At 36.7% G+C, this 72,089-nt stretch overlaps 1 protein-coding gene across 3 annotated transcripts; it reads left to right on the forward strand.

The window, feature by feature from the left end:
• Window positions 1-7,414: 7,414 nt before the first annotated feature.
• ANKRD50 (ankyrin repeat domain containing 50) lies at window positions 7,415-48,600 on the forward strand. Of its 3 annotated transcripts, none has more exons than XM_067735122.1 (5): window positions 7,415-7,552; window positions 9,060-10,013; window positions 36,594-36,823; window positions 42,815-46,362; window positions 47,883-48,600. In XM_067735122.1, the coding sequence occupies exons 2-4, from the start codon at window positions 9,502-9,504 to the stop codon at window positions 46,357-46,359; spliced, it is 4,287 nt and encodes a 1,428-aa protein (XP_067591223.1). In that variant the 5' UTR covers window positions 7,415-7,552; window positions 9,060-9,501; the 3' UTR covers window positions 46,360-46,362; window positions 47,883-48,600. The 3 variants fall into 3 exon arrangements, with proteins under 3 accessions (XP_067591223.1, XP_067591225.1, XP_067591224.1); XM_067735123.1 differs by having other exon boundaries at window positions 7,497-7,602; XM_067735124.1 differs by lacking the exon at window positions 9,060-10,013 and having other exon boundaries at window positions 7,464-7,552.
• Window positions 48,601-72,089: the final 23,489 nt, after the last annotated feature.

The raw sequence follows: 72,089 nt of genomic DNA on the forward strand, positions 1-72,089 counted from the left end.
TGTTTCAACCACGATTTGACCTTACAGACAATCCTCTTTTTCAGATACACTCCTTCTCAAAATATCTCCAAACCATTTCCCTTTCTTTCTTCCACGTGAACTCTTAGAAAAAAGGATTACTTCTCCTTCTCAAAGTGTACCTCTCCCAGGATAAAGTTGGTCATTTCTCTTCCCACCTCCTCTGGGCTCTCAGTTCACCTGATTTGATTGAAAAATATTCAGTTTTATTATCCTTTTTTGATTATAACAACCAATTTGATGAGATTCTCACATAAAGGTATGATCCTTGGGTAAACCAGTTTGTCCCCATGTTAGATATTCTAGTATTAAAAGTAAAATTTTGATTTTTAATGAGTTTGTTCACCCAAAATTTAGATCTATCTTTTATCTGCATAAGTTTCTTAATTATGTGTTCTTAGCAAAATATAGAAAGCCCTAAGAAAAAAGAAACAGAAATGAAACAAAACCTTTTTATTACTTAAGGCTAATGCTAAACCAAAATGTTTTATTCTTTTTAAATTTTGAAGTAGTCAATCTCTAGGTATTCAGAAATTAAATCAACATTATTGAGATTATGTGCTTCTGATTTAGATTACCCCCTGACACACCATCCCAGTTATATATAAAACTATGTTGGCAAATTGAGAGGGCAGCTTCTGATTCTCATTTATTTTAAGGCACTTTGCTAGAACCAGATGTTTTTTGTTTGAAAATATCATATGGCTGTCTGACAGGCTAGAATCAGAGATGTTCTTGTTGAGTAAAGGTTTCTAATATGATAAGAAATACGCAGTGGGGAGAAAAGAAACTTGGAAATAAATATAAATTCTCATTCAGTCTATAAAATTTTAAAAAGTTCACTTCTGTCTCATTTCTCTAGTTCTCAAATGGATAGAAAACTAGGATGGTATAAATAATGTTTCAGTTCTTCAGAACTACTTCAATTGCCCAAAAGACTAGATGAAGAGAGAGACAGAGAAATAACGTAATAATTGCAGAACACTAGGATATTTCTTATTTCCATCAGGTAGTGTTTTAGTTATTTATTACTATATAACAAATGACTCCACAACTTAGAGGCTTAAAATAGCAATCATTTTGATATCTCTTATGGTTCTGTGGTTCGACTGGGCTCAGCTGGACAATGCTGCCAGTGGGCTCACCTGGGGTTCTTCGTGAGGTTGCATTTAATGGTAGCTGGGGCTGGAGTCATCAGGAGGCCCAACTAAGATGCTGGGCTGGCTGGACCTCTCCACATCTCCATCTGACCTCAAGTCCTCTCCATGTGGTCTTCTTGTGTGGTCTCTCCACATGGTCTCTTCAGCAGGGTAGCCAGACTTCTTCAATAGTGATTCCCAAAGTTGAGCATTCCAAGACAGGACACAGAAGCTGCCCGTCCTTTTCAGATCTAGGTCTGGAGTGAATATAACATCACTTCTGCCACATTCCATTGGTTAATGCAAGTCACAGGTCAGACCAGGTACAGTGGTGAGACAACTGCTTAAGCGTGTAAATTTCATCAGGTATGGTTCCTTGGGGGTGTCTCTGTCCTACATACTCTGGACTGGTAGCATTAACAGTTGGAAGAAAGGCATAAAAACATTGCTTCCTTTTTCAGGAGCATGGGGATCTATACATGTGCCTTTCGGAAAATAATTTGGGATGGTATTTTCAGTATGGTTCTAGAATAGCGATCATCTCTGATAGGGTGCTTGCTGTGTTTCATGGTTAAAAGACTTGGCAGATGGCGGACCTCAAACAATTCAGTTCCAGACTTGGGATTTTAGTCACATTTTTCAGTCAGAAGAATTCTTAAAAACAGAGAGGGCTTACTCAAAATTAAATGAACGTGTAAGGGATGAGCTAAAGGAATGATCACATTTTAGGGTAACTGAAGAGTGCTAATAAGAAATATAGTCACCCAGATAAAACTGACTTTTAAGGAAATTATCAATTACCTTTCGGAGGTCATTTGACATCTAGCCTAATAAAACAAACGAGCTTTCTGAGAAGTTAACTGCCCTGCCATGGGCCTCTTGGCGCTGCACTGCTATATTGTACAACTGTCTCTGCCTGCACCATCACCATTAATATAAACGAGTTCCCTGGTAACGTGTGTGGGATAGGAAGCGTGGGATTCCCAGGAGCCTCTGTGACCTTCGAAAAATGCCTTCCAAGATGAGTTACTCCCACAGACACTTCGTTCAGCTTATTTTTATGCTTTCTAGTATATAATACTTATCTTCCAAATTAATACAAACCTATCTCTCAGAGGTTGCTAATACCACGGCATGTTGGCCTAGTGAGTAACAGACCTGGAAAAAGACAAAATAAGGAATGCTTCTAGAAGAGCAGAGGACAATAATATCTCTCATTTATCTGGGAACCTATCAAGTTAATAACTATGTACAGCAAATCGAGATTAATTATATTAATATTTCACTGTAATTTGGTCAAAGAATGCATAGTGGACATAATAAAGTTATGCAAGTCTACTTTGATCAATGACATCTAGCATTAGTTTCAAGTTACTATAATTATATCTAATTATTGCTATTTTTACATATAACCATGTGACATAGGAGTCAGGAAGGTAATATTGCTAAATCAGTTTCGATTGTCCTCCTATGTTTAAAATGAGGTTCAGCGACTACTTCATGAACGACTTTTATTAGGATGAAAGATTTGATAAAAGGATGATGGCGGCTCTGTGGTTGGGTATGGGCTCATAGAAGAAAAAGTAGGAAAACGCAAGTATAAGAATCCATTGGAGGGACACATTTTAGAGGATCCTAATTTGCTTCTTTAAATTCCTCGCTGTATTTGAGAGGTGGACCAGAAGATGAATTCCGGATTCATTCTGTCATGTGTACCGTAGGTGTAATTTTGGAGTCTATGGAGAGTTTTTGTTCTAAAAGATTGTAGATAAGGTGGGGAGCCTTGTAAGCAGCTACTAAGTAACCACAGCTAGTGTGTCTGAATTCCCCTTGGCTGGTAATTCTGCAAAATAGATCTTATTTTGGAGTTTGTTTAATTCTTTGAAAGAAAGGCCTATACCTTACACATTTTGTAAGTAAAAAACTCTTTTTAGGCTTGTCTTCAAGAACAGGAACAAATACAGCTGGCAACAGTAATTTTAACATGTAAGGCTTAAATAAGCATTCTTTTAAAAAGGGTATTTAAGAGGGCAGCCACAGCTGGATGTTCCTATCATTATGCTTACTTTGTCAATCAAAGGCTTTCTATAGTCTAGGACCACATCAAGTCCAATTAACATAACTAACATAACTTGTGCATGTTTGTGTAAACCAAGCACTGTTACTATTAGTAGTATTAAAATAATCTGGAATAGGTTTAGTAGACCTTCCTTCATATTTATTTCCAGCTTCTACCATGGTCATGTTTCATAGTGTGTGAGACACATTAGCAATGAACAGAGTTCTTTAAATTTGCAGGGAAATCTGAAAGACTGCCAGCAATAACTCTTTTCCAGACTCTTTCCAGATGCAAAGTAACTAACCCCTTCCTCTCAAGGATAGTGTGCAGGATACTAGCTGAAAAAACAAAATTCAGCTTGATATGAGAGGCTAGGTATAGCCAACTCCTGGTCTTGGTAGTAGTCAGTGAAACTTTCAAGCTTGCTGATCCTACCAGGTCCTTGGTGTGCTAGTCAGGTGTGACCTGGCCTGCTGCTGCTGCCTTTGACACGCATGAACTCACCAGGCTGCCACTTCTGAGAATCAGTGGCAAACGCGGAAAGTTAAAGGTAAGGTATATCTGAAATACATGAAACAGAGGCTGAGTCACCCTGTAATAGAGCACATATCAAGTAGGCTGAATGATTTTACAATGAACAGCGTTCTTTAAATTTGTGACATAATCTGAAAGACTGCCAGTGATAACTACTTAAAGAATTACTTTGTCACAAACTACTATGTAAAAAATAGATAAGTAACAAGGATATACTGTACAGCACAGGGAAATATAGCCATTGTTCTGTAATAACTTTAAATGAAGTATAATCTATAAAAATATTGAATGTTGTACACTTAAACTAATATAATATTGTAAATCAACTCTACTTCAATTAAAAGAGATGAATTACTCTGTAAATAAACCTGAGTGACCTACACTAGTTAAACTAGAGGACTAAAATGAGTCCTCTAAATTTTCACAGCATTTCATTGAGAATCACTGAAACTCCAAAATCAAAGTGTTCGTCTTCTGCAGATTTTTAAAGTATCGTAATTACTGAAAACAAAGGCTTCAAAGAGAAGATACTGAAATTTATCTCTACCAATCAAAGACGGAATTAAATGTATCACTTGATGAGAGTACAAATATTATAAAAGACCCCATTTTCAAATTTATAATTGGGCTTTGGATTATCTCACCTTGTGGGGAGAATCTTGATGGAGCTGCTGTTTTTAATTGGATAAAATGATATTTTGTATCCAAATGGGTTAAAAATCAGAAGACATATAATTTTGCAGTATCTAAATTTAATTGAAACCATCAACATCAACATACATAAAGAAAATTTATATGAGGCGCTTTGTTTTGTAAAAATTTTTGTTGAAAGATGTTACTCTGTTTTAAAAAACACACACCTCAAAAAAGATTTGAGCTGAAAAAATTGTACATTTGAGCTGAAAAACAGAAATTAGAATGTATTTTATAAGAATATATTTTCTTTATCAGAGTTTGCTTTGAACTTACTACGTACCTCAGTACTTACAGGAAAATTTTTCAATTAGAATTATTATGGTCCACCGAGAAGCATTAGTTGAAGGCGTCAATAATTTCAAATTTACGCAACCGTGAAGAAGATTTCAGGCAATTTTATGAACAAATTAAAAATAAGGAAAATCATATTTAAGAAAATGCATTCTTTAGAAAAATACCAGTACTTGATGGTGGAGAAAATATGCTAAGAAATTGAGTAAAGTATGTGAAAATGCACTGAGAGTAAATACGTAAATACTCTGCCTATGTCATTTTTAGCATTCAGGTAATTGGTAAAAAGATGTTTTGTAAAATTTGGTATGTAAATATATATTTATGTTTTAATATATATTTTATTGTTATTTTTTGAAAAATAATGTTTAAATAGAATATCTCTGTCAAATACAATAGAACCAAGTTTTCAGTCAATAAATAAGTATATCTAAGAATTATACAATTTTAATTGTTTTTATTGTCTCCTTTTTGTTCTCAAAAATGCCCTGGTTTGGTCAATAAATAGGCCCACTAAGCCAGACTTTTTTTTTTTTTTTTAAAAACAGTGGAGATTTCAGACTTTTGGTGAGAGAGACAGTAATTTGGCTGAGAGGAGTTGGAAAGAGCTTACAAAATATCATTGCTTCATATCAAAAACTGGTGAGATAAATGGATATTCTGAAAAGAAAGAATGGCTATAGCAGTCCCAAGTTTCTTTTGCCATCTGTGTCCATCCATCTTTATAACCTAGCACTATGCCCAGCATAATACCATACCTGTAGTAAGCCTCTAAGTAAGTGAGTGTGACAAAAAGGAACAGACATGCTTTACATGCAAGGAAACTTGCTACATACCTACAGGGGTGTGAAGGGCACAGTCCCTGCTTTTCAGAAGTTCTTCTATTAGGGAAAGCAAAAAGCCATAAAAATGAAACGTGAAATAAACTTTAAAGTGAAAAAAATTCTAAATGGGTCTGAAGATTAATTACAGCTTAGTTATTGCTGAAGTTATTTAGAACAGCTTTCCATGATGGTTAGTTACCTTAAAAAAAATAGGCTCACTAAATCAAGTTTCTGTAACTTCTCTCCGTATTGGGCAGAAATTATTTTAATTATTGTATTAGCAAATAGTTTAATGGAAATGATTAAACGATGTACATATCTCTTATTTAAAATTTTCTCTAAGCATATAATTTTACAACCATGAAATTGAAGGAGTCAACTTTTCCAATGACAATAATGTATGGCAAACAAGTTAAGTGGTAATTAAAATTGCTTAAGCAAACTAAAATCAAAATTGTATCTTTTTAAAAATCAATTTTCATCACTCTAATTCTTGAGGATTTATACTCTTCTGCCTTTTTTGCTTGTGTTTTGGAAAAGAACCTCAGAATTTGCAACAAATGTGTTAAAGTTAAAGATTGAGATCAACAAACCTCAAATGCCATGGAGAGCCAGGGAATAAACAGAATGGAAGAGTAAGCACAAGCACAATCCATTTTTCCAGTTAAGAGTGAGAACTAAACTTTGGAATTCCTAAAAACAGATGGGAGACTGGCTCAACATTTAAGAAATAAGCACATTTAAATTAATGGAGAATGGGAGGAAAGCTCATGGTTTTAGCATAAATAATAACATAATAAAGATACATTTCCTACTCCATCAGTTGACAGTACTTTCCCAGCAGAAATTTGGAATCTAATCCAGGTCCACGTGAATGCAAACAACTGGCTTGTCTAGTTCAAAAGTAACTGCCCTGTGGTCAGGTCCTCTAGGGCAGTTCATGTTATTCTGCATTCTGACCTCGACCATGGTCTTTTTCTCATATAGTGGCCTCTGTGGGTAATCAATCGGTCCAGAAGGGCAGGGGCCTGAGACCCAATCATGATTGCTTTCAACCTCCATCTGGCCATGTCCTTCACATGAGGCAGGTGGGAACATCGCCCCACACCCCTACGATTTTTAGTTTTACAACCTTCTACCCGGTCTTTACTTGCTTCTCTTAGCCCCAGACTGAGAAAGTTAAAGCATCATTTTGTACAAACTGGAATTTAATAGATTGAAAGGGGACCCGGATGACAGGAATACAACGGGCCTGGAGTGGCTTTTGGGGACAAGAGGGTTAAGGGAGTGGCAAGGGGCAACTCTCCCAGCTCAACTGCCCCTCCTAGCATCGGACACGGCCCCCAAAGCCAGCGGAGTCCCTCAGCCTGGAAGACAAAGGAAGGCTCAGGGCCGACTGGTGAAGGGGGGGGCAGCGACTCGCGTGAGCTCGGGGACGCGAGAACGCAGCCCCCGCCCCCTTCTCCGCCCCGTCCCCGAGAAAGGCGGAGCCCCGAGGCCGCCCCCAGAAAGGTCTCCCCGCGGCGCAGGCAGCGGGTCCCAGGCGGCTGCACACGCCCAGGCACGGTTGGCGACTGGACGGCGCGGTGGGGGAGGGGCGAGGCAAGGGGGCGGAGCCGGCGGCCGAAGAAAGGCCTGGCGGCCGGGAGGGGCGGGGCTTGTGCCGAAGGGGCGGGGCTGCTGGGCGGGGCGGAGCCGGCCGGTCCGGGGCTGCCTGAGACAGTCACTGCCCTGACGACGACGGCGGCGGCGGCTGGCCATTGGGGGCTGGGAGGAGCACAGCCAAGGCTGCTGGGGCAGCTGGAACTGGCAGTTGCCGGGGGCCAAGAGGAGGATCAGGAACCCGGAGCGTGCTCCGGGCCGGGTGGAGGAAGCGGCTGCAGTTGGAGTCTGGGGAGCGCTGGCGGCGGCGGCGGCTTCTCAGCGAAGCAAGTGTCTGAAGCTGAGAGTCCTCGGCGGCGGCGGCGGCGGTGGCGGCGGCCGGGACCGAGGTAACCGAGGGGCGGCGGCGGCGGCGGTGGAAGCGAGGCCCCACGCTCAGGTCGGATTCTTGGGGGCATGTGCCTGGGGCTACGACCTGACCCACCCAGCCACCCTGTCCAGCCTCCGGCCCCAGACCCGACTTCTCCCGTCGTTCCGTCGCGGGCCGGGCGGGGGCGGGAGCGGCGCCCGGGGTAGGGGCGCGGAGCTGGACGCCGACCGGAGGCGACCCCTCCTCAAGGATTGGCAAGGACGTCGGGCACCCCCTCCCCCTTCAAAAGACACACCCCGATCTCGGGGCGGGGCGGGGTGTCGAGGCGTTCCCAGCCTTCTGGAAGGAAGACCTCGGTGTGCAGGCAGCACCTCCGTCCGTGGCCTCTCCAAGGTGGCCCCCCTGTGGCTCCTTGGGGCTGTTGAAACCAAAGGTGGTTCCTGTCGCTGGGAATCCCGGAGTTCCTTTTGTCTATCAGCTGAAACTAGAGGCCGGAACTGTAGGCGAACACCCACCAGTCCTGAAGCCTTCTGCTCCTTATCCCTTTCCTGCCTGGAGGGCATGCAGCCTTTTCTCCGGCCACAGTAGTAGATTTCATTCCTAACCCCCCTCCGAAACGTTCCCCCCTTCGGCTCAGAGGAAGGAAGGATTCCCATAGTACGTGTGTTTGGATTTATCTTTCATGTAAGCTCACCCGCCTTTTTTTCTTTCCAATCCATTCCCATCTAGCCACAACCCTGATAATCATCCCCTAGGTTTTTTGCAAACTATCAACAAAGAAGTGTGGCTAGTCGCGTAAACAGAGTCCTTGACTGGCTGGGCTGTGCAAGTTAATGGAGCTTCCTGAACTGGCGCTGTTCTACCAAGCTGGTTGGAAAGACCTTTTTGGCTAGAGTTAAGGATGTTACTGCATGTGCCTAAAGTCTTTTTTTTTTTCTCTCCTTTCTACAGTGAGGTTTTAAAAATCCAGGGTAACTTGATTAAAGTGTAGCTGTTTGGGAAGCCTAACTATAGAGGCAGAAAAATACAGAAAGGAAAATGTAGTTATGATTTTGGGGTAGTTGTCCAACTTTTTGAAACTGCCAAAGATGAAGTGAATGGATTTTTGAGATTACTGTAACTGGTAAATTGTATTCTTTGATAAGTAAGCTTTTAGCATGTGATATTTCGCACTGAGATATTTTTGTTTTATTTTAGTTACTGGTGGGAATTATTGATTACCTGGACATCTTAAACCGAGAAGCGTGTGAACAGGTTCATTAAGAATCTATCTTGAAAAATGCATTTTATGAATACTTTGAATTAAGGAGGTGTTAACAGTGGTTTGCCATTTTTGCCACATAAGAGACAGTAATCTGAAACAGTTCCCTCCCTGGCAGTTGCCCATATACTTAAAACTGGCAGGGTCTAGTACTTTGAGTGACTATACTTCAACAAGGAGTAGAGCACTAACAATCTACTGTATAAATGTAATCTCTTTGGTAGCATTTACTATAATGGACACCTTTTCTGCATCTAATTTTCAGATACAGACTTAACGCTTGCGATCTGGAAAAGCATTTTGTACAAATTGAAAGATTGGGCTTTCTCTTCAGTTTTCCAGATGTATTGTCTCATCTGCATACTTGAAACATCCACAATCACATAAACTCCAGATGTAACCATGGAGTTTTGTGACCCATCAAGATATAGGAAAAGTGTTGGCCAAGGTTTGGAACCAGGCAGTTTTCCATCAGTTCAACAATTCATATAAACTAATATATTCTCTGCTGATGATCAGGAATAAAGAGCCAGATTAAGTCATGCACATTCTGTTGGCAGATGGACTATGTGGCTGTTGAATTTTACTGTAACTGGTTACTCTTGTCATTCAAAGTCAACTTAATATGCAAGTTACGTCCTAATGGATGTAAAGACCTGTGTTGATGTACCCAGATTCTAGCAAATGTTGACGCTAAGAAACCTATTATGACTAATCCTTGGGAAGAGAAAGTCTGCAAAATGGCTCAAACGAGTTTACTGCAGGGGAAGCAGTTTTACTGTAGGGAGTGGGTTTTCCACAAGCTTCAGCATTGCCTCCAGGAGAAAACTAACTGCTGCAACAGTGCTGTCAACACACCACCCCTTGTAGTGAATTCTGGGAATAATGCTAGTGTTGTCTCTGGAAAAGGAGCTGCCTGGGGTGTGTTATTGGTAGGAGGGCCTGGCAGTGGCAAGACAGCCTTATGCACTGAGCTCTTGTGGCCAAGTTCACCTACAAGCTTGCAGAGAGGTTTACATCGCCAGGCTTTGGCCTTTCATTTCTGCAAAGCCCAGGACTCTGATACTTTGTGTGTTGGAGGGTTTATTAGAGGTCTGGTTGCCCAGATCTGCCGCAGTGGACTTCTCCAAGGATATGAGGACAAGCTAAGGGATCCAGCAGTTCAAAGCCTCCTACAGCCCGGGGAATGTGAGAGAAACCCAGCTGAAGCATTTAAAAGGTAACAATAAGTATGTCATGGTGTTCTGGTTTCTGTGCAAAAATTAAAGTTTTTTTTAGTTTTTTTGTGTTTGTTTCTTAACTTTGCCAGTGCTTTTACTACCGCTGTATATTTGGGGATAATCTGTGGTTATGAATACACCTGTTTACTTTGTTGAAGGAAATAAAATGTAAGCTTTGTATTGTAAGGTTATGGATTAAAAGTATATCTTTTACTTGTTTAATAACAGAATGTGAAGCACTGAAGAAACTTAATTTGAGAGGTGTGGTATTCTTGCAGACTTTTTAATGTGTAAGTGCTGTCCAGTAAAACTCAGGGCAAATCTGTTATCTTTTGCTGTGAGCCATCAAAATCAGCGTTAGAATTGTTATATCATTCTTAAATTAATGAGGAAATAGGTTAGGCAATACCTGTATCACAAGTATGAGATGCCAGGTTTGATGGACAGTGTTCAATATGGAATCACTGTGTATGGAATCAATAATGCAGTCTTTAATATTAAACTTAACTTTTAAGAGACTTAAGTCTCTGTACATAAACAGCTCTTTTCCTCTTGACTTACTGCTTTTTCTGGAGATACTATCACTAGTTGAAGAGCTGAGTTTTCATTTCTTATAAGTAATTTCATAAACTGCATTTATTGACACCTTAGAAAATGTTTCAAAGAGCTTATAGTCTAAGTTGAACTTAGTCTAACTAAATTATGTAATTATGCAATTTGTCTTATTGGAATTAGCTATGTAAATTTCTAATACCTTTAAATATTTAAAATCAAGTCTGATAACTATATTTTTGATATATACTGATTCTAAGCAAATCTTTCTCTATAGTATCAGATTTTCTTGAAAAAGATCCTTCTACTCAGATGGATTTTCTGTAATTTTTTTTCTGTAATTTTAGTTACTCATTGAAGGGGAATAACAAGTAAATAGAGCTGTGTGTAAATTGATTTTTATTAATTTTGATTTTCTGATTGACAGAAGGAGCTAATCACTTTATATTCCCAGTCTGTACTTGGTTAGGGAAAACCTAGTCTTTCCACTTGGACCATTTTGGTGCTCTTACTAATCTTCCACTGGATCTTTCAAAAACTTGGGTCACTTTCTTTTTCATTAAAGTAATGAATCATTAAATAAATTAGGTAACTTTGATATTGGAGAAGCTGTTTCTGATAATTCACAGAGCTACATTTCCTTCAAGACTGCGAAGCAGTAAGATAACCATAGTCGAATGCAGACATGAGATCACAATTAAAAGTTGAAAAGAAATATTTTTACATAGTGTATGGCATTAGATGATCTAGGCCTCTGCTTTTGGACAAATAGTTAAGATTTCATTGTGGGTTTTATTAGTGACTGATTGACTTGTTAGATAAGTCCTTTAGAGAGTTTTGATAGGAATGTATTTTTGATAGGAATTTTATTTAGGCAGGGTTAGATGTAATTCAACAAGTAGACAATGGAGCAAAAGGTAATTATTTTCAAAAAGTTGCAATATTTTGAGGGAGACAGAGCTGGAGGTAATTATAACATGATGGGAGATGAAATATAAACAAAGAAAAGTATTTTTTTTTTCATTTTTGACAAAAACAACCTCCCAAACCAGTTTGTGTATTGTTACTTTCTTAACATCTAACACTTGATAATATTGATGGCTTCATATATTCATGTGTGAAACAATTTAGTAGAAATAGAAAATTGATAAAGGTAAATCTTAGTTCTTCACAGGTCCACAAAGTTGGGGAAATTTCAGAGTGATTCAGTAATTAATGCTTTTTATCTGCTTTTCTTCAGTTTTACTTCCTAATTTTTTATCCCTATTTTTTTTCCCCTTAATGATACTAGATACAGTATGTAGTGCGGCAAGCTAACTTCTTACATGAAGTCACGTAGCTAAGTGGTAACTTGTTAATTACCAGTTTTTTGAAATCACATTTTCGTCACGATAATTAAAGACTGAAAGGAACTTTATGTTAATCTTAAACTTCATGTAAATATTGCTACTTCTTTTTCTTCTGACATGGTAGAGTATAGTCTGTTGATTCTGAGATTTAGTTGTCAAATTTCTTCTGACATCCATTCATTCTTACAGCAAATGTTTATTGAGAGCCTTTTGTGTTTTAAGCACAGTTCAGCTGGAGATACTTATTGAGAACTGTCTGTGTGTTACGTGGAATTCAGATGTGGATAAATCAGTGAACCGAACAGACAAAATACCCTGTCTTCATGGAGCTTTAAGTTCTTACGCTAATATTTATCTTTTCTATAAAAAGAAATAATATTGATACTTCGGGTATCAATATATAGATACTTGCTGTAGATGCAGCACGTGAACATTTTAACACAAATGGAATTAGATCATCTGTTGAAGAGAATGATGAATGAAGACACATTAATTTCTTATTTTTGTTCTTTTCCATTTTTCTTCGCTGGTTAAAGTGAAAAGCTATTGTTACTACCTTTAGAATATATATATTTTATCTGTTTCTGTTGGTGGAACTAAGTTGATGACAATTACATTTTTACTTGTTTTGAGAACCAAATGCTGATTTCTTTCATTCTGCCTCCCACTTCAGGCTTTTATTGCAAAACTTTGCCTTTTGTGTTGAATTGTCTTTTCTAGAGTTAATGTCAGAGGTAGAGTTTCCTAGTAGTCCTCTAACTGTAAAATAAATTCCAGTTGTTTTTGACAGAAGGATCAAGGCACCTAAGTTATGGAATGAGGGAGGGGCTAGTGGTTTTAGATCCTGTGATTGGTTTAGAAGCACAACTGAAGATGGTTATTTTTTCAACCAGAAACTTCTTTCTGAACTTTACTATCATGGTCCTTGAACCCCCAAGGGTCTTTTTTGGAGAGTTAGACGGATGTGGAATGGAAGTACAAAGCTTTGTTCCTAGTGGATATCATTCTCTTTTATTTCTGGTTCACAATCTGCAAGGCCAGGTGAGAGTCAATTCTGTGTGTGACGTCAATTTTTCTGAGTCGAGTAAAAAGATTTTGTTCTGTGTAATGTTGATAGGAATTAATTAAACATCTTCAGTGGTACCACAAATTAAGTGTAAATGGAATAAAATCATGATGAAGAATTAAGGATGAATGACTCTAAACTTTGAGCATTTAGTAGAAAAGTCATCTGAGAAGTGGTGAAAGACAACAATGGCTTGTTAGAAAAGGATTGGGAGTTGGAAGACTGGACTGTGACCTTTGTTTTTATGTTGAATAAGAATCCTTGGGCTTCCCTGGTGGCGCAGTGGTTGAGAGTCCGCCTGCTGATGCAGGGGACACCGGTTCGTTCCCCGGTCGGTTCGGGAAGATCCCACATGCCGCAGAGCGGCTGGGCGCGTGAGCCATGGCTGCTGAGCCTGCGCGTCCGGAGCCTGTGCTCCGCAAGGGAGAGGCCACAACAGTGAGAGGCCCGCGTACCAAAAAAAAAAAAACAAAAACAAAAAAAGAATCCTTGAATGGTGAAATTTTCTTTCTAATCTTTTTATCTCCCTCTTGAACATTTTATAGTTCTTCACTGGTATCTCTTTAGATTTTTAACTTCTTTTGTAATTATTTATGCATACATGTTCTGTAATCTCCTCTATTAGGCATATGTTTCTTCGTGACATTATTCATGACTGATTAATATTTTATGCTTACCATAGCGCTTTGAACAGCACTTTGCATATCGTAAGTGCTAAATGATTATCATTTGAAGGAGTGAATAATACTACTTACCTATCTAGAATGTGCTTGAACCTGATTGAAGGACAGCTGAAGTGCTTGCATAAGAAAGGAAATTGAAATGTTATATCATTTAGGTCAGTTTTAAATGCAGACCAGACTGGTACAGTGATTATTAATTTATTAACCTGCTGTCTGCTCTTTAGCATGTATGAATGTGGATTGGTCCAGATAGTTTTACGTGGCCAGATGTCTGTCTTCTGTCTTAACTGTAGTATTAAGAGTATACTCCAAGTATTTTTGGCAAACTCAACAAAGGGGCAAAGAACAGAATGGGACTGGAACGTGTGCTTCCTTCTTACCCTCAGTTGTGGGGTATTTTCAAGGCAAAATATTTCCTTTCCATTATCTGTCTTGAATATCTAAGACTATTTAAGATAACCATCATTATCTATTCTTAAACATTGTTGGATTAAAAGGTCTTGTAAAGGTGTCTTTACAGTTCACATTTTGAATAAAATAAATGAAAATATAATTTTCATAATCAAAATTCTACATTTCTTTTAGTGTAATAGTGTCAGTTTCCACTGAGTTGTCTGTTGCTTCTAACTCTTATGTTATTTTGACTTTGATATGGACTTCCATGCATTCAAACCCTTGCACTTTCCCTTCCTAAAATCTTTTCCTTTTACCCTAGCCTTTCTCTCTCTTTTATACTTCATGTCTAAGTGCTGCTTCCTTTGGTTCCTGGTACCTTTATCATTTGCTGAACTAGTCCTCAGCATTTAATCAGTTCTGTAGTGGCATAACATATTGCTCCGTATTTATACTGTTTAACATCAGCCACGTTCTTAATTCTGCTTGGCCATTTTTTTATTTACTTCTTGATAACTCAGACTTTATTTTGGATCAGAAAGAGTAAAGTAGTGCCCTATAGGTTGAATATATTTTTTATCCACTTCAGGAAATTTCACACACCTATCCAGATTTGGGGGTTTTCTTGAAAAAAAATTGGAAATTTTGACGGTATTAGCTTTTCATTTTTTTTGAAGCAATAATCTGGTGGCACTGTGTCAGCTGCTGTCTTTATGTGGGGCCTACACATTCTAATTTGATTCCGTCTCCTCCACTCTCTATTATTCTATCCCAAGACTACTTCGTTTGTTTATATATGCCAGCCTGGCTCCTGTGGGCATTTGCAAACGTGAACATGTTTTCTATTTCTCTGAGTAGAGAAACACTATAATTTTTATCTCCCCCCAAATTTGCTATTATATTATCTTGAATTTGTACATGCAAGTACTACTACTTCTTCCCTATCACCTCATTTTATCTTAGCGTACTAAAATCTGACTTCTACGTCTACATGTTCACAGAAAGATGTTTAAGCATAATAGCTTCTGAATCCACTACTCAGTCGATCTTTAGCCTTAGATGATATATGTTAGGACTTTCTTCATTATTTGTGCTTTCTTGCATTCAGAATCTCCTGTCTGACTGTATTCTTTGGTGGCCCTTCCTGTAGGTTGTCTCTGGCCATTTGTCCAACAAAGCTTCCTTAGATCTTCTCTCTTTGTATATACGCTCCTTCAGTAATTTTATTTACTTACATGGCTACCAATGCTCATGTCTAATGTGATAGCAATCAGATCTACATCAACAGCCTTTGTCTTCATTCTGATCAACATGTATCTTTTCACTGGAGTGTCTGTCACCTTCCTCTGTTCAATCCAGCGTCTCTTTTAGCATTTCTCTTCGTTGACTCATTCATTCATTTCTTTTTTTATATATAAATTTATTTATTATTTTATTTATTTATTTTCGGCTACTTTGGTTCCTTGTTGCTGTGAGCGGCTTTCTGTAGTTGCAGTGAGCGGGGGCTACTCTTCGTTGCGGTGCGTGGGCTTCTCGTTGCTGTGGCTTCTCTTATTACGGAGCACGGGCTCTAGGCATGTGGGCTTCAGGAGTTGTGGCACGCGGGCTCAGTAGTTGTGCCTCGCAGGCTCTAGAGCACAGGCTCAGTAGTTGTAGCACACGGGCTTAGTTGCCCCGCGGCATGTGGGATCCTCCTGGACCAGGGCTCGAACCCGTGTCCCCTGCATTGGCAGGCAGATTCTTAACCACTGCGCCACCAGGGAAGCCGCATTCATTTCTTAAACAAATAATCAGCACCTGCTATGCGCCAGATGTGTGCTAATGTCCAGATAACAGGACTAAAGTGGTGAGCCAAACAGGACACTGAGCTCAGTGGGGGGAAATACATTGAACAAATAATCACAAAAATAAATGTAAAAATGGAGCTTTAGTAAGTGCTAAGAAGGAGGGACACAGGCTGATAAGAAAGCATGTAATATGAGGCTTGATCGTTGTCTTGGGTTCTGGGAAAACTGACTCTCTTATCTACGTTGTTCCATAATTACTCTTATTTCCTAGACCCTTTCTACTTAAAAGTATGATCTTAAGATCAACAATAGTGGCACCACCTGGGAGGTTATTATAAATGCAGAATCTTGAATCCACTGAACTGAATCTGCCTTTTAACAAGATTCCTAAGTGAATTCTGTGCACATTGAAGTTTGAGAAGCACTGCCCAGGCTAGATTCTAGAGTTTTCTTTGATTATTTTCTATTATATTTCTCTATTCTACGGTATTTAATCTTTTTCTTGGAATGGTTCTTGAATTCTTTTCCCCTAATCTAGAATTTTTGTTCATCACGTCCTGGGTGCTTTACGTAACCTTAGCCTCTCTATACGTAATTCATTTTGGTAACAGTTGGCCAATTAACTGTAGTAAAACAGTGCTTTCTTTAGGTCATTCCTCTGAGCCTGTGATAACCTCTACAACAAATTTAAATTTCTCTGCTTGGCTTTAAAAGCTCTTCATAATTTGGTTCTCTTCCATCTAAAGTATGTATCATGTTTCCAAACTTCACCAGAACACATTAAGCTCATTTATTCTTTCAAGAAATATTTTTAAGCATATGAGACAATGTTAAAGTCGACAAGAGATATGGATAAGAATAGTCTTATTTTTCTTAGTGTTTAGTAAGAACTTGATATACATAGTAAGGATATGGACCTTTTGTTTGTTATATATTTTGCAGATTTTTTTTTAGTTTGTTTTTTAGCCCTTAACTTTGTTTTTAGCAACTTTGCTTTTAGCAGTTTTGCTTTTTAGGAAATATCTATAAAGTATAATGGCTTCTATACAATGAAATGGTTTGATTTTATAAAGTAAAATAAGTAAATACTTATTTTTCTCCCCTTAAAAATAATCTTTGAAGTGTATTCTGATTGGTGGCCTGTCTTTACTGTCTAGTTGTTCTAGTGATGTCTTTGACCATACTATACAATTGTTTTAAATTTCAAACCAGGGCTTCCCTGGTGGCGCAGTGGTTGAGAGTCCGCCTGCCGATGCAGGGGAACCGGGTTCGTGCCCTGGTCCGGGAGGATCCCACATGCCGCGGAGCGACTGGGCCCGTGAGCCATGGCCGCTGAGCCTGCGCGTCTGGAGCCTGTGCTCTGCAACGGGAGCGGCCACGACAGTGAGAGGCCCGCGTATCGCAAAAAAATAAATAAATAAAATAAATTTCAAACCAGTTTCTTTCTTTCATGTTATCTTAATCTCAGAAATATGCCTAATGTCATTTTTTTTCTATAACACATGTAATGTAGCTAAATATAGTCTTTGGTAATAAAGTAGAATTTGAAAATGTTCATGTAATTACTTAATAAAAATAGGTATTAATTAAGAGAACTAATTACATCTTACTTGTGGTTATCTTGAGCAATGATTTGGAACATTCCAAAAACTGGTGACCTTTTACAGTTGTGACTCATGATTTGAATATATAGACACTGGTGTGGATTGAATTATCTGCTTTTGTTCTTCTTCTCTCCATGTATCCTTGGTCTTTGCCATGTGACATTGCAGTCCTTCTGCTAGAGGAGAAGCGTACTTCTCTGCCTTTTGATTTCGGCTCAGCCATGAGATTTGCTTTGGCCAGTGGGATGTTAGTAGACGTGACCCAAACAGAGGCTTAACATGTGCGTGAGTGATTGGGCTTGTCCTTTTTGTGTCTCATTACCTTCAGAAGAACATATTCTGGCGAGCTTGTTGGTCCAAAGAAGATGAGGGAGATGTGGAGTAAACCAGACCCAACTGGAAGCTTGACTCCACGCCTGGAGTACAACGAACTCATAGACACAGAAGTATAAATGATTGTTATTTCAAGCCACTGCGTTTTGGGGTGGTTGTGGTACATCACTGTTGTGGAAATAGCTAACAATACAAAAATTAAGGAAATAACATTTCAAATAGGAAATCGTTAATTTTCATCAAAAATCTAGGAGTCCTCATTGATTCTTCAATTTCACTCACCCCCTACACTCAATCCGTCAGGTACTTTTGTTCTGTTTCCAAGATAAAACAAATACCTCAACTTTTCTTCATCTCCATTGCTGCCATTCCCATTATCCCTTTCAGTGGTGTCCTAACTGGTCTTCTTCTTGCTATTGTTGTCCCTCTTATCTTCACAAAGCAGTTAAGGATAATCAGATCTTGTTAACTGTCTGCTTAAAACCTGCAGTTAGCTTCTCACTACCTTCAGAATAAAATCTAAGCTTTACATGGTCTAGTCCTTACCTAGCCTTTGACTTCAGCCTGTACTGTTTTCAGCCTTGTTCATTGGTTCTTCATCCACATTGTTCTTATTATTGTTCTGAAATAGGTCACCTTCTGGCCAGCAGATTTTTGTATGGCTACTTGCTCTGGTATCACTTAGTGCACCAGCTTTAATGTTACCTCCTCTGAGGTCTTCCCTTCCCCACTGAATCTTTACAAGTCTCCCCACCCGGTCATTTTCTTAAATCACAACATCCCACTTTGTTTTCTTTATTTCTTAATTTTTAGTGTCTATCATGATTGGAAATTATTTTGTGCATTTGTTCACTTTGACTTTCTGTCTACCTTCTGGAATGAGCAGAGTACTTGTCTGTCTTGTGTCTTTATATCTCCAGGGCTTAGAATATAGCAGAGACTCAGTATTTCCTGAATTAATGAGTAACTGTATTTTACGTTAAAACGTTATAATTTTGTCACATTGATAATTTGTATTGCTCAACCACATTCAGCTTTGAAATATTCTATTTTCCTGTGGAATAATACTATACATATAGATTATATAGTTATAGATGAAAAGTATCTAAAACCAGTATTTTTGATGATTTCATTAGTGTCAACAATTCATATTGAAATTAATTTTTATCAATGGAAAATCTTTTTAATAGCATCAGATTTATGTTATGTGACGTGAGTCATATGAGGTCATAAATCCATAGTTTCATCTGTAGAATTCTTACCATTCTTTCAGCCATTGTCATTTAAATTTCATATTCACTTAGAAAGGAGAAAAAAACTTTTGTAGTTTAAATCTCAGCTAATATGTTTGTTAAATTGCTACTTTAGGGAGAGAAGCAACTTGCAAACAGAGACCTTCACAGGAATTTAAAGGGAAAAAATAATGGTACTAAAGGGGAAGAAATTGTAGAAAATAAATTTACAGAGGAAATGATAGATTGCTCCTACCGCCAAAGGTTCAGTTATACAGCAAAGTTAATAAAATTGAAAAACAAAGATGCATGTACTTCCTCATTTTGCCATATTTGCTCTAAATCTGGGTTTCCTGTTTCTGTTTTAAAGAAAAAATAATCCACATTTGAAGCCACCTAGGTATCCCGTTAAGTCTGATCTACTCATACCCCGTAGGTGACCCCTCCTGTGAGTTCACTTTTTATGCCTATGTAGTTTGACCAGTTTATATACATAGGGAGATATATATGTATATACACATACTTGTTACATGCTCTAGTTCTGTACATTTTTGATTCCACATCAGCAATTCTCAAACTTTTTTATTCTAGGTCCCCTTTATACTCTTGAAGATTATTGCACACACCAAAGAATTTGTTTATGTGGGTTGTATTTATAAATATTTGCTTATTTAAAATTTAAACTGATATTTAAATATGTATTAATATATTTAATAATAAATCTTTATTTATCTAAATAACATTTTTATTTAACATAAATAACATTTTAATGAAAGAATATACTGTCCAAGACCAAAAAAAAAAAAAAACCACTTAAAGAGTGGCGTTGTTTTACATTGTTTTGCAAATCTTTTTAATATTAGGCTTAATAAAAGACAGCTGGATTATCGTGGTTCTGTTTCTGCATGCAGTCTCTAGAAAACTCCACTTTATCCTTGAGAGAGAACAAGAGTGAAAAAGGCAAATGACATCTTAGTTTTATTATGACACTGAATAGGGGACTCCAAGGGATCCCCAGACTACAATGTGGAAACCATTGTTCTGTATAAATAGTACTGTGTTGCTGGCACTATTCTGCAACATTTTCTGTGTAACACTTTTTTTTTATGTTTAGCCAAGTTTTTATATGTGGATCTACATGATTCACTTTACCATATGGTATATAATGTCATCCTTTATACTATAATTCATTTGTTGTCACGTTGATACTCATTTAAGATGTATTCAACTTTTTCAACTTTACAAAACAGTTACGAACATTCTTGGGTATTCTGATGTGCATATACTAGGAATAAAATAGCGAAGGGTGATTCGAGGTTGAATACTTAGAAGTGAAATTTTGGATCATAAGGTGTGTATATCCATCTTCAACTCTGAGGAGATAGTACCAACTACCCTTTAAAATTACATCAGTGTATCCTCTTGTAGTACTGTGTAATTTGAGTTTCCATTACTCTACTAGGTCACCAATACTTGCCATAATGTCAGAGTTCTTTATGTTCTGGAAAGTGAATGTGAAATGGTACCTTATTTCCTTGATCCTGTGGCTTGTCATTTTGCTTGTGAAATTTTTGTTTTGAAAGGTACAAAAAAGAATAGAGTCAAATATATCAGTCTTTTCTTCTTTAAAATTGTTTTAGTTCTCGTAACTTTAATAATTTTATTTATTCATTTATAAATTTATTTATTTTATTTATTTTGGCTGCGTTGGGTCTTCATTGCTGCCTGCGGGCTTTCTCTAGTTGCAGCGAGAGAGGGCTACTCTTCGTTGTGGTGCATGGGCTTCTCATTGTGGTGGCTTCTCTTGTTGCAGAGCACGGGCTCTAGGCGCGCTGGCTTCAGTAGTTGTGGCACGTGGCTCAGTAGTTGTGGCCCGTGGGCTCTAGAGCGCAGGCTCAGTAGTTGTGGCGCACGGGCTTGGTTGCTCCATGGCGTGTGGGATCTTCCTGGACCAGGGATTGAACCCTTGTCCCCTGCATTGGCAGGTGGATTCTTAACCACTTCGCCACCAGGGAAGTCCCTCAATCTTTTCTTTTTATGATTTCCTTTACACTTTGGCCTTTTTGGGTCTTAATATTTAAAAACTTGTTTTCTACTTGATTATTCTAGCAGCATTTGTTGAATGGCTCATCTTTCACTATTGATTTGTAATACCACTGCGGTGAGACACACACACACACACACACACACACACACACACACACACGCATGTATTTCCGAGTTCTCTATTTTACTTTGGTTTATTCGTTCATTCATTGATTTATCATATATGTATTAGATACCAGGAATGCGCCAGATGCCATTCTTAATACTGAGATGTATTAGTAAAAAAGAAGTGGCAAATATCCTCTGTGTTTATGGAGCTTAAATTTTGAGGGTTGGGGTGGGTGGTTAGTAGAAAAATGAAAAGTTAAGAAGATAGTATATAATACGTAGCATATCACTACGCAATAAGTGCTACGTGGAAAATCAAAGCAGAGTTAGGATGGTAGGAGTGGTGCGCTGAGTAGGTTGGGGGAGGAGTGTTGCTATTTATGTAGGGGAGGTTAGGGCATCCTGAAGGAGGTATCCAGACTGAGGATATATCAAGTGCAAAGTCTTGAGGTGGGAGTTGGCTTAATATTATCCAAGAGAAACAAGGGGGAGCCTGTGTGGCTGGAACAGAGTGAGCAAGTAGTTGAGTATATGAGACAAGTCGAGATGTAGTTAGGAGTCACATAATGTATGGACTTGGAGGCCATTGTAAGGACATTCATTTTTCCTTTGAGGAGATTGGAAGCCATTAAGTCTTTTAAACAGAGTAGTGAATGAAACATCATATGACATGATTTTAAAGGATCACACTAGCTACTGTGTTGAGAACTGGGGTGGTAAATGTGGAAGCAAGGAAACCAGTAAGTGGCCAGTGCAGCAGTCAAGGTGAGAGACAGTGTACTTGGACTAAGGTGAAGTAAAGGTGGTGAGAAGTGTTGTATTCTGATTATTTTTAAGATTGACCTGATAGCACACTGGAAGGTGGAATATGAGAAAAACAGAGGAGTAAAGGATGGTTCTAAGATACTTGGCTTGAGAAGTTGTAAGGATGGAGTTGTCTTTTACTGAAAAGAAGAAGACTGACAGGAGCAAGGTGGAGTTTGAGGTCAGAAGTTTCGTTCTGCATATGTTCAGCATTAGACGTCTGAAGTTAGGTAAGCAGTTAGATTTACGAGGCTAGATTCAAAAGAGAGGTGCTGTCTCTATATATCAGTTTGGTTTCAATGGAATATAGATGGTATTTAAGAGCATTAAGTAGCTTATGTAAGGAATGAATGTAAATAGAGAAGAGAGAAGATCCAAGATCTGAACCTTAGTGTACTTCCAACTTCAAAGGTTGAGAATATATGAAGAAAAAGTAGCTAGTATGAAAGGAGCAGAAAGCCGGGTGACAAAGTGAAGACAGTGTCTTCAGAAGGAGGAAGTGATAAGCTAAGTCAGGTATTTGCTGAGTTGAGGATTGATTTTAGTAACATGGAGTTCTTGGGGTATAGGTGGAGTGGAAAATAAACCTTGATTATAATAAGATCATGAATAAGTGAGAGGAGTAAATAGGCAGTAAATATCGGCAGAATTTTTGAGGCATTTTGCTGTAAGGAAGGGGAGCAGCAAAGTTGAATAATAGCTGGAGAAGGATATGTGTTTGAGGGTGATAAAGAAGAGATGAGATTGATGATTCGAGAAAGAAAGGGTAAAGTGCTGGAAATAAATCATTGAGAAGGTAAGATAAGGAAGGATCTGTTATTAGAGTGGGTGGGATAGGAGCACAGATGGTTCATCCATGGTTAGAGGAGGGAAGGCAGTGTATGTAGATCAAAGTGCAGGTGGGTTGGGAGAGTAGATGTTCCAGTGAGTTTGTGGAAGTTCTCTTCTAATTATATATGCCTAGAAGGGTGTGTGTGTGTGTGTGTGTGCATGCACACATTTTTATATTAAATGTTACTTATACGTATTTAAATAATTTTTTATTATCTAGGAAACCAGGTCGATAGTTGCAAGTGAATGTGGGGAGTAAGGAAATCATGGAGGTTTGAGAAGAACGAAGTGTAAAATATCATCTAGGCAAGTGGGGCATGGTTAGTGTTTCTCCAAGTGCGGTGTAGGCCCCTGCAAGGTCAAAGTTATTTTTAAAATAATACTAACACATCACACAGTATTTGTTTTTTCACTCTTGTTCTCTTTTGAGGGTATAGTGGAGGCCACATGAGAGACTGAGTGCACGAATACTCTGGCTGAGATTTTGATGAGGGTTGCATTGAATCTTTAGGTGAATTTGTGGGAATTGACCTGTTTGCAGTGTTGAATCTCCTAACCCATGAATATATCTCCTAATTCAGTGTTGAATCTCTTAATCCATGAATATCATGCTAACAATAGTATCTAGATTATTTAAGTCTGTATTTATTGTCTTTTTCCTCTAAATTACCAATCATGTATTTCTGCCCTTTTTCTGTCTGATAATTTTTGTTCTTATGTCAGACAGTGTGTTAAATGACTAGAGCTCCAGATAATATCTTTCATCAGAGAAGGTTTTCGTTTTTCTCATTTGGGCAGAGAGAGTGAGGGGCTGATATAATCAGGGATGGAGGTGGGCTGGGGCTCCTTTGTCGTCTTAGTAAGACTGCTAGTTTATTCCTATTATTTTGGTGTGGACCTTCTAAGCTTTTGATTGAGAGTTCCAAAAGGACTTGATAATTGAGTTCTTCCCCAAGAAATATTTATTTAGTCCTTTGACTTCCTGCCCCTTATACCTTCAAATTCTAACAAGTGTCTTGAAGGGGATGGGTTTTGTGTTTAAAGCAAGTACCCTCCCATTAGCAGAATTTTGTCTCCAACATACAGACTATGGGAGATTTCATGCTGGCTTTTAGACACACTCATCCTAGTTCCCTAGCTTTTTAAATACAACCCAGAATTTAGCAAATGTACCTTGGAGAAAATCAGCCTCTTGTTAGGGACACCTCAGATTTGCACTTTCTCTGAAAGAGACATAGCTGACCTCTGAAAGTTGTGCTGATTTTATTCCTCTGGTAGAGTCCCTCAGGGTGGCCCAAGCCTGATTCTCAGTCCATACTTAAAATCACTGTATGCCTCAAATCAGCAAATGACCCCTGAGGAGAAAGCAGCAGGTGGTTTGGTTTTTTGTTTTTGTTTTGCTCATTTTGGATCAACTCCCATCCTCTGGAGTTCTAATTCATTTTGTTCTCTTGCTTCAACAGCTTTCTCCTATCTTTAAAAACGTAAATTTTGTAACGGATAACATTTTTTTTCTAGCTATTGCAGCGGGAGTTTTGGGCTGCTGCCACCTACTGCATTTTATCTGGCAGTGGAAGTCCCTATGAGGAAGATTTCTCTGGTTCTCTCCTGTTTTATTTGATTTGTGGCTTTGCTTGTTAAATAATTCCTTTTTTAAAAATTGGATTTTATTCCCTCTTTTATTTATCTGAATATCACAACTACATTTTCTTTGCGTTCTCTGGCAGTTTTATAAGTTACTTTCATTTGGACATGAACACGTATTCCGATTGTTGAGTTTGCTGCTTTCTCTCTGAGCACTATAAATTTTGTAATTTTTTTTTCACTCTCCTGTTTGGTTCACGAACACTTCTACCTCTGCTCTCCTTGCTCTGATTGCTGATTGCCTCCACCACTCCCCACCCTCAGTGCAGTCTAGGATGAGGGCCAATAATTGAGATACAAAGCTCACACTCCAAGCCGATACAAGTGATCTTGTAGATTTAGTCACTGACGCATGATCATTTTAGGTTCAGTTCCTGTCTCCAAGGAGGCTGATTTTTTGCCCTCCCTGCTGCTTCTTAAAAGCCATAGCCCTAGGCAGTAGTCTGTGCTTTTTGTTTCCTTCTTTCATTAGTAATAAGGAAAGCCCCTGTTCCAGCCCCTAGTTTCATACAGTGAGTCTGAGTCCTGTTAGTAGAGGCAGGACTACTACCTCACCCCTTTTACTTCCACCATCTAACCCCCAGGCTGCCATTGCAGACAAGTTTGACAAGCTCAAGTTTTCGGTTCACTCACAGCATTATGCTTCTTTTCTGTTTCTGATACTTTGAAATGTTTATTTTATTTTTGACTCTGGTTATGTTTTTCTTATTTCATTTTGTTTTTATATTCCATCATTCCCTGCTATATTTTAGCAAAGGGGAAACAGTGCATAAAAGCATGAAGTTACAACAATATCTTGGTAACAGTTTAGAGGGAAATTTTACCCTACATTTTGGCCAAGCTCCTTACCTGATTTTAATTATCAGTTGTACTTATTAGATTTTTTTTATTGAGTATATAAATTTGATCCCTAACTGGTTTGAGGTATCTTATACCCTGTTCCACATTTTCACATGCTTTAATTTACTGGAGGGTAATTTCATTCCTAAGGAAACAAAATAGGGAAACAACCTAAGTGTCCACTGACTTAGATAAATTGATAAAGAAATTTTGATATGCATATATACACATAATTCAGCCATAGTAAAAGAAGGAAATTCTGCCATTTCTGGCAGCATGGATGGATCTTGAGGGCATTATGCTGAGTGAAATAAGTCAGACATAGAGACAAATGCTGTATGATTTCACTTGTGTTTGGAATCTAAAAAACCCAACTCATTGAAATGGAGATCAGCTTTGCAGTTCCCAGAGGCAGGGGTTAGGAGGTGGGGGCATTAGGTGAAGGTGGTCAAAAGGTACAAACTTCCAGTTATAAGAGGTGTAATGTACAGCATGGCAACTATAGTTAGCGGTACTGTATTGTATATTTGAAAGGTGCTAGGAGACTAGATCTTAAAAGTTGGGAAAAAAAAATTATTAACTGTGAGATGATGGATATTAACTAAGCTTATTGTGGTGACATTTTACAATATGTACATATATGTGTTGTATACCTTAAACTTATACAATGTAATATGTCAATATATATCTTAATGAAATGGGAGAAAAAGAGAAAAGTAAAACCTGTGTTTGTTTTCCTAAGACAAGATATATTAAGTAAGAATTATTAGAGATTTAGTTTTTCTACTTCTCATCTTTTTAAAACACATTTATTTTAAAGCATAGCCTTTCGAAAGAATTTAATCATTTCATTAATAAAATGATGGGCCAGTATGTCAGCATTGTACTTCCAGATGGTTTTGGAAAGTGCTAGGTATTTAGGATTATTACCCTTCTAGGTAAACTTCAAATGTATAATATTTTGATGCTGAATTTCACCAGATAGTAGTGAGATTTTAGACGGCAGAATTCAAAGTGGGTAATCTGGTAATATTATGTATAATTTTTTTTTTGGTTGAAAAAACTTTCCTTTCTCAATTGAATTCCCTTTGCAACTTTGTGAAAAATCAGCTTCCTGTATTTATACTGGTCTGTTTCTAGACTTTGATGTGTCTGTCTTTTGCAAATACCGTACTATTTTTTTAAATTTACAGACTTTATTTTTTTAGGTTCACTGCTTTTAAGGGGAACGTGTAGAGAGTTTCCATTTATTCCCATCCCTGCACACACACAGCCTCCTCCACTATCGACATCCTGCATCACAGTGGTGCATTTGTTATAAGTGATGAACCTGCATTGACATATCATTAATACCCAAAGTCCATAGTTGACATTAGCGTTCTCTCTTGGTGTTGTACATCCTATGGGTTTTAAGAAATATATAATAAATGTATCCACCATTATTGTATCATACACAGTAGTTTTACTGCCCTAAAAATCCTCTATGCTCTGCCTATTCATCACTCCTTCCTCGTAGCAACCACTGATCTTGTCACCATTTCCATAGTTTTGCCTTAAGAATGTTTGACAGTCAGAATCATATAGTATGTAGCCTTTTCATATTGGCTTTTTTCACTGGGTAATATACATTTGATTCCTCCATGTCTTTTCATGGCCTGATAGCTCATATCTTTTTAGTGCTGAATGATTTTCCATTGTCTGGATGTACCATAGTTTATTAACATTCACCTACTGAAGGACATCTTGGTTGCTTCCGAAGTTTGGCAGTTATGAATAAAGCTGTTATATACACCATGTGTGCAGGTGTTGGCATGGACATACTTTTTCAGTTCATTTAGGTAAATACCAGGGACACAATTGCTGTTTTGTATGGGAAGAGTATGTTTAGTTTTCTATGAAACTGCCAAACTGTCTTCCAAACTTGCTGTGTACCATTTTGCATTCCCGCCAGCAACGAATGAGAGTTCCCATTGCTCCACATCCTTGCCAGTATTTGGTGTTGTCAGCGCTTGGATTTTGGCCATTCTAACTTGTATGTCGCAGCTTGTCTTAATTTGCAATTCCCTAATGACATATGATGGTGAACTTCTTTTCATACGCTTACCTGCTATCTGTAGCTTCTTTGGTGAGGTGTCTGTTCAGGTCTTTTGCCTATTTTTTATTCAGTTTGTTTTCCAGTGTCCAGGTACCTGCCCCAGGTAAGTAAGTGCTTGCATTCTGTGTCTGCCTGCAGATGTCTGTGTCACCTTAGATTTGGGGCTAGTTGGTTGCCCTGTGACCTAAGCACTCTCGTAGGTTCATGAAAAGTCTTGAACTTGCAGTTTGCCTGGCTTATTTTGTTGTAAGACTGGGAGGGAGGCTCTTAACTAGTTCTCTACTCCCGAGGGAGTGAGCCAGAGAATGAGATGAAACTCAATGTTCAACAGTGAAAACCTTAAGAAACTAAGTATTAAGTATCTAAGAAAACTAAGAAATTAAGTATCTGTCTAATAGTATACTCCTTACAATACTTGTAGGAGCTTTTAAAAGTTAATTAGCCTCTTGAGAAAGAGGCAGTAAGTAAATTCACTGTATTAAAAAAAAAATGGATTTCATTTCATAATTGCCCTAATGGTCTTTTAGCTGCCTTTCTGCCTGAAAATCAGAAGGCCAGCTGCAGAAGCATGATGCTGCCAGCGCTTATTTTCAACATAGAATTGAAAATGGGGGGAGAGCTAGCTCAAGGACTTTAAATTAAATTCATAAAAGTATTAATGTAATATATATTGCCTGAATTTTAATAATGCACCTAAGAAATGTAAGACATTTAATAACATTTAATAACGTACCTACACAGGTAAAATCCTGCGGCACACTGCTGGTTTTAAAGATGGTGGTTATCTTTGTCTGAATGTGATAATCTAATACTATCACATGATCTCATTTTGAAGATAATATATACATATATATTCACAAACAGAGGAAAATCTGTTTTAGACTTCTAAAGCACTCTTGCTTTGTGTGTGTATACTTTGATGGGATTGTCATTTATAAAATGATAAAACGTAATCTGGTAGAGATGTGGATCTGTGTGTCACTTGGTGGTGTAGGTATCCCCATATGGTGCTTTTGATGGAATAAATAAAGGGAAACTGAATATGGGAATTCTGAGTCTAGAAAATTTTTTATCTAGTGTTTCAGAGTAGCAGTTTTCCTATTAATTACCATTCATTCATGAAGCAGATTTTACTGAGTGTTTGTGATGTGCAAATAATGGTTTTGAGTGCTGGGAATCTAGCAGTGCACAGGACAGGCGCCATCCCGGGGGAGGTAGCACGGAAGTGGAGGAGCTTCACCCCAGCCTTACAGTGAAAGCGGTACACGAGATAACGCAATAAATTACTTTGAGGATGGGATCAACACTACGAAGAAAACAGGATGAGTTGTTAGAGGAACAGTAATACACGATGAAGGCCATTTAAGACACGGTGACCAAGGAAAACCTCTTCAGGGATAAACTTTGTGTTGAAATCTGAAGGAAGAGAAGTTCGGCCTCAGGGAGCTTTCTAGGCAGAGGGAGTACCAAGTACATAGGCCCTGACTGGAGGAAAGCTTGCTGTTAGGACTGAAAGGGGGACCAGTGGCTGGAATAAAAGGGAGGACTCAGGAATTAGTCCTAGGATTTTGACTTAAGAAACTAGGGGGGTGATGGGATACCACTAACTGACATGGGGAAAATGGGTGGGGAGGAACTTATTGGGGGTAAATTGAGAGAATGCTTCTTTAAACATGTTAAATTTGAGACGCCTGTAGGACATCCACATGGAGATGGTAGCAGACAGTTTTGAGTTTAGAGGTGATGTCAAGACTAGAAAAAATTACTCAACATTTTTAAAGCCATAGTTTGGCTTCTGGTTTTGACATGACTGACTAAGGCCTGGGAAATAGTCTAATAGCAAGAAAGTGAAACTATGAGAGACCTGTAAACCCCAGCCTCAAGATAAATGTGGAAGTTAATACCAAACTGAGATGCAGACAAAACTGACACAACATTTACTCTTTGAAATAAATGTATACCCTGAACATCATCAAGAGCATAAAGACCCTCATTTGGAACCACAGAGGCAGGTTATAGACTTATGCTAGAAGTTTCCCTGGACCCAGTTAAGCAGAATGGAAGAACAAAGAGTGCTGGGAAGAATGAGTCTCACAGATGAGCTCTGTGCAGGAGTCAGACATCTGGGGGTAATGGCGAGGGGGCTGTGGTGAGAAAGGCCTTGTGTACATCCCCACAGCTTCTCAGCTTAATTGGTTGGGGAGAAGTAGAAGCGCAAAGAAGTTGTTCATGCCCATAACTCTGAGTCATAAGGAGATTCTTAGAAGCCTGTACACTGGACACACTAACCTGCAATTGCTGATCCAGAAAGAAGTTACCTTACAGAAGAGCTGTCACAAGATATGTAAAAATATATCTCAAAACCAGTAGGGAGAAGGGGTCTAAAAAACAGCACCAGACTAGGACTTCCAAAACTATGTTGAATAAGAGTGGCGAGGGTGGACATCCTTGTCTTGTTTCTGATCTTAGAGGAAATGCTTTTAGTTTTTCACCATTGAGGACGATGTTGGCTGTGGGTTTGTCGTATATGGCCTTTATTATGTTGAGGTAATTTCCTCTATTGCCCATTTTCTGGAGAGTTTTTATCATAAATGGGTGTTGAATTGGGTCATAAGCTTTTTCTGCATCTATTGAGATGATCATATGGTTTTTATTGTTCAGTGTGTTAATATGGTGTATCACATTGATTGATTTGCATATATTGAAGAATCCTTGCATCCCTGGGATAAACCCCACTTTATCATGGTGTATGATCCTTTTAATGTGCTGTTGGCTTCTGTTTGCTAATGTTTTGTTCAGGATTTTTGCATCTATGTTCATCAGTGATATTGGTCTATAATTTTCTTTTTTTGTGACATCTTTTTCTGGTTTTGGTAATGGATAAAGAAGGCACATATATACAATGGAATGTTACTCAGCCATAAAAAGAAATGAAATTATTTGTAATGAGGTAGATGGACCTAGAGTCTGTCATACAGAGTGAAGTAAGTCAGAAAGAGAAAAGCAAATACCATATGCTAACACATATATATGGAATTAAAAAACATGGTACTGATGAACCTAGTTGCAGGGCAGAAATAAAGAGGTAGACATAGAGAATGGACTTGAGGATGTGGGGTGGGAGGGCGAAGCTGGGGTGAAGTGAGAATAGCATCAACATATATACACTACAGAATGTAAAATAGTTGGCTAGTGGAAATTGGTTCGGTGCTTTGCGATGACCTAGAGGGGTGGGATAGGGAGGATGGGAGGGAGGGGATATGGCGACATGTGTATGCACATGGATGATTTGCTTTGCTGTGCAACAGAAACTAACACAGTATTGTGAAGCAACTATACTCTAATAAAGAGCTAGTAAAAAATGATTTGCTTTGCTGTGCAACAGAAACTAACACAGTATTGTGAAGCAACTATACTCTAATAAAGATCTAGTAAAAAAAAAATCTTATATTTTTAACAGTCTATTTTAAGTGAATAACAACTTAAGTTTGAAGGCATAATAAAGCTCTACATTTTACTCTTCCTCCCAAAAAAAAACAAAAAACAAACAAAAAAAAACAGCACCAGAAATGCTCACCAGAAAAATATTGCCATGGAACAAAAAGAAAACCGTAGCCAAACATATTGTCTTAAATGAAAACATAATTAATGAGCAATTGCCTGACTTCAACAGTTGCATGAGGCAGAGATATAAGTGCTTGGAAAAGAGATGGTGAGACAACAGAATGAGATGAAACTTAGCCAAAATATATATGGGGATTTACTCTGTCTGTGAAAAGAGAGATATTTCAAATCAAGTCAATAAGAGAAAGATAATTTCGTAAATAGTTTGGGGATAACTGTGGAACCATGTGGGGAAAAAAATTGGAAACCTAGTTCACATCTTATGTCAAAACTAATGTGATTAAAAAATAAAATTTTCAAAGCTTTTGAAGAAAACATGAGGAAGTGTTTTTTTTAACCTTTAGAGTAGGGAAGTCCCCTCAGAAATGAAACATATAAAATCAGAATTCATAAAAGAAAAAAGACTGATGTGTTAACATATAAAACTCAGAATTCATAAAAGAAAAAAGACTGATATATTATATAAAAGTAAAAAAACAGAGATATTGTACATTTAAAAAAAAAAACCCTTTAAAAGTCAAAAGAAAAGTAACAAATGATGGAAAATATTAGCAACAAAATCATTTTCTTAATACTGTCCAAAAAAGAGAAACATTAATCTTTTGGAAAATGGATAAAGGATATGAAGACACAGTTTAAAGAAAAAGAAATAAAACTCCTAGACATTTGTAAATAAGATTGACCTCATGATAAGGAAATGTCAACTAAAAGCATAATGATGCCATTTTCTGCATATCTGTGGAAAATAATGTTAATTGCTATAATGGAGGGGCTAGGGAAACAGGCACTCTTACGCAACTGTTGGGAGGGTATGGTTATATAATTTCTAGAGGGTATTTTGACAATATCTGTGAAGATATACACAGATATGGCCCTTAACCTAGCAACTCTAATCCTAGTAATATGTCCTACAGATATACTTGTATATTTTAAAATGGTATGTATAAGAATATAGTAAATTTAAACTGAATCATATGAATAATCACATTAAATGTAAATGGTAAATACACTAGTATAAATGGCAGTTTGTCTGATTTAGACAAAAATGTAAGATCTAATTATATGTTACCTAAGACAAATATACATAAAGAGACATATAGCTTAATTAAAAAAAAATGAAAAAATATATACCTGACTGTTTTAGCTTACTGCCCTTGGGTTCCTTTGTTTTTGAGGCAGAGATAGCAGTATGCTGATTTTTTTTTTGAATTTTATTATATTTATTTTTTTATACAGCAGGTTCTTATTAGTTATCCATTTTATACATATTAGTGTATATATGTCAATCCCAATTGCCCAATTCATCACACCACCACCCCCACTCCTTGCCACTTTCCCCCCTTGGTATCCATATGTTTGTTCTCTACATCTGTGTCTCTATTTCTGCCCTGCAAACCGGTTCATCTGTACCATTTTTCTAGGTTCCACGTATATGCGTTAATATACGATATTTGTTTTTCTCTTGCTGACTTATTTCACTCTGTATGACAGTCTCTAGATCCATCCACGTCTCTGCAAATGACCCAATTTCATTCCTTTTTATGGCTGGGTAATATTCCATTGTATATATGTACCACATCTTCTTTATCCATTCATCTGTCGATGGGCATTTAGGTTGCTTCCCTGTCCTGGCTATTGTAAATAGTGCTGCAATGAACATTGGGGTGCATGTGTCTCTTTGAATTATGGTTTTCTCTGGGTATATGCCCAGTAGTGGGATTGCTGGATCATATGGTAATTCTATTTTTAGTTTTTTAAGGAACCTCCATACTGTTCTCCATAGTGGCTGTACCAATTTATATTCCCACCAACAGTGCAAGAGGGTTCCCTTTTCTCCATACCCTCTCTAAGCAGTATCCTGATTTTTAACTGCACAGGGGCTCGGTGCCCCTAACCCCCAAGTTGCTCAAGGGTCAGTTGTATATAGAACAATTGAACAACACTATCACCACTTGACCTAATGGACATTTATAGAATAGTCCATCCAACAATAGCACACACAGTCTTTTCAAATGCTTACACATTTACTAAGTTAGACATTCTGGACCATAGAACAATGCTTAATAAATTTAAAGGTGTGCAAGTTATACAAAGTATGTTATCTGATCACAATTGAATTTAAATAATGGTAATGCAGGAACATAAAATACCTGGGAGGTCCCCAAATATTTAAAAACTATACCACTCACTTCTCAGTAACCTGTTTCAAAGAAGAAATCAAAGGGAAATTATTTTGAATTGGATGATAGTGAAAATACTTGAGGGAAATTCATGACATTAAAGGATTATATTAGAAGTATGAAACAATGATTTCAGTTTGTATTATAAGGAACTAGGAAAAGAAGAACACATAACCTGGAGTAAGCAAAAGACGGGGAATAATCATCAAATCCTATCAATTTCACCCACCAAATTTCCCTCAGATCTGTCTACTTCATTCTGACCTTGCTGCTTACTACCTTATTTATAACATTGGTTTTAGATAGACAGTAGACCGTCGTGGGTAAGAGTGTAGACTAGGGGGTGACTGACCATCCTGGTTTGCCCAGGAGTGGGGCGTGGGGGGCATGGACAGGGAGGAGGAATGGCTGGTTCTCAGCACTTAGAACTGGTAAAGTCCTAGGCAAACCAGGCTGAATGTTCTACCCTTGTGTAGGTTCTAGAGCCAGACCCTGAACTTCAGACCCTTCCTTGAGCTTTGGATAAGTGACTTCTCCTTGTGTGCCTTGTTTTCCTCATCTGGAAATGGGTATTACAGTAGTACCCATCTTAAAGACTTAATGTGAGAATCAAGTGAGTTGATGCAGATGTGAAGTACTTAAATGCAGTAAAGCACTGAATTAAAGTTAGCAGTGATGGCCTTGGTAACAGTAGTTCAGGATGGAGATTGTTTTTTCTTTTTTTTCCCTTAAATTCTGAGCAGTGGCCTCCTATCGCACTCTTTCCTTCTAGACTTACTCTGTTTCAGGCTTTCCTTCAACTGTAGCCAGTTATCGTTCTAAACACAGATATAAACATATCAGTTCTGTGCTTAAAGTACTTCACTGGCTCCTTAGTACCCTTAGGTCAGAGTTCACATTTCAGAATACTTTGTAAGTCCCAGCATTTACTCTTTCAGTAATTTTCTTCAGTATGTTGTTCACTGGTCCTTCTCTTCCCCCAGCCTGTGCGTGTCCTACTGCCTTAACTAGATTTTTTTTTTCCTGTGTCTGTTGCCTTACTCTTGAACTTTCTCCTGACTAAGCTCCTCTCCTAACTTTGCTGACCTCTCCCCTTACCCTATCCTGATCAAAAACAGGTTAGGTGGGGGCTCCCCCCTGGTGGCGCAGCGGTTAAGAATCCGCCTGCCAATGTAGGGGACACGGGTTCGAGCCCTGGTCTGGGAAGATCCCACATGCTGTGGAGCAACTAAGCCCGTGCACCACAACTACTGAGCCTGTGCTCTAGAGCCCATGAGCCACAACCACTGAGCCCACATGCCACAACTACTGAAGCCTGCACGCCTAGAGTACGTGCTCCACAAGAGAAGCCACTGCAATGAGAAGCCCGTGCACCGCAACGAAGAGTAGCCCCCGCTTGCCGCAACTAGAGAAAACCCGCACAGCAACGAAGACCCAACACAGCCAAAAATAAATAAATTAATAAAATTTTTTAAAAAAAGTAGTTAAGGTTATGGTCTCTCTCAAGTGGCACTGATTATAGGATATTACTATAGTATATTATGATAGTATATTTTGTATGTACTATATATAGAAATATATATATACTGTATATGTATATATGTACTGTATACGTAGGTAAATATATAACACTGGTTTTACGTCAGCCTTCTTTGTTCTCATAGTAGAGGAACTATATACATAAGGTACAATAAAGGACATTTTCCTAAATTTATAACATTCCTTCTGCCAGGATGGCCCTGCCTTCCCTTTATTGTAAAATTTATTGCAAATTTATTACTATTCCTGGAGAATTTTAATTGATCCTTCAAAACTTAGTGCATCTTGAACACCTAATATTTGAATGTTTCTCTGACATTTTCTTCCTTTCTTATCTACTTCCCTTGAGTTGATCATTTCTTATCCACTGTGTTAGTAATTTTACTGCTTTTTTTGGTAGCACTGAGCAGCCTACATTGAAGTTATTTGTTTTCCAGAATAGGCTACAACAGTGTGAGGTCTTTACTTAGGATCTCCTATGGGTACAGCACTGCTAGGTTCTGGGGTTATACTCATGAGCGAGACTGACATAGTCCCCGTTCTTTTGATGCTTAACCTCTAAAGAGAAATAAGAATTAATGACATTGAGTAAGTTTAACATTACAAACTTGATAATGCTGTGAAAGAGAAATACTTGATGTTGTGAAAGCATATTATAGGGCCTTGGTTTTGAGAAAGTGACTCTCAAGCTTACCATTGAAGACCAAGGAGGAGTTAATTACATGAAGAGAGAAGGGAAGCACAGACCAGGCAGAGGAGACTGCAAACCAAAAGGCCCTTGTGTAATTGTATCTAGTAAAAGTCATGGAAAAAGCTAGTATGGCTGGAGGAACATTGTGAAAAGTTTGATCTGCTGCAGTAGGAGCTCTGGAGGGAGTGGCTGGAGGCATGTAGATTAGTGTGGTTCCTGGGTGAACGAGATGACGGCAGTTTGGAGTAGGGTGATGATACAGACCAGGGTGGGTTTGAAGACTTTTATAAAAAAGCATTGACAGGACTTAGTGATACATTGGATCTTGGTTGCTATCAGGATTGAAAGATTAAGAAGAGAGTTGTAGAAAGGATTATCTGTACGTTTCTGGTGTTCATAATTAGATGGATTCTGTCCTCTTCACCGTTGTATCTTTCAGTACCTCATTCAGCATATGGAATGCTCATGTAAATATTTGTTGAAAATGAATGAGTATTGTTTCAGTTATGAAAAAGTTGTATTCAACTTCAGTATAAATTATCTGAGTAGGAAATGTGTTGGGATTAAACCTAATAATTTATCCTTTACATTGAAATTTGAACATACATCAAATGGAATCTAGACTGTAGTTTATCTTTGAAAAGTCTTTTCAAATAAAACTTGTGTATGACAAAGTAGATGAAGTGCAGTCATTTTGTGAGAGACATGATGATAATGATAAAATCTTCTAAATTCTAGAGAACTCTTGATATCTTTTCTATTACTGAAGTGATCCCCAGTTTCTTTTTCCTTTCCAATACATTTTAGCTTTGTGATAAACAATTCAAGCTTTTATTATTGATAAAAATTTCAGGAAAGGAATAGTGAAATCTTGTTTCAGGTTCCTACTGCCCTTCTTAAGAATGCTGAATCAATAATACACACACACACACACACACACACACACACACACACACACTCTTTATTGTGGAAAATGTTGTTGTTGTTGGAAATGTGAACTATTTAGGACCAGTATTCTCATTAAAGTAAGGAATTGAAACTTGTACAATAGTTTTATTCTAAAACATTAATTTTTTTCTTAAAACAATATTTATAACCTGTAATTCTAGTGTTTGGATAATAAACCTTAATATCATAGCCAGTAACATTCAAAATGCTCATATGGATGTGTTTCACAGGTGTGTCCTGCTCCCTCTCTTGGGAATGAAGCCTCCCCAGCAAAGCCTCTATCTGCTTGTGGATTCAGTGGATGAAGGGTGTAATGTTACGGAAGGTGAACAGACGTCTACCAGCTTATCTGGGACTGTGGCAGAGCTTTTAGCTGGTCACCACGAGTTCTTTCCACCATGGCTGTTACTTCTCTGTTCTGCCCGAAAACAGAGCAAAGCTGTTACTAAAATGTTTACCGGTAAGCTTAATTCCTGCCATCTTCAAATGTTTTTCATTGATGAACTAAATAATGCATGTGTTTCTTTCTTAGAGGAGAGTACTCAGTTGAAAATCTGCTCATTGCTTCTGCTATTCTGTCAGCTGTTCTATCTGTTCTATCAGCTGTTTTCAACTGTACTTTTTAAAAGTTGTATTAAAAACAAGCCATAGAATATTTTAAGATCATTTAATAGTACCTTTTTTTTTCAAGATTCTTTATCTAACATCTTTAGTAAAGGTTACGAGTATTTCATGCCATATTAGCTGCTTTATATCTGTAGGGCTGCAATTTTTATGCTGATGTGTCCTGATCAGCTTATGATATTTCTTCTAACTAGACTGAGAGTAGTGAATATGTGTATTTAAAAATCAGTGGCAGTTTCTCTAAGACGTTTTTCCTGGTTTAAGAGGAGAGACACACCATTGTAAAGCAATTATACCCCAATAAAGATGTTAAAATAAAAAAAAAAAAAAAAAAAGAGGAGAGACAGAGTCAACAGCCATTCAGGATACCTCTTGAAGTAGATCCTTTTTTTAACCTTTTTCTGATGTGTGAGAAAACAGTCTATACAATGTATAGAACTACCTGATCAGGTTTTTTTCTTCCTTTACTTTTCTTGTTTCCTGACTCTACTTTTTTACTACCACAATAAAGTTGTGGTTTCTCCTATTAGATTATGTAAAGCCCTTTTTTTCTTTGTGCTATGGGAAGTAAAAGGAGCATAAAACAAGGACCACTCACAGGATTTATAGTGTAATTGGAAAGATAATTAAGTTATTGGTTAATTAGCCATATCACTTGTAAATAGTTCTATACATTTTACAGAATGGTGAAACCCTACTAATTTGTTAAAATGGTTTCCTTTAACCAGATTTATTCCCTCTTTTAGATTCCCTTGCTACTAATAACAGCACTTTTGATTTGATTTCCGTTATACTATTCTGTTCTGTTATTGAAAATCTAGTTGATAAAAGTTGGGGGATTAACAGGATAACAGCTAATACTTAATGTAGCTCTTAGTATGTCAGGTCCAGATAAAGTTAAATCCCCTTTTGGTCTATGGCATCCCATTTCTTTCCCTTCCTCATTTGAGACGACCAGTATTATTAGTTTATTTTCTGTCCTTTCAACTCATATTTGTATTCTGTATATTTTTATAGTTCACATAAATGAAACACTGCATACACCATCCTAGCTATTCCCATTTACTGGCTATGTGACCTTTTGCAGCTTACCAACATGACCTGTGCCTCAGTGCCCTTATCTATAAAATGAGGATTACACATTCCTATTACTTTCCCCGCAGAGTTTTTGTGAGTCTAAATGACAAATTACATGTGAAGCACTTAGAACAATGCCTAGTACATAATAAGTGCTTCATAAGTGTATTGCTGCTGTTATTATTATTATCACTATATCCTTTTGTTTGATAGCATTGTTTTTGAGCCCTATTCCTATTACTACTTATAAACCCAGTTCATTGGTTTTAACTGCTGTATATTATTCCTTCCCATGAATAAATCTCCAATTTTTCCATTATCCTATTCATGGACATTTAATTATTTCAGTTTTTCATTATTACAAAAAATGCTTCATGAACGTACTCGAACACGTCTTGTGCACGTGTGCTAAAGGTTTACATTACAAACCCAGACAGAATTACTAGAGAATAGAGTGTGTACGTTTTGAGCTTTAGTTAATTTTGCCAAATTGCTATCTGGTGTGCTTGAAATAATTTATGCTTCTGCCGGCAACACATGAGATTTCCCCTTTCTCTATATTTTCGTCAGTTCACGTTTGTTATTTTCAGATCTGCATTTTCTGCCTTAGGGGCTTGCGCTTGACGTTCCCTCTGATGGGAATGACCTTCTCCTGAACTTCTTACTATCTTAACATTTCGATCTCTTCTCAAATACCAGTCTCCTGCAGGCTTCTCCATATTCTTCTATCCGATTTCTATTTTTGCCACCTCAACTACTTAGGCACACATTTTTCTTCCTATGTCTTATTACTGTTTAAAATTGTTTACATTTTACATTTGTTTTCTTACTTGGGTGTCTCCTCCACTAAGATACGGCCTCCATAAGAACAGGAAATTTGCTTGTCTTGTCCACCACTGTATCTCCTCAACATCTAGATCAGAGCTTGGAACAAAGCAAAGAAATGAATTTGTGTTTCTTTGAACTAGGTCTTGGTGGAGAAAGCAGTGAACCAAGAAGGAATAAGGAGGAACTGAATATGGTCTTGTTCTCTTACCATACTCCTTCTTATTAAAAATGCTGAGCTGTAATAAGCATCAGATCACATCTCTGTTGATGATAGGTTTGGAATTTGGTAGTAAACGTTGAAGAATATTACTAAAGTTATGAATACATATTTTCAAGTTGCTTTCCAGAAAGATATATGTCATATATTTCTACCTGAGAGTGTTGGTTTCTCAGAACTTCCACCAGTATTGAATTATATATTTTCATATTTGCAGATTTAGTGTGTGAAAAATAGTATCTCATTTTTATTTATACTTCTTAGTTACTATTGAATTCTTCCCCCTTATGCTTAATTTATCAATTTGTCTCTTTTTTTTCCTTTGAATTAGTACTTTCTCACCTTTACCTAGGTTTCCTCCAGGAAGTTAGTGATATTCTTATTGATTATTAAGAGGGCTTTTATTTCATATTTTTTTATTCTTTGCAGCTATTTTCTTCAGCTTTTTAAAACTGTAGTAATTCTTTTGAAGTCCCTTATATTCACTCTAATGTATTGTCCTTTACTATTGTATATTCTTATTTTTACATTTAGTGATTTTTATCCTTATAGTATATATTCTACCGAATGGTGTGAAATAAGACTCTTATCTGGATACTTTATCAAATCACAGATCTTCTCAGCACTGTTTATTAACTCCCTGTACCACTAGTTGTCAGTGCTTCTTTTATCTTAAGTGTAGGCATGTGTGTGTGTGTGTGTTATTGTGTGTGTGTGTGTTATTGATGTATTTCTAAACCATCTGTCTGCTCTTCTAAACTGTCTGTTGGCGTTTTTATGCAACTGTCACATTGGTTTACTATTTTAAATTTTCTTGTACGGTTACTTCCCAGTCGTCCTTGCCATCAATATTATCCTAAAATATGTGTTTTTACTTTTATTCCACTAGATTGACTGGAACAGCTTTTTAAAAATTATAACTACTAATGATGTAAACAAAATTATTACATTTGGTTAAAATTTAGGAAAAGTTTGACATTTAAAATATGCTTTCCTTCTGTCCATGAACATAGCATTTTTTTCACTTATTAAAAAATTTTTTCAGCATTCCTTATGTCCTACATGTTTCTGCTTTCTACTGTTGTTTTAATGAAATATATGGATTTTGAATTGAGATGTATGCATTTCAAATTAGAATTGTCAGGTGCAACTTATCTCACAGGCTTGACATAAGAAGTGTTATGTATGATAAGTACTGGAAGTGCTGCTTTAAAAATAATTGACTGTCAATAAATGTTGATCTCTTATATTTCTTTCAGAACCAAACCAAGAACCAAACCTGTTACAGTGGAGGGTTAGCCTAGATTCTGTCTTAGTTACCTCAAGTTTCAATCATGGTACCTTAGTTATGTAGGTTTAAATTACAGATATTTATTCATAATAGGCCATATGATCTTTCATGTCAATCATTATCTACAAGATCACTTCGGAAACTTTAAAACACTGTACGGTGTAAGGTGGTAGTTATTATTTTTAAAAATCCTTTTTATTAGCAACATGCCAGGTGTTTTCCAGCTTAAATTGTTTTAATGAATTTATAAAGTCAAAAGCAAATGAACACACAAAAAAGGTTTGGAGGCAAGTTATCTCATATCACTGATAAATGTAGAATGTTATACACTTCTAGGCATGTTTTAAATTCTTCAGCTCAGGAGTGTCTTTTCGTAATTAAAATTTATCATTTGAAATTAATTCTGTTGAGACTAATCAATCAATTGAATGTATGTAAATATATATAATTACAGATTCCATTTTATATAGATTTAGAGGTATGCAAATTTGTTATTTCTTCATGTGTCATTCCTGGTAGGTTGTGTTTTTCAATAAATTTGTCCATTTCATCTAAGTAATTCAAGATTAGTGTCACAAAACTGAATTTTTCAACTTTCTCTCCAAACCTGTTATTTGTCCTTTAGCGGTCTCTTTTTCCATGCTTTTGGCCACACCACAAAAGAATCTCAGCTTTGACTCCTGTTCTCTTTCCTTCTCCACACTTACTAAGCTCTACGCCATCTAGCTCTTATTAGTAATTTCCAGATCCAACTTTTATTTTTATCTGTTGCTGCTACTGCTTTGGTTGTTGAGGTTTTCAGTGATTCTTTTTTGTTTTTTGAATTTTATTTTATTATTATGTTTTTATACAGCAGGTTCTTATTAGTTATCTGTTTTATACATATTAGTGTATATATGTCAGTCCCAATCTCCCAATTCATCCCACCACCGCCACCCCTTTTTTTAAAATTAATTATTTATTTATTTTTTGTCTGCATTGGGTCTGCGTTGCTGCGTGTGGGCTTTCTCTAGTTGTGGTGAGCGGGGGCTACTCTTTGTTGCAGTGCGTGGGCTTCTCATTGCGGTGGCTTCTCTGGTTGTGGAGCATGGGCTCTAGGTGCGTGGGCTTCAGTAGTTGTGGCACATGGGCTCTAGAGCACAGGCTCAGTGGTTGTGGCGCACGGGCTTAGTTGCTCCACGACACGTGAGATCTTCCCGGACCAGGGCTCTAACCCGTGTCCCCTGCATCGGCAGGCAGATTCTTAGCCACTGCGCCACCAGTGAAGTCCTAGTGATTCTTATGTAGACTTTATCACAGCCTCTATAAGAGGCTTTGCCTCTAGAGTTGACTCCACCTGTTCATCTTTAGTGATGTTAGAATAGTCTTTCAGAATGCGGGTCTGCCTTGGTCCTCACTGACTTCTCACCACAAAGTGAGAGTCTCATTTCCTCACATAGTACCTGGCATATAGTAGGTGATATATACATTTGTTTTATTCAATTGAGTAAGAGTATTTTACTCAGTATTAATTGACCATCACTAATCTTTGCTGAATTTCTAGATTTATTCCTCTTAAGAGAGTTCATTCACTTAGCAGTTTTTTCTTTTGGAAGATGAATTACACAGTTGTCTAATATAATATATATCCATGTCTATAAAACAGGATATCATCTTGCTTCGGAAAATGATATGGTTTCCTTTAAAGAACTTAAAGTGAGTTTTGAATAGCTGTAACTAGTATGGTTTTAGGTTGGTTTGAATTTTATTAAGTTGCTTTATTTTCACAGTGCTGAAATTTTGTTAGCATAATTTGACCAAGTTGCATCTTCAGATTCAAGCTGTTTATTGACAATCTAAGATTTAATTATTTTAACTTGTTAACATGTAAAATAATGTCATTTAAAGGCAGTGACAGGTGATATTCTAACTGTATGCAAATATTCAATTCCATAATTAAGACTAGTGTACCTTCAGTTATATGGATAGAAATATGTAAATTTTGCACATGGAAAAGATCAGCTTATACAAACAAACAAACCTTATTTATGTCTCCTGCAACTTTTTTTCCTAATCATTTGGGGGATCAGAAAATCTTCCCGATGTGCTTGGCTATGTATGTAAGATGTCTAATGCTCATTTAGTATCTCTTATCATGGAAGTTGAGAGGAGCACTGAGCCACTAAACGAATAAGAAATAGTTCCATTTGTGGATAGGAAAATGAAATCGTTTATCTGCCATCAGTGTGTTTCTCCAGAAGGAAAAGAAAACTGACTCATATACTTCTAGGTATCTATTGACTGGTTTATTAGTATTAATTGACTTATTATTGATTTATTTGCTTCTCAGTTTGTCACATGTTGAAGACATTCTCTTTGACTACGTGGAAACTTTGATAATCATTTTCAATTGACATCTACTTTTTTGTCCTTAGGTTTTCGAAAAATAAGTTTAGATGACCTTCGGAAGGCATATATCGTTAAGGATGTTCAGCAGTACATTCTTCATCGCTTAGATCAAGAAGAAGCTTTGAGACAACACCTCACAAAAGAAACTGCAGAGATGTTAAATCAACTGCACATTAAGAGCAGCGGATGCTTTCTTTATCTAGAACGAGTTCTCGATGGAGTTGTAGAAAATTTTATTATGTTAAGAGAGATTCGTGACATCCCAGGAACTCTAAATGGTCTGTATCTCTGGCTGTGTCAGAGACTTTTTGTAAGAAAACAGTTTGCAAAGGTTCAGCCTATTTTGAACGTGATTCTTGCAGCCTGCCGACCTCTGACCATAACGGAATTATATCACGCAGTGTGGACCAAAAGTATGTCATTAAGCTTGGAAGACTTTCAGCGCAAGTTAGATGTCCTCTCCAAACTTCTTGTTGATGGACTAGGAGATACTAAAATACTGTTTCACTATAGTTTTGCGGAGTGGCTCCTGGATGTGAAACACTGCACCCAGAAGTATTTATGTAATGCAGCAGAAGGACACCGAATGTTGGCTATGAGTTATACCTGTCAAGCCAAGAATTTAACACCATTGGAAGCACAAGAATTTGCATTGCACTTAATTAATTCAAACTTACAGTTGGAGACAGCTGAGTTAGCTCTGTGGATGATATGGAACGGTACACCTGTCAGAGACTCCCTGTCCACACTAATACCCAAGGAGCAAGAAGTGCTACAGCTGTTGGTGAAAGCTGGTGCTCACGTCAACAGTGAAGATGATCGCACATCATGCATAGTCCGACAAGCCTTGGAAAGAGAGGATTCCATCCGGACATTACTAGATAATGGAGCATCAGTAAACCAGTGTGATTCAAATGGGAGGACATTACTGGCTAATGCTGCTTACAGTGGCAACCTTGATGTGGTGAATTTACTCGTCTCTAGGGGAGCAGATTTAGAGATAGAAGATGCTCACGGGCACACGCCACTTACCCTAGCTGCTAGACAAGGACATACCAAGGTGGTTAATTGTTTGATTGGTTGTGGAGCAAATATTAATCATACTGATCAGGATGGCTGGACGGCATTAAGATCCGCTGCTTGGGGTGGTCATACTGAGGTCGTTTCTGCACTACTGTATGCTGGCGTCAAAGTGGATTGTGCAGATGCTGATAGCCGAACAGCTTTGAGAGCAGCAGCCTGGGGAGGACATGAGGATATTGTACTTAACTTGCTACAACATGGTGCTGAAGTCAACAAAGCTGATAATGAAGGTCGAACTGCTTTGATAGCAGCAGCCTACATGGGACATAGAGAGATTGTGGAACACCTACTGGACCACGGAGCAGAAGTGAATCACGAGGACGTCGATGGCAGGACTGCACTCTCTGTGGCTGCACTTTGTGTTCCTGCAAGTAAAGGACATGCGTCGGTTGTTAGCCTTTTAATCGATCGAGGTGCTGAAGTGGATCATTGTGATAAAGATGGCATGACTCCACTGCTGGTGGCTGCCTATGAAGGACACGTCGATGTGGTTGACTTGCTTCTAGAGGGGGGAGCAGATGTCGACCACACAGATAACAATGGTCGTACACCCTTGTTAGCAGCAGCTTCTATGGGTCATGCTTCGGTTGTAAACACACTTCTGTTTTGGGGTGCAGCTGTGGACAGCATTGACAGTGAAGGGAGGACAGTCCTCAGCATAGCTTCAGCCCAAGGAAATGTTGAAGTTGTACGTACTCTACTGGATAGGGGGTTAGATGAAAATCACAGGGATGATGCGGGATGGACACCTTTGCACATGGCAGCTTTTGAAGGTCACAGATTAATATGTGAAGCACTTATTGAACAAGGTGCTAGAACAAATGAAATAGATAATGATGGGCGGATACCTTTCATATTAGCTTCGCAAGAGGGTCATTATGATTGTGTTCAAGTATTACTGGAAAACAAATCCAACATTGATCACAGAGGTTATGATGGAAGAAATGCACTGCGGGTTGCCGCATTAGAAGGACACAGGGACATTGTTGAATTACTTTTTAGCCACGGAGCTGATGTGAACTACAAAGATGCTGATGGCAGGCCTACTCTTTATATTTTGGCCTTAGAAAACCAACTTACAATGGCTGAATATTTTTTAGAAAATGGTGCAAATGTAGAAGCAAGTGATGCTGAAGGAAGGACAGCACTTCATGTTTCCTGCTGGCAAGGCCATTTGGAAATGGTGCAGGTTCTGATCACCTACCATGCTGACGTCAACGCTGCAGACAATGAAAAGCGCTCTGCTCTGCAGTCTGCAGCCTGGCAGGGCCACGTAAAAGTGGTGCAGCTTCTGATTGAGCATGGCGCCATGGTGGACCATACCTGTAATCAAGGTGCAACTGCGCTCTGCATTGCGGCCCAGGAGGGGCACATTGATGTTGTGCAGGTTTTATTAGAGCACGGTGCTGATCCAAACCATGCTGATCAATTTGGACGCACTGCTATGCGTGTTGCAGCCAAAAATGGACATTCTCAGATAATTAAATTATTAGAAAAATATGGTGCATCCAGTTTGAATGGCTGTTCTCCATCCCCTGTCCACACAATGGAGCAAAAGCCTCTACAGTCAGTGTCTTCAAAAATGCAGTCATTAACAATTAAATCAAATAGCTCTGGCAGTACTGGTGGAGGGGACGTGCAGCCTTCGCTGCGCGGGTTACCGAATGGGCCAGCTCATGCATTCAGTTCTCCTTCAGAATCTCCGGACTCGACAGTTGATCGGCAGAAGTCGTCATTGTCAAATAATTCCCTGAAAAGCTCAAAAAATTCATCTTTGAGAACTACTTCATCTACAGCAACGGCTCAAACAGTGCCAATTGACAGCTTTCACAGCTTGTCATTTACAGAACAAATTCAGCAGCATTCGTTGCCGCGCAGTAGAAGTCGACAGTCAATTGTTTCCCCGTCTTCCACAACACAGTCCTTGGGACAGAGCCATCATTCACCGAGCAGTGAGTTTGAGTGGAGTCAAGTAAAGCCCAGTTTGAAGTCAACTAAAACAAATAAAGGGGGGAAATCAGAAAATGCCAACAAATCTGGGTCAGCTGGGAAAAAAGCTAAACAAAATAATTCTTCACAGCCAAAGGTTCTAGAATATGAAATGACTCAGTTTGATAAAAGAGGACCTACAGCCAAATCTGGGACTAGTGCACCATCTAAACAGATGCCAGCAGAATCGCAGTGCAAAATTATACCTTCAGCTCAGCAAGAAATCGGTCGATCGCAACAGCAGTTTCTTATTCACCAACAAAGTGGGGAACAGAAGAAGAGAAACGGAATAATGACAAATCCAAATTATCATCTTCAGAGCAACCAGGTTTTTCTTGGTAGGGTTTCAGTCCCACGAACAGTACAGGATAGAGGGCATCAGGAAGTGCTGGAAGGATATCCTTCCTCGGAGACGGAATTAAGCCTTAAACAAGCCCTGAAGCTTCAGATTGAGGGTTCTGACCCAAGCTTCAACTATAAAAAGGAAACACCATTATAAAAGGTAACATTTCATCAACATAAAGAATAAATGTCCAAAGTGTAGTTCCCTCTACTTAGAATACTCTTCCCTAACCCACACAGCCACCTCATCACTCTTCCTGTCGTCTTCTCAGCAAGACCCTCCCTCATCACTCTTTGGAATTTGAATTCTCCCACCTCCAGCGCTCCCTTTCCCCCTTTCCTGCTTTACATTAGCCACAGTACTTACTATTTAACATGCTTTATATATTTTATTTATTATGTTTATTATTTGTCTCCTCTCTACTGAAATGTAAGCTTTGTGAGAGTAGGGATTTTTATCTCTTTGGTTCACCACTGTATTCCAGGTACTTGGAATACTGCTTGGACCTATAGTAGTTTCTCAGTAGAAATGTGTTGAGTAAGTGAATGAATGAGTGGGTGAATGAATATGCTATTTATGGATCTCAGATTAAGAATTCCTTCCTATACAGTCATTTCCCCTCTTAAAAGTTCTCTGATGGTAACAGAGGCAGGGGCTATTTCAGTAATATTCCCTTTTGGGTTTGAATAAGGTAGTGTATATAGTGCTTAGTAGGTAGTTAGGGAAGGTTAATTTCCTTCCTTTTTCCACCCTGGAAGAAATAAAAGATTTAATCATGAAAGGTAATTTTTATTATGACAGATCCCTTAAGAATCTTCCAAGTAAAATTTACACATATCAAGAATAGGTGTGGAAAGATGATAAATGGATGTATTGGCAAGAGGGTATTTAGGACCCAGTATATTTAGACGTTAGAATTAAATGTTTAAACCTCAAAGTTATATTTATTAAATAAAAACATTTTTTTTCTCCTTTTCACTACAGTGGATGCTACAGTAATTACATAGGGGAGGTTAATGGGAAAACAGATGCATAATTTTATATTATGGATACTTTTTCTGAAGTACATTTCTCATATTCAGGATAAATTCAGATTTCACTAGGAATTTTTGCTAACTTATACTACAATTATATTTATCCCACTTTGCTTAATCATTTTTCATCCTCTAACAAAATTGTACTCTTTTCTTTAACAAACTTGAAATCTTTCTTTTGCTTTTTTGTCTTTGGAGATAAATTTTTAGGGATGTTTTAGGTAAAACATTATTATAAATACATTTCCTATACCTTCTAATAATAAACACCCTTCACTGTGAATCTACAGACAACTAGTCAAATCTCATTCAACAGTAATTTGTCTAAAAGTAGTGGATACATTCTCCAATGTGATTTATTTTAAAAATATTTAGTTCTGATGGTACAGCCCTCCAACTCATTCTGTCTTTTGTAAAGGTTAAGTATAGATATATATTATACAGTAAAACATATGAATTAAGGTAAACACTTTGTGGAATCTTTAAAAGTGATTTATACGTTAAATAATGAATCTCTAAAAGGTCTACTTTTGTGCTTTACATAGTAAATATATGTATATATTCTTTTGTAGGGTTTTAAAACTAGATGTAGTTAGATAATAAGTATAATATAGAGATTAATTTCTTTTTTAACTTTTGCATTAGTTTCCTATTCTGTGAAACAGAGGACATTGTGATTGGAGTGATTCTTCAGCTACTGGATGAAAACATAAAATGCCTGTTGATTTGCTGGAAAAAAAAAAAATGAAGAATGTGATATCTGCAGTACAGTTACCTTAAATACTGTAATGTGCCTAAATAGTAAGGCTGCCTTCTCAGTGTAACCCTCTGTACTTAAAAAATTTCATTTTGTGTGCTTTGTATTAACTACCCAAGAGTAAGCACTTTTTTTTTTTTAAATGCAGATACATACTGCGGTTCCTTGATAAAAGCTGAAAAAGATCTTGAGTAAAGTATTTTAAGTTAAGATTTGATAAATGTGCATGTGCCATGATCAAATATATATGAAAAGGCAGTGTTCTTTGTATTTATTTTTTTCTTTCTGTGGCAAACAAAACTTAAGCATACTGTTTCAGTTGTATTTGCCTTGTTGTAGTGTATGGCTTGTTTCCTGTATCCTTAAAAATGTCACTCAATAAAATAAATCATACAACTATTTTATGTTCACTACACCTTCAGCACTGGTTAAAAATGTGTTTCTATTTAATGCCACATCGAGGTGAAAAAAGTTTCATGAAAGATTTTTAAAATGTCTAGTATTTTAGGGATCTGCTCTAAGTAGTTTATATTTGGATTTCCCAGTAGAATCCTCCTAATCTTCGGCTAAAGGTGTCAAAAAAAAAAAGAAAAAAGAAAAGAAAAAGGAAAGAAAAGAAAACTCACACACACACAGACTATAGGCAGAATAAAGTTCTGCTTCGTTCACTGGGATGCAGTTTCACCTTCCACTCACTTGTCATTCCACCTCCAAGAAGACAGATGATCATTCCTGAGGCATGAAAATTCTCAGGGACAGAGCCAGGCCTCAGTGGCATGTGTGTAGAGGGAGATGCACCTGTCTATCTGAGGGTAGATTTTTGATCCCTGAACAATTCATTGACTACCCTTTCTCTCTTCCATCCAGTTAAATAAAATATCTACCACTGTAAATTGTGATGGTAGCTTCTCTCTCAGTTGTTTCTATTTTGTAAATCACTGCATGACCAAAATAGCCCCCACTCAAAATCAATTGGGTCAATTTTAGTGATTAGTTGGATGAATATTCTTGATGAATATAATACGTGTTTTCCTTCGCTGATGACACCACTAACCTATCGGCCATAGCACAGGTGTATTTTTTTTTTTAACTGCTATTTGATAAATGGTAGTGATGGATTTGCACTTTTCTGTCCACATACTCTTTCCTGTTTTTCTCTTTGGACAATCGCTTCCAGAATGATGGATGCCAGGGTTAAGGGTGAAGTCTGTAACCCAGGAAAACAAAGTTGACCGCTCACATGAGCATGTGACCCAGAGCTTTAGCCTCCTGGGTGGACTCTAAACCAGTTGAGCTAGCTTAGTGGGTTGTGTGCATGTCTGGAAAGATTAAAATTTATTGTTTAGAAACCAAGGTTGTAGGTTTGATCTTTGAAAAAGCCCTGGGATCTTACAAAAAAAACCCAGAAATTCTGTTCTTTCTATGTGCATAAGGAGGAATAAGGGAAGAGAATTTGGAGATTCAGCACAAAACCATTGCTACTACTGGAAAAAATCTTTAGAAAATGTCTTAGTAACTGAGGTCAGTAATGTCATCTTCATATATGAAGGACATATACATGATACATTGTTCACAGAAATAGAAATGTATAATTGGTTGTGATAAATGTTTCACTTGATCTTCCTATAAGGCTTTTATTTTTGCTTCTGTTTTTTAAAGTCAGCAAAACTTATGTGTTTATGTCATCAGTAAGTCAAATCAAGAATAGGAGATAAGTTGATAAGTTCAGTTAATATTAAGGTGACATGGCAATATTGATAACTCGAATGTGAATGTTTCAAGTATTGAATTTTTGTCCCTATGGGACATTTATTAAATACGCTTAATAGGACTCTTGCAAAGTAGCCTTAAAAGTGTTAATGATTCTGTTAATAAATATGAACACATCCTATTATTATAACCAACTTTACTCATATCTCAAATACAGTACATTTATGTAATTTTAGAAGATGAAGCTCCAATTTCTTATTAGGTGTATTTTTCTTTAGAAAGAGAACCCTGAAAGCTGCCAGTTTTTCTAGTAAACCTTGAATTATTGGAATTATATTTATTTAATTTTATTGTTTTTACAAAAATGCACCTTGTGGCCAAAGGGCAAAGTTATGACTCATTACATAAGGGATTTATGTTTTCTGAAGAGCTAAATGTTTTCATATCCATACTATATACACTTGAAACAGTTGGTAGGAAGAGAACCTGTTGGAAAAATATGATTTTCAAAAGTAAATATTCCTCTGGATGTTTTTATATTAATTAAGCTTTGGAATAGAACAGCAATGGCTTTCAGTTAGAATATGGATGAAAAGGGGGCTGAAGATGCCCTGCTTTGCTTATTTGTTTCTGTGGGGATTTATTTAATACCATGACCGACAATAGCTTCTGCTTCACTAAGAGAGTAAAAATAGTCCCACAAATATAAAACTCCTAAAGAGCTATTTTTTAAATAAAAATGTTTAAATTTTGTAAATCACTTGATGCCACAACACAACCATGCCGCCATGTGCTTGTAACAGTTTTATACCATTCCTTGTGTGCTTCCCTAACAGCCATGAGTTGATAATAAAGAAAGTGATAAAAAATACAGCAATGAAAAATAAAATCTCCATGTTTGTAGGAAAGGTTTTGGAAGGAAAATTGACCAGAACTCAGTATGTCCTGCAAAGTACAGCCAGTTATATCATGTCCTTCACCCTCATCCCCATGCCTACTGGGATCCTCACCAATAATAGTTCACTGATTAAAAAAACAGGAGTAAGTACTTTTTCCAATGTTGTTTGCCTATGCAAATGTTTGTTTTACTTTAATGTCCTCCACTTACACTTCTCAGCAAATGTAGTTTCAGACAAATGCTTTTTCTTTTTTCATTTTTCCCTTGGTTTGGGGTATGTAAATAGCCTAAAATGTACATTGAATTTCACATTGTAAAAGTTTTATTTTATTCCTTGTATTATATTAAGCAAAAATCCCTATGTATATGAAAGTGCATAATAAATATATTTGCTTTACAGAGGATATCTTGTTTTAATTTTATCCTTGAACCAACAGAACATCCATGTGATTGGAGTGATTCTTACGTGCTTGCAGTAAAAACAACTGCTAGTTGTTTTAAGTTAACTTCTTTTAAGTACATACTGAGCAAATGAATTTTGGAAACATTTCATAAAGAAATGAGATATAAAACCTTTCAAAGGAACGTAGAAAAACAAAAAGATCTAGCCTTAGTATCTTCCTAAAATTTCTATAAGGACTTAATATTCTCCTCCCACCCCCAAAAACATACTGTATCTCACCATGTCAGGTTTCCTGCCTCTGAAATTGCAGTAATCCAATAAATTGTGTGCATATGTGTGTGCTCCTTGATCCTCAGAGTATCATGGGCATCTTAAATTTGATATTTTGGAGTTTTATTGCAAACAATGGTCATTTTCTAAATAATTTTCTATGTATTCTTCACTCAGTAAACTTATGTCACTTCTTCGAGAACTTCTGCTTCTTCTACCAGAACACAGTGTTGTGTGTGTGTGTCTGTACTCCAGAGGTTTCTAAAAGGGCCAACAAGGCATGTTCTGTTAGGTAATTTTACAATAATTACAGGGTTCTATAGTCATTACCTCACATTCTTTATAAAATTGTTGGAATAATAAAAGTCTTACTCTAAAAATTTTTAATAATTTTTTTTTAAACACAAGTGGGTGATGTACATAGAGGAATTTTAAAACAGACTCGTTGACTAAATAAACTTACATGGAATTTTCTAGCTGGTGGTCCAAGGAAATACACTGGGAACTTGGCAATGACTAATGTTTTCACTCCTTTGCTCTAACAGTTGGAGGGAACCCAACTAATAGTAGTGAGATACATATCAAAGGCACAGATTCCCGAATATCTGGGAAAATTTTATTCATCATGCAAATATATGCACTAATCTCATCTTTAAGATAGGGTCTCTGCTTGCTTGTTTTGCTAATATAGTAAAATTAGAATTAGCCAATATTAAAATGGAGTCATTTGAAATTTACTGCATATTTAGATTTCTACTTTTAAATACACACTGTCATTACCACACTGGCAAAATTTAGCTACATTCTAATGACCATATTCTTAGAAGAATATATTTTTAATGTTTAGAAAAAGCCCCTGTGTACATCCAGCTTTCTACTTATTCTTGTTCTAAATTGATACAAAGGTATGTCCCAAAAGAACTGATGCTGCAATTTTAATGAGTGTCTGTTACTCCTATTTTGTTTGTAAACTTAGGTTGAAATATACACAGCAAGAAACACACATCCTAAGTTCCTGTCCTATACATTTTTATAAAGTGAACAGACCTGTTAACTGTTGTATAATATTGCATTGTGTGAATTTACCATACTTTCAAAAATCCATTTTACTACTAATGGGTATTTGGATTGTTTTGGTTTGGGGCTCTTGGAAATTCTGCAGGCAGTTACATTTTTGTGCATACTTTTGGTGTCCATGTGTGTACATTTCTTTTTCATGATGAGTGAAATTACTGCATCTTATGGTATGTGTATGATTAGCTTTAATAATGTCAAACAATTTTCCCAAGTGATTGTATCAATTTCTACACACATCAGCCATATACAATAGTCTCTTATTGCTCTACATCCTTGTCAATACTTGATATTGTTTAATTTTCTTCTTTTTTCTTTTCTCTTTTTTTTGTCATTCTGTTTGATTGTATTCTAGTATTACATTTGAGGTTTGAATTTGCATTTCCCAGATGACTAAAGAAATTAGACATTTTACATATGATTTTTGTCTATTCGTATATGCTGACTTGTGAAGAAATTTGCCCTTTTTCCCCCTTGGGTTTCTTGGTTCTTAGAAATTCTTTTATGTTTTGGATATAAATCCTTGTTATAATATATACAATGCAGATATCTTCTCTTGATTCTGTGCTTTGCCCTTTCACTCTCATGATGGCATGTTTTAATAGAGGTTCTTATTTAATATTTTTTAGAAGTTAATGCTTTTTTGTGTCCTATTGTATAAATATTTGCCTGGCCCAAGGTCATGATGATAGCCTCCTATGTTTTCTTCTAATAGGTTTTTGTTTTACCTTGATGAATTATCAAATTAATCCAGCATTATCTATTTCTCATTGTATTTTAGTATCATTTTGTCATAAATCATGTATTCTTATATGGGTAGATCTTTTTTGTCCATCCTTGAGCCAATATCAGACACATTTAATTACTGTGGCTTTAGAAGTTTTAATATCTAGTAGTGTGAATCCTCCCACTCTTTTCTTCAAGATTGCCATGGCTCTTCTTAGCATTGTTTTTGCGTTTCTATATGAACTTTTAAAATCAGCTTCTCAGTTGTCATTTCAAAAAGAAACTTGCCAAGAGATTTCGACTGAGATTGCATTGAATCTGCAGATCAATTTGGAGCTGGGTGAATTGATCTGTTTATACATTTAGTCTTCCAATCAATGAACTTGTGTATCTTTCATTATTTTCAGTAATGTCTCTTAGTTTTCTGTGTAGAGGTATGTGCATCTATTAGATGTGTTCCTAGATAATTTGTTGCTCATTGATGCTGTTGTAAATGGTATTTTTATTTCATTTTCTATTTGTTATATATAGAAGTCATTTCAGTATATTGATCATGTATTCATAAGTCTTGCTGAATTTTTTAATGTGAGGTATAACTCACATACAATAAAATTCATCCTTTTTAAGGCTAGTTTGATGAGTTTTGACAAATGTATACAATATCAACACCACCACAATTGAGATATAGAATATTTCCATCACTTCATAAAGTTCCTTTGTCCCTTTGGAAATCAATTCTCTCTTCTCACCCCCAGCCTCTGGCAACCACTGGTCTGATTTCTTAATAGTTTTGCCTTTTTAGAGATATCTTATTTGCATTTAGATATTTGTGTCAACATATGATTTCATTTGTCTTGGGTAAATATTTAAGAGTGGGATTGCTGAGTTGCGAGGTACGTATACCTTCACATTTATAAGAAATTAATGAAGCCCTTTACATGGTGGCTCTACCATTTTGCATTCTCGCCCACAGTGGATGAGATTTCCAGTGTCTCCACATTTTCACCCACACTTGGAATTGTCAGTCTTTTTAATTGAAATTGTCATTGAGATGACTGTAGCCTCACATGCGGTTGTAAGACATAATAGATACCCTATGTACCCTTTCTCTAATTTCCTCACATGGTAGCATCTGGGGAAACTACAGAACAATATCACAGGCAAGATATTATCATTGATAAGATCCACCAATCTTATTCCAATTTCTGTTTTACACGTTCTCGTGTGTGCATGCACGCACGCACACGTGCACACATTTAGTTCCGTTCAGTTTTATCATTTGTGTATGTTCCTATATCCAACACAACAGTCAAAATACAAAACAGTTCCGTGCCTACAAGGATCCCTTGTGTTGCTTTCGTAACTACACTCACCTGCTTCCTGTCCAGCCCCTCCATTCTTAATTCCTGGCAACCACTAATCCAGTCTCCATTTTCATAATTCTATTATTTCGAAATTGTTAAATAAATAGAATCATAGCGTATGTAATGTTTTTGGCTTGGCTTTTCTCACTCAGCAGAGTTCCCTTGAGGTTTATCTAAGTTGCGTGTGTCAGTAGTTGTTTTTCTTTTTACTGCTGAATATTTCATGGTGTGTACATGCCACAGTTTAGTTGACGATTCACCCATTGATGGGCATGTGGACTGTTTCCAGTTTTGAGCTGTTATGAATAAAGCTGCTATCAATATCTGTGTATAGATTTTTTTGTGTGAATATAAGGTTTCATTTCTCTAGAATAAATGCCCAGACTTCAATTGCTGAGTCACATGGTAATTGCATGTTTAATTTTTTAAGAAACAGCCACACTTTTCCAGAGTAACTATATCATTTTACATTTTCATCAGCAATGTGCGAGTGCTCCAATTTCCTCACATCCTTGCCAGAATTTGTTGTCACTGTTTTTTATTTCAGCCATTCTGATAAATATATAGTAGTAGCTCATGTTTCAATTTGAATTTCTCTAATGACTAATGATGTGGAACATCTCTTCATGTGTCTATTTGCCATCTATATATTCTGTTCAGTGAAATGTTTGTGTTGTTTGCCTATTTTCCAATTGGATTTTGGGGGGTTTTTTAATGTAGAGTTTTTTATTTGTTCTAGATACTAATCCTTTGTCAGATACATGGTTTGCAATATTTTCTCACAGTCAGTAGCTTGTCTTCATTTTTTTCATATACTCTTTTACAGAGCAAAAGTTTTAAATTTTGGTGCACTCCAATTTATCAATTTTTTTCATTATGGACTGTGCTTTTTCTGTCAAATCTAAGAACTCTTTTCTTAGCCCTAGACCCTGAAGACTTTTGTCCTTTTTTTCTAAACGTTTTACAGTTTTTACATTTTACATTTAGGTTTAGGTTGAGTTCATTTTTTTTTGGCTATGAAAGTCCAATTACTTTCAGCAACTTTATTCTTCCTTCACTGATTTGCTTTGGCACCTTTGTCAAAAATCAGTTCAGTATCTTTGTGTGGGTCTATTTCTGGGTTCTCTATTCTGTTCTTTTGATTGAATTGTGTCAATTTGATTGAATTCAATTTGATTGAATTTGATTGTGTGTCTCTTACTCTGCCAATACTGCTCTATCTTGATTGCAGTAGATATACAGTAAGCCTTAATATAAAGTATCATGATTCCTCCCATATTACTTTTTTTCAGATTTTCTAGGGCCTGTGCCTCTCAGTGGAAATTTTAGCTAGTCTAGAGCTAAGTAAATGTATTTATATCTTTGATTTCTTTCATCAGCTTTTGTAATTTTTCATTTACAGATCCTGTAAATGTTTTGTTAAGTATATATCTAAGAAATTCATGTTCTTTGAAGCAATTATAGATTGAGCTTTTAATTTCAGTTTACACATGTTCTTTGTTAGTGTACTAATTTTTATGGGTAATCTTGCAGAATTCACTCATTTTTATTTAAGTGAATTTAGCAAGGTCAGTACACAAACACAAAAATATTATTTATACTAGCAACAAACTGGAAAAAGAAAATTTAAAAATAGTATTTACAAAAGCATCAGAAAAAAATTGAAATACTTAGGGATAAATTTAACAAAATATGTGCAACAAATATACACTGAAAACTACAAAACATTGCTGAGAGAAATAGAGTGATATATTGTCTTCATGAATCAGAGAACTCAATATTCATAAGAAGTGCATTCTCCCCAAATTATCTATAGATTCAATCAAGGTCCCAGCAGGGTATTTGTGTGGATATTAACAAAATGATTTGAAAATTTACATGGAAATGCAAAGGACTTAGGGTAGTCAAAATATCGTTGAAAAAGAAAAAAATTGGATTTACTGTAAAAGTAATCAAGATAGTATGGTATTGGCATAATGATAGAGATAGATCAATGGAACAGAAATGAGTTCATGAACAGATCTACACATATTTGTTCCACTGACTTTCAACAAAATGACAAAGTAATTCAATAGTGAAAGGATAGTATTTTCATCAAATGAATATTTGTGTCTAAAATAAAGAACTTGTACTACACAATAATAAGAAAACCTAATTTCATCCTAGTTGAAAAAATGGGCAAAATATTCAAAAATACTACATTAAAGAAGATATACAGATGGCAAATAAACATGTGAAAAGAGGCTCAACATTAATTTGCAGGAGAAACCAATTTAAAATCACAATGAGATTTAACTATATATCCACAAGAATGGCTAAAATTTTTTAAAGGCTGACAAAGAACTTTCTATTCCAATAAGGTGGAACATAGTCATACCCATGTTTTACATATTCCTTATGGCTGCTCTCATACTATGAAAATATAGTTAAATAGTTGCAACAGAAATTGTATGTATGACCCATTAAGCCAAAATTACTCACTATCTTTCCATTTACAGAAAAAAAAATTGCATTATTTATTTGAGATCTTCTTTCAAATATAATAATTTAATGCTACAAAATTTCCTCTAAGTACTGCTTTAACCACATTCTACAAATGGCATATTGTTTTTCTTTTGTATCCAGTCAAAAGTATCTTCTGATTACCCTGTGATTTCTCTTTTTGACCCAAGTGTATTTAGATATGTATTGTTTGCTTTCTAAATATTTGGGTATACTTTCAGATTTTTCTGGAAAGATACATTTTGATTACTCATTCTTGGCTATTCCATTGGCATTAGAGAACATACTTTTTATGACTTCAATCATTTTACATTTGTTGAGGTTGTTCCATGGCCCAGAATACACCTATCTTAGTAATGTTTCATGTATGTACAATTGAAAAAACACTTATACTGTTGTTGGATGAAATGTTATATATATATCAATTATGTCAAGTTGGTTAAGTATTGTTCAGCTCTTACGTTTTCTTGTTTACTTGTTCTATTGAATGAACAAGGAGTACTAAAATCTTTAATTATAATTGCAGATTTGTCTTTCTCCTTTCAGATCTTTCAGATTTTGTATATGAATTTAAAACCATTGTGCCCTCTTGATGAATTGACCCCTTTATCCTTATTCAATGTACCCCTTTATCCTTGGCAAAATTCCTTATTCTGAAGTCTCTTTTGTCTGATATTAATGCAGCCATTACAACTTTCTTCAAAGTCTTTTTTCCTGGTATATTCTTCCATCCTTTTACTTTCTGCTTTTTTATTATTGGAGTATAATTGCTTTATGATGTTGTGTTAGTTTCTGCTGTACAATGAAGTGAATCAGCTATACGTGTACATATATCCCCTCCCTCTTGGATCTCCCCCACCATTCCACCCATCTAGGTCATCACAGAGCACCAAACTGAGCTCCCTGTGCTATACAGCAGGTTCCCACTAGCTATCTATTTTACACATGGTAGTGTATATATGTCAATCCTAATCTCCTTTACTTTTAACCTATTTATTTATTTATATTTGAAGTGGGTTTCTTATACATGGTATGTAGCTGGTCCTTGCTTCTTTTTATCCAATTAACAACCTGTCTTCTGATTGGAATATTTGATCATTTACATTTAATATAGCTAATATAACTGAGTTTGTCTACTGTCTTGCTACTTGTTTTATGTTTGTCTCCTTTGTTCTTTGTTCCTTTATTCTCTGTTTTCCTGTTTTATTTTGTAGTATCATTTTATGGTTCCATGTTATTCCAACTATTAGCTATTATTTATAGCTCTTAATTTTGTTTTTTAATGATTGCTCTAGGGTCTACTGTATACATCATTAACTTATCACTGTGTTCCTTCAGATAAGATTACACTTTACATATAGTTTAACAACCTTATAATAATATGTTTCCATTTTCTCTTTCCCATACTTTGTGTTATTGTTATCATATATTTTATATCTACACATGACTTAAACCCCACAATGTATTCTTACTATTTTTGCTCTAGACATTCAGCTATTTTTAAAGATTAAAAGAAACCCAAAACTTTATATTTACCCATTTTTTTACCATTTCTAGCACTCTTCATTTCTTTGTTTTATTTTTTTTTCACATCTTTATTGGAGTATAAATGCTTTACAATGTTGTGTTAGTTTCTGCTGTGCAACAAAGTGAATCAGCTATACATATACATATATCCCCATATCCCCCGCTCCCCTGGCCTCCCTCTCACGCTCCCTATCCCATCCCTCTAGGTGGTCACAAAGCATTGAGTTGATCTCCTTGTGCTATGCAGCTGCTTCCCACTAGCCATCCATTTTACATTTGGTAGTGTATATATGTCAATGCTACTCTCTCACTTCATCCCAGCTTCCCCTTCCCCCACATGCCCTCAAGTCTGTTCTCTATGTCTGCGTCTTTATTCCTGCCCTGCTACTAGGTTCATCAGTACCGCTTTTTAAAATTCCATATATATGCGTTAATATATGGTATTTGTTTCTCTCTTTCTGACTTACTTCACTCTGTATGACAGACTCTAGGTCCATCCACCTCACTACAAATAACTCAATTTCGATTCTTTTTATGGTTGAGTAATATTCCATTGTATATATGTGTCGCATCTCCTTTATCCATTCATCTGTTGATGGACATTTAGGTTGCTTCCATGTGCTGGTTATTATAAATAGTGCTGCAATGAACACTTGATAAATGCCTCATTATGGCAAATGGAATATTGTATGTTTTCTCAGTGTATTAGGCTAAAATTCTTAATAAATAATTCTCTAATAACCTGCTTGCTTCAACCTATTTAAAATTTCCTAAAGATTCCATTCAGTCATCTGATTATCTTTACTCAACACTCTGAACCTAATTTTAACCTCTATGAAAATACTCATATTTAAATCTGCTATTTAATAATGTACTATGTTAAAACAATAACATAATTTGGGGGAGGAAATTTTAAAGAGTGTTTGTGGACTTATTCAAAATCCCATTAGTGATAATAGTGTTAGATATGTATCTAACATTAACAGATTCTTAGGTTTTGACTATTATCACCACTCTGAATCTCGAACTATTTCTTTTTAAATGTAAAGATCAGCCATGGCCAGACATTATAAGAATTATCACATGGAAATGGCACAGCAAGAAATTCCTTATAATAAGGTGGACCACTGAATGTGGATGTGGCTTTCTCCAAGGCCAATATTGTGAAAGGTGAGTGTGTGGCTCTAAGCAGCACTGAGAGTGCAAACACACTACTCACTGAAATCACATCAGTTATGCTTTTGTAGGAGGGAAGGGAGATGCTGGGAGTCATGTCTGTTCACATATTTGATTTGAGTACTTCCAGAACTGCTTATTTACTGATTTGGTAATAAATCTAAGCGGAAACAATGGTAAACAGATGACTCATCATTCTTGTCTTTTAACCACACCTAGCCTTTGTGATCTAGCCTAGTTCAATAGTTTAGGAATTGGAGCATAGTGGGTATTTGCGCATTACTTTGAACATTTTCTCTTAAGAATTTGAGGATGAGTTTTATATTAGACACATACAGCACCATTATTACATATGATATTAACTTTATGTATCAACTGGGCTAGGCTATAGTGCCCAGATGTTTGGTCAAACACCTGTTTAGATGTTGCTGTGAAGATATTTTTTAAATGTGATTAACATTTAAATCAGTGGACTTTGAGTAAAGCAGATTACCCTTCATAATGTGGGTGGACCTCATTCAATCAGTTGAAGACTTTAAGAGAAAAAGACTGAGGTCGTCTGAGAAAGAAGAATTTCTGCCTCCAGATGCCTCCGGACTCAAGATGAAACATCAGTCTCTCCTGTTCTCTACCCTGCTGGCCTGATCTGCAGAATTCAAACTTGCCAGTCCCACAATCGTATAAGCCAATTTAATAAAATACTCTGTATCTCTCTGTCTGTCTTTCTCTTATTATTCTGTTTCTCTAAAGTATCCTGACTCATACGGTACATTTTTTTAAAAAATTGAATTCAAGAACATGATAAAGGAGATAAATTAGCCATAATAATTAAGAGAATTTCTCATACTAATATTACATTTTTATCAGAATTTCCAAGATAAGTTGAATTTTGTAATTTTCTTTACTTTGATTAACTATATATGAAGAAAAAACACAAGTTAGTTATATGTGCATGAATGTTCAACTCAATACATGGACTTCAGAAAATAATACATGGTGTGCACAAAACATGCATTCAACATGAGGGTATATCCACATAGGTACAATAACGATAGATCAAACTCATATATCCACTCACACAAATCATTAACACTCAAGGAGGTTCAAATCATTTTGAGAAACTGGCTGGTTTGTTCCAAGTAAGTGGAGAACTCAATTTCCTTTAGGGAGAACTTCTAATATGATACTACTACTTAGCAATGGTGTCAAACTTTTTTTTTTTGTTTTTTGCGGTACACGGGCCTCTCACTGTTGTGGCCTCTCCCGTTGTGGAGCACAGGCTCCAGACGCACAGGCTCAGCGGCCATGGCTCACGGGCCCAGCCGCTCCGCGGCATGTGGGATCTTCCTGGACCTGCGTCCAGGGGCACGAACCCGCGTCCCCTCCATCAGCAGGCGGACTCTCAACCACTGCGCCACCAGGGAAGCCTCAGGAAACACTTCTTTTTCATTACTGTTGTATTTTATTTTTTGTTTTTTATTGTTCTTTTTCTTCGTTATGCTAAACAAATTGTCTTCTTTTCTCCCACTGTAATCTTCTTTTTGAAAGGACTTGAGTCTTACTCATCTTTGTGTCTTTTAGATTGTCTTGTACATAGTAAGCGTTCAATTACTATTCTTTTTATTGCAGTTTCTTTTTATTCAGAAACAGCTGCATGGTATTGAGAAACATTTCAATCCTGCTATTTTAGGCCACTTGTTAAAATACACTCTTGGCTTAACCAAGCTCAAAGAGGGATCAAACTCAGTACAAAATAGTATGCATTTTCTTATTCCTGCTTTCCCATCTGTTTGTATTATAGTCACTCAGTTTGTATTGAATACCACAGAAGAACAAGCCAATTATTCATCACTTACTAGTTTGAACATATGTGATTGACTGCTTGATTGCTTTTAGCTGATAACCTGACCTGACCTCTTTGTATTGGAGACTATTAAGTTGAATTCAGTTAATTATTTTAAGAAGAACTTAATAGCTGTCACTAAAGTCAAGAAAACATACGTGTGCCTTTTAATTATTCAGCAAACATGGAAACCCAGCAGTTTTCATGGATTCAAAAGAATAAGTGTGGACAGTTGATTCAGATTTGAACTTAGCTCTTGCTAACCTCAGAACCCAGATACTTTCCATCAAGCAAAATTGCCTCCTTCTCCTAGGAATCCTTTCTCCGTATTACAGTGGTTCCTTGTGAAATTTGGATATGAGATTATATTTTTAACAGAAAAAAATTTTTAAAAATTCTATTTGGTACTATATCAATTTAGTATTGTTAAACTTTTGAACTGAGATTACATTTTCACCTGATATTTGTTATGTAAAATATTAAAAAAAAAAAAAAAGTGTGGGTTGTCAGCCCCATTCCACGTCGCCAACATTATCACTTCCTCCAGCTAACCACCCCTTTCTCTGAGAATCCACCATAAGTTCTTTTGGTGCAATAATATAGGCATTCGATCTGAGACCTGGTAATAAGTCATTTGATGTAAATTTCAATAGAAGCTAAAATGGAAATAGTTGAATCAGTGGGGAATATAGCCCATTAAAAATGAAATAAAATTGGTGAAATAGAAGAAGAAAATGTGTATCAAGGTGGAAAGTAAAAGAAAATGTGTCAACTTAAGCCAAAGGAAATGTATTTGGGGGAAATTAGAAACTAAAAAAATTCATGAGAAATGTGAAGAACCTGGCCTGGACATAGGCAGAGTTCAAGTTATCCCTAGATTCTAGAAAAAGGATGTTTAGAAATAGCAGGAAATATTTGTTTAGGGAGCCACTGCAGGGATGAATAAATGCCAATTGCTTTCATTGTCTTTGTTACTCTGTTTAAGTTCCAGTGAGGTTAGCCTGGGTCACATCCCCGTCTCTTAAGAGGGAGAAGATGGACATCTAATTATATTTTTGAAGATAGTATCCAATAGGAAATACAGAATTCTCAAGAGGGAATCAGGGTGTTATTAGGAAAGGGAAATAAGTGCTAGGAAACCCCAACTAGAAAATGCCAGTTATACTGCTTATGTAAACTGAGATGTATCAAGAACTGTGAAAGCTCTGAGGTTTTACTCTACTTGCAAGCTCACAAGTCACAAGCCTGCCACAGTTTCACAGATGCCAGCAGAAGACACAAGACTTCTGGATCAGAGACAAAAGACTTTATTACGCATACCACAGCAGGCAGCATGAGCTTCATGTTTGCTTTGGTTCTCCCTGTCCCTAAGCTCTACAGGGATGATAGGGAGGCAGGTCCAGAAAGATTCTACATGCACAGTGGTTGTACATCAAAGCTAAGGAACTCAGAGCCTGGGAAACCCTCATTCTTATAAAGGGGCTGCTAGCAAACTTGCCCAATCCTTACCCCGGAGAGAGCCATTGTCTTTATTATTTTGGGCCACAAAGAATCTGCCCTCTGAACTGGAAGGAGATAGTCTATCTCCAAAGCTGTTTGCTAAACAAACATCTTTGAAAAGCTAGTGCAGAACAAAATATGTCACAAGACAGGCAGAAACATGAGAGATCTAGGGAGAATTGTCTACCAGCGAGGTGAGAGGATGAGCTGACAGAGGCAAAGAAACATTGATAGATGAACGTCTGATTCAAATCAAAGATGGAAGGAAAGCCAATGTCAAAGACATTAAAACTCAAGTTCAAAAGGACTAGAGGATAAAGATTAAGGACAAAGAGCTGAAAGATTTGGGTTTTGTAGATTCAGAGAGACCAAAGTGGTGGTGACGGTGCAGGTGTTGGTGGTGTCCTCAACCCCCGATTGTCACTTGTTTGGGTCAGACAGGCTTAGAACACCAAGAACAGGGTGGGCATTTTGACAATTTGTGCCTCCATCTGTTTGGTAGAACTTGAGGAATTATATAAATGTATTTATGGAGAAGATACAGGAACATGTTGAAATCAGGCAGAGCTCAGTTTGGTATTCAACCGAGATCAGCTCTACGCCATCGCCAAATGACAGAGCTCTAACCCGTGATGCTGCACTGAATGAGCTGTTGTTTGGTTAATTCCCAGAGTAGTACCTGGGCCCTTCATAATTTCCTAAGAAGGAAGAAGACTGTGGCCATTGTGCTTTGAAATATTTTCCCCATGGAGCCTAACTCTGTACGATACAGATGTCTTCTCTGTCCAAGTTACAGGTACTTCTTGGGAGGAAAAAAAGCCATTCTCTGTCAGTGCAGATCCCAGTCCTTCCCACAGGGCAGTGATGAGAGTGCAAGTGTGGGCCTTGAACTAAGAGTGACACCCTAGAACCTTAATGGGAGAAGATGGGCAAGTGTGGGCAACATCTCTCATTATCCTGCCTATTATCTCTCTTGTAATGTTCCTCTTAGGAATATTTGAAGAAACAGTTCTTGGTTTCTGTTTTAAAAATATGTCAATAGCTTAAAGTGTAAAAATTAGTATTAAAGAAAAAACAGTCTGAAGGTAAACTTTTTTTTAACTGAAGCATACAGTAATATAGATTGAAAAGTCAGGATTTAAAGCAGTTAGCCCCATAAAGGTAGATACTTCTACCCAAACAAGTTAAAATTGTTCTACCTAAACAATTTAAAACGTATTTTAATGGAAAAAAATTCTCAGTCAATTTTGAAAATTAAGCAATGAGAATATAAAATAAAACATATTAAGCAAGAAATGTGTAATCGCTTATAAAGTCATATAGGAGCTTTATCCTATGACAAAGTATTTCCTCCTTTTTTGGTAGTGACACTATTCAAATCTTGAGTAATGAATTACTCACAGTACTTTGTAATATATCAAAGAGAATTTTGACCTCATTGTACTAAAGCTGCTATTTAGTATATATTTCAGTCAAATACATTCTTCATCTGAGAATGAAGATTTGAACGTGATCCAGAATTTCTAATGGATAAAAAACAATTTTTAAATAAGAATAACTATTCCTCTAAGTTTTGAAAATACACGTATGGATTGGTTTAAAAACCCTCACAGTTTTTCAAGTAATTGGTTGTTAGTTCGGAACATTATCGCTGAAATTAATGTTGTTATAATCCTGCTTAAATCAATATTTTTAAAGTAAAATTTACCTTGGATCAAAGGATTTCCAAACCCAGTTGGCCATCAGAATCACTTTAGCAACTTCCCAATATTTTCTGAAAATCAGTTGTGCTTGTGAAGCACTGCCTTGGGTCATCTAGTTCAACTTCTGCCTTTAACAGAATGACTCAGAAAACTTAGTCTCAATCATATGATAGATCTTCTTAAGCCAAGCTGAATGATTTCCCACCCCCACCCCAATGTCTAAGATTCTTTGTTCCACTTTTCACATTGATTATTCTGACATTCTTCCTTCCCCACAAGGGAATACAGAGTGAACTTGGATTATTTCAAACGACAGTGGATCGTATTTCCTTTTTCAACCTGTCACACTGTGAACAGAGATGCTGCTGTTTTCCTGTCAGAGATCAGTATAGAAAAGAGTAGTGTATAACACAGTGGTCTGCAATTTTTTAATCCAATTTTTCAAGTGAAGAGAGATAACCATGCTATATGAAAATACAACCATGACACATATGAAATACATTATGAACCTTGAATGTGCATAGACTAAACAGTAGTATTGAGTTTCCTACTATCTGTAATCATATCTAAATACCTAAGAGGTCTAAGTTTCTGTATGAAGAAATCAATCTAATAATTAGAGCAAGAATTTGCTCAAATACAAACAAACTTTTTATTTTGCTTTTGCAAAAATGGTTCAGAGTTCCTGTGTATTCTTTACCTGATTCTCCCAATGGTAACATATTACATAAACATAGTACACTTATTAAAACCAGGAAATTGACATTGAAACAATTATAAAAAGCTATAGAATTTATTTGTATTTCACAAGTGTTTCATGCACTTTCTTCATTTTTTTAATAGTTCTATGAAATTTTATCATGCACATAGATTCATATAACCACCACCACAATCAAGACACAGAACTGTTCCATCATCCCCCCAAAACTGTCACCTACTCTCCCTTTATAACCACACTTTTCCCACAAACCAAGCCCCTAGTTGCTACAATGACAAACGAATTCATAAATAAGTTTGATTTAAAAACCCAATGTCACTGAATTACATTGAAATATAATGAAATATATTCATTAATGAAATTGTCTAGCTTTGTGTTGAAAAGCCAGTGATTACTTCTCATACAAACATGAAAGGCAAAGCAGCAATTTCCCTTTCTCTTCTGAATATTTTGCAAAAGTTACAAGTTGAACACTAGCAAAATCTGCATGCTTCATTTTCAGTGAAATTAGAAGTCAGATAATTCAAACTCCATTAAAAGGGTCAGGTCGGCCATGAGCAGGTAAGAGTGCCTCCAAATTTCTTGCAATGAAGAGCAGCAAACATTGTTTGAGGGAAAGTGGATAGCAAGATGGGCCAATGACAGCAGATCCCAGATAATCTAAAAAAAACAAAATAGCCCCGGTCCGGGAGGATCCCGCGTGCCGCGGAGCGGGCTGGGCCCGTGAGCCACGGCCGCTGAGCCTGCGCGTCCGGAGCCCGTGTACCGCAAAAAAAAAAAAAAAAAAAAAAAGGCAGCAAAAAAGCACTTTCTTATGGGAAGGGATCCACCTGAGGTAACCAACCTATATCTGCACACCTGGAGAGCTAATGTTTAATATTATTCAAATAAATTTGGAAACCTGGATAACATGAATCATTTCCTTAGAAAATATAATTTACCATGAAAATGACCCTGGAAAGAGTCTTAAAAATCTAAGCATCTTATTTCCATAGAAGATATATAGATATCTTGGGCAAAAAGGAAGTAAGAATAGATGGTTCACAGAAAAACTCTACCTGATATTGAGCAGAAAATTCTAATGTTTTTAAAACTGTTCTAAAATGCTGTTAAAAAAAAAAACTTCCTAATACTTTGTATGCAGCTTCATATTGCATGGTTCCAATACACATGAATTTCAGTTATTACAGTTTAGTTAAATAACACCAGTTCCTCAACAGCAGGGTTCAAATTTCAGTCACCATGATATATTAACTATGAATAATTGTATAAAGTAAAAAACTTCACTGCTAGCTCTTTAGTCCACAAATCATTATGTACATAACAGATGTGCATTATGATCAGTGATCATCATGTCACCTCTTTCAAAGTCTGTTGGTGACTGGTTGATTGGTCACTGAGTATCTGTTACTCACTTCATGAACAGACAGCAAAACACATAATTGTGTTGCTTTCTTATCTCCCAGTGATAAACCCATGCAACATTTTTCAAAAATGGATTATTGAAAGAAGAAATTGGCCAACAAAGATTAAAGTGTGACAAAGACATGGAAATTGATGATGCTGGAGTGAAAGTGGATGAAATTAGAAGATTTGAAAATGGCAACGGCAAAGCAAAGATAGGATGAAATCTAGATCTGCATGATGTTATGGTACAAACCATGTTGAAAAAGTTTGATGAATATAAAAACTAAGCTAAAGTTGCGTTAACATCTTTTAGTTTAAAATTTACTAAGCACAGAAAGCCACTATGATTGAAACATAGAATTTGCTTCTACTTTTAAGTGGAGACTGTAATAAAAAAATCCCAACCAGTTTAGCTAGGATTCAAGCTAAAACATTAAAGTTAGTTGTTGCGTTGAAAGAAAACAGAGACCATGAGGAGACCGAAAAGAGCTTTCACTGCCAGTAAAGGCTGGTTTTTGTTGTCTCAGAAGATAGTGTAAATTGACTTATGCGAAGTTATTGGTGAAACTGTTAACACAAATATGTATGCCGCTGTGAAATCTGCACCCAGATTCCAAGGATTATTAAGATCACTGTGCAGGGTTTCAGTATGCATGGTCATTTTTACAGTTTAGCACTGTAGTGCAAAGCGAGGACTGCCAGTGTAAATTGATACCAAATCATGGCAAAGCTTGTGCAAAAAGAAAATAACAGACCAATAGACTGATCTCACTTATGATTTCTGATGCAAAAAATCTTAAGTAAATATCAGCCACCAGAAGCCCACACCACATTAAAAAATATTTTATTATAACCACTGGGGTTATTCCAGGAATTCAAGCAAAATTTGATATCTGGAAAGCTATTAATATAGCAGTTCTTTTAATTACATACCTATAGAGAAAAACACATATATTTCATGGTGGCTGAAAAGACATATGACAAATGACAACAATAGTTCTTGATAAAAACACTATAGAAATAGAATAAAATGTGTTTCTTAGTATAAAAGTCAGCTTTATGCTTAATAAAGAAATATGAGTTACCTTCCCACTAAAGTCAGAATAAATCAAGAAAATTCACTCTCACCACCATTATTAATATTGTTCTGACATTAGTAGCCAACACAATTAGAAAAAGAAAAAAAAGTTGAGTTTGTAAAGAAGGTAAAATCACTGTGCGCAATGTCATCATATTCTTGGAAAAACCCAAGTGAATCAACTGAGAAACCACAGTAGGCAATTAGAGATTTCAATAAAGCAATAAGGACACAATTAACACACATTTTCAGTAATTTTCACACATACAAAAAATAACCAAGTGGAAGGTATAGTGAAAGAAGTACACTAAAATGGCATTTTTCATCTATCAGAATGACAAAACTCCCCAAATTTGATATTTAAAACACTTTTTTCTTTAAAGTCCGCGAGAAAGTAGGCTCATGATACATGAGTAGTGCTCATGTATCACAGGTGGGCATAAAACTGCTGCAATCCCTATGGAAAGCAATTTACTACATAAGAAAACTGCAAACTCTTTTACTCTTTGATTCCGCAATCCCACTTTTATAGTTTATCTGCAGATATGCCTATACATGTTTGAAATGATGAAGGTACACGTTTATTCATTGAAGCATTGTTTGAATAATCGAAAAAGCTGGCAAACAAAAACGAAAGCAGAGCAACGAAATGAAAATTGAAATGGTGAGAAGTTTGAAAAATGTCCATCAATAGGAGACTGATTAAATAAATTATTGCCTATCTATTCAACGGACCCTGCAGATAAGAAACGACAGTTCAATGTAGTAACATAACACTAAGGAATCTCCAAGAGATTTTGTCCTGTGAGGAAAAAGCTTAGTGCAGAACAATGTGCCTGCTACCTTTTGCATAAGAAAGACCACAAGATCTGCAGGAAACAATCTTGTTGAGCTCACAGATAGGAGGAGGAGAATGGAAACCCATGAGGCGACGGTGGAGGCAGACTTTTAAGCTGGATACCGCTTATTTATTTACCAAGTGAGTTTATTCCCAATTCAAAATGAAAAGTCAATGAAATAAATTCTTTTAAACTTATTCTCTAGGTCAATATTTTAAAATATTATTCATTCACTCAAAGCCCATCTCTTCTTTTTCCTGCACGTAAGTAGGCCCCATTTGCCAATTTGTACATCAGCGGCAACCCGGCCACGATGATTCATTAGGGCATCACTTCAGCGTACCCTGGGTTGCAACCCCATGAATTAGCTAAGGATGTGAAACTGTTTCTTGCCTGGGCGGCAGGCCTGGAGAAAGGTGTGAACTTCTCAAGTCAGCCTTAATTTCAGATCCAGAATCTACCATTTCCTAGCACTATGACCTTAGGCAAATCCCTTGACCTCTCTTAGCTTCAGTTTACTTTTCCCAAAAAGAAGATAATAATATCTTCACTGCAAGGTTGGTAAGATTAAAGGTGTTAATATAGAAAACACCTGCCGAGGCACAAAACAAACGTTAGTTGCTTTTTCCTTTTTTTTATGTGACTTGCCAAGTTTAACAAATGATATTCTAAATTAACCGGCTTAATAACTGTCCCTTATTCATTCATTAATAACTTTTGTAGTGATTGATGATCTGATTAAGTGTGAATAGTTCTGATTTAACCTTTAGCCATATCAGATTTTTGATTTTTCTGGTATTGTGACTAAAGCTATTGATAAAGCCTATGCAAGTTCAGTCTCGGTGACTAATTGAAATGAACAGCATATTCCTTCATAAAATGTTGACTGACTGCTGGTTTATGGATTTCTTGGGACAAGTTAATTCCATCAAAACAACTGAATGGATTTTTCTGTGCAGACTTTTTTTTCCCCGACTAATCAGGATTAGTTGTAGTGTACACAGCTATATGCTTTGATTTAGCGACTAAGACAGCACAAAATTTTATACCTCATAAATGCCGTGTTAGGAATCAAGGTAAAGTAGAGATAAAATTTTTAAAAATGGACAAAAGCCAATTAAAAGCCAAACTAGCATTAGCAATAAGCTTTCTCTTCAAAGGCTAATAAATATTCTGAAATATTCTGCTTAGGAAAATGAAACCTCAGGTTAGGTCCTTCAGTGGGAACATGTGATTTAATTTGGGAATCCCCATGAGACTGATGAGACTTGTAGAAACTAGTGATAAAACTTACAGCTGGAAGTCGAGATTTACAGGTGAGACATAGGTACACACTTCTTCAAAGTGATAGCACTTGTTCCCGCAATTAAATTTCTGAAGAATTATTTTGAAATTTCAAGTCATAAGTGGATAGTTATCTTTGAGAACAATCTATAAGGGAAATAGTCCTGCAAGATTTGTAGTTGTGTTTGCGCACAGTTTTGCAATTTAAAAAAGCCAAAGGACAACGCAAACTGTAATACGGACTAAATGAATAAAACTAGCTTTCTCTTTTCTTCTCATTTTGCCTTTATCGGATGAAGGCACTTTTCGCCAGGTTCTGAGAAAAAAGAGGTCTTTAGAACCACACGGATTGATGATAATATCATAAACGGCCCATTCATTGTCCCTAAAAAATTATTTAAAAAATAGGGTATATAGAAAGCAGAAATGACTGGGGTTATTATTTTCAATTTTCTTTTATTTATAGTAAAAGCTTTATTTATTTATTTTTTTCATGAAAACAGCCTCCCCTTGATGTCCATCTGTAGCTCCTGGTAGCCTTTTATAGGGAACTTGTGCCTGCACTGAAGGTGAATTCTTTTAATCCAATTACAAACAGAAAAGCCATAGTAAAAGAGGGGAAAAAAAGTCACAGTATAAATCATGTAAGAGGCTTGAAGTCTCTTACACAGCACATAGCTGGAAGCATCACCTGTATTTGTATTCTCTTTCAATCCACAGGCAAAATCTTCCATCTACCTTCCCAGATTAAAGTATCAGCCTTTTGGAATTGCTGAGAGGAAAATTAAACAGTTACCTATCAGTTTTCTACAACAACGAATTGAGAATTTTTCATTTTCTTTCTCATTGCAACACATTTTAATATTTTTCCCAATAAAAGGAGAGTTCTTGTAAGACACACAGTTAGTTATCCTGGGAATCTGAGGAGATAATCAGCAGGAGATGGCACCCTTGCTGCTCCCATGATTGTGGGAAGTTAACCCTGTAATGGCTTTAGGGGATGGAGCCATCTGGTTTTACAGTTCATTACCCTTCTGCTCTCAGGAGCAACACATTCTGTAAGGAGTTGCTCTTTGCTTGCTGAGCAGTTCAGAATAGACACTAACAATGGGATTAAATTCATTCTGCTGCCCTGCAGGTTTCCATCCTCAGGGTGCCCTCGATTTGAAGAATAGTGACATCAGCACAGGAGTTGGGGAAATGAGAACAGCAGGCAGAACACATGGGTGTAAAGCAATCAGAGGACGCGTCTGCAAAGAAACAGCCTGCTTAGGACAAGGCCAATAGTCAAAGCCAGAAACAGAGACTGTCCAGCAAACACCATCAGGGTGGATAGTTACAGGACACGCAGCACTTGGGAAGTGACCAGAAAGGGGAGAAAATCCTTTCCTTGGGAATCCATGAATTTTGGTTAAAGGCTAACTTAGCAGTTTTCTTTCTTTAAAAACAGAAATACCTTGTAAGGTACAGACTCTCTGGGAACTCTCCTCTTCAGCCTAGGAGCTCTGGAGAATAAACTGTTTACAAGTATTTATACACCCAACACTGTGCTAAGTGCATTGTATGCAATTACTTTGCATTTAATCCTTACAAAATTTTATGAAATAAGTTTTACTATCCATATCTTAGGAATTAAGGAAATAGTTTAAGAGAGCTTTAGGATCTTGTTCATTGTCAACAAAGTAAGTAAAAAGACAGAGCCAAGAGTTTGTATTTGTCACTAGTGAATATTAACTTGAAGGAAAAGCTGAAGAAATAGGTGGCAATTTAGGGTCTATGGATAAGAGTCAAGCACTGAGATTGTAAAATGTGGAAAAGAAAAGGTGAAGGGTGACTTAATAGTACCTCCCAATTCATAAAATCTACAAGGAAATGTTTAGTACTTATTCCATACCTTTACATAGAGAAGAAAAATGGGCATAACCTACGTTAAAAAATGTTTGGTATTAATGAATGATTTTGTAATAGGAAGAGTTTAAGGGTGACAATCCTTAGAAAATTAAAAAAATAAAAATATGTGACTTTGGGACTTCCCTGGCTGTCCAGTGGTTAAGACTCCGGGCTTCCAATGCA

This window comes from Pseudorca crassidens, chromosome 4 (genome assembly GCF_039906515.1).
Source record: "Pseudorca crassidens isolate mPseCra1 chromosome 4, mPseCra1.hap1, whole genome shotgun sequence".
In the NCBI taxonomy this organism is placed as follows: Eukaryota; Metazoa; Chordata; class Mammalia; order Artiodactyla; family Delphinidae; genus Pseudorca; species Pseudorca crassidens.

Coding starts and splice junctions, on each gene's coding strand:
- ANKRD50 (XM_067735122.1), top strand. CDS start 9,502: ATGACTAATCCTTGGGAAGAGAAAGTCTGCAAAATGGCTCAAACGAGT. Junction 10,014..36,593: donor CCAGCTGAAGCATTTAAAAG/GTAACAATAAGT, acceptor TGTGTTTCACAG/GTGTGTCCTGCTCCCTCTCT. Junction 36,824..42,814: donor TGTTACTAAAATGTTTACCG/GTAAGCTTAATT, acceptor TTTTGTCCTTAG/GTTTTCGAAAAATAAGTTTA.